Below are 60948 nucleotides of genomic sequence, written 5' to 3'. Positions count from 1 at the left end.
AGAATCCACCTGTGTGTAATCAAGTCTCCGTATAAATGCACCTGCTCTGCGATAGTCTCAGGGTTCTGTTCAAAGTGCAGAGAGCATCATGAACACCAAGGAACACACCAGGCAGGTCCGAGATACTGTTGTGGAGAAGTTTAAAGTTGGATTTGGATACAAAAAGATTTCCCAAGCTTCAAACATCTCGAACAAGGAGAAGACTGATCAGAGATGCAGCCAAACGGCCCATGATCACTCTGGATGAACTGCAGAGATCTACAGCTGGGGTGGGAGAGTCTGTCCATAGGAAAATAATCAGTCGTACACTGCGCAAATCTGGCCTTTATGGAAGAGTGGCAAGAAGAAAGCCATTTCTCAAAGATATCCATAAGTCTTGTTTAAAGTTTGCCACAAGCCACCTGGGAGACACACCAAACATGTGGAAGAAGGTGCTCTGGTCAGATGAAACCAAAATCGAACTGTATAACAATGCAAAACGATATGTTTGGCGTAAAAGCAACACAGCTCATCCCCCTGAACACACCATCCCCACTGTCAAACATGGTGGTGGCAGCATCATGGTTTGGACCTGCTTTTCGTCAGCAGGGACAGGGAAGATGGTCAAAATTGATGGGAAGATGGATGGGGCCAAATACAGGACCATTCTGGAAGAAAACCTGTTGGAGTCTGCAAGAGACCTGAGACTGGGACGGAGATTTATCTTCCAACAAGACAACGATCCAAAACATAAAGCCAAATCTACAATGGGATGGTTCACAAATAAACTTATCCAGGTGTTGGAATGGCCAAGTCAAAGTCCAGGCCTGAATCCAATCGAGAATCTGTGGAAAGAGCTGAAGACTGCGGTTCACAAACGCTCTCCATCCAACCTCACTGAGCTCGAGCTGTTTTGCAAGGAATAATGTGTAAGAATTTCAGTCTCTTGATGTGCAAAACTGATAGAGACATACCCCAAGTGAATTGCAGCTGTAATCGCAGCAAAAGGTGGAGCTACAAAGTATTAACGCAAGGGGGCCGAATAATATTGCACGCCCCACTTTTCCGATTTTTTTTATTTGTTAAATTGACACATTTCATTCCACTTCACAATTGTGTCCCACGTTGTTGATTCTTCAAAAAAAAAATTTATTTTCTATCTTTGTTTGAAGCCTGAAATGTGGCAAAAGGTTGAAAAGTTCAAGGGGGCGGAATACTTTCGAAAGGCACTGTATATAGCCATGGGTGGAGGACTACTCACTTCCCTTAGCTCTTCTGCAGGAAGAGGAATTTCTCGCATCTTTCTGTCAATCTCACCCAGCCTAGTTGTGTTACACTCCCACAGTCTGTTAGCCAGGGACACGGAGAACTCCTCATCTGTGGTGACATTCTGCCTGTGCACAGACAGGGCTCCACGAGTTACATACAGACATCTTCAGAGTACAGAATACAGAGTAGCTTTGTACGTGTACCTTGTCTCTAAATCAGATGGGCTAATTTCTTTGTAGGTGTCAGGGGACATATTCTCCTTGACTGTGGCTGCTGCGTACTTCTCAGACAAGGCCTAGATCATCACAACAACTTGGCTGAAAGTTGCTTGCAGGAACTGAACCCCTATAAGCACCATCAGCTCACAGAGAGAAAGCTCCCAGTTGGGGTCTGCTCTGTGGGCTTTGTGGACTTTGCAGTCTGTGACGATCCTGAGCATCTCTTGGTCGATCAAATACAGAAAGCTCTGAAGTCGACTTGATACCTCAGTCTGTCTGAATTAAACCAATTATGATTATAATGATAGTAATAATTGTCCATAATATTCATTCACTCATTCATTGTCTGTAACCCTTATCCAATTCAGGGTCGCGGTGGGTCCAGAGTCTAACCGGAATCACTGGGCGCAAGGCAGGAACACACCCAGGAGGGGGCGCCAGTCCTTCATAGAACAACACACTCACATCTACGGACACTTTTGAGTCACCAATCCACCTACCAATGTGTGTTTTTGGACTGTGGGAGGAAACCAGAGCACCCGGAGGAAACCCCCGCAGACACAGGGAGAACACACCACACTCCTGACAGTCACCCGGAGGAAACCCACGCAGACACAGGGAGAACACACCACACTCCTCACAGACAGTCACCCGGAGGAAACCCCCGCAGACACAGGGAGAACACGCCACACTCCTGACAGTCACCCGGAGGAAACCCACGCAGACACAGGGAGAACACACCACATTCCTCACAGACGGTCACCCGGAGGAAACCCACGCAGACACAGGGAGAACACACCACACTCCTCACAGACGGTCACCCGGAGGAAACCCACGCAGACACAGGGAGAACACACCACACTCCTCACAGACAGTCACCTAGAGGAAACCCACGCAGACACAGGGAGAACACACCACACTCCTCACAGGCAGTCACCCGGAGGAAACCCACGCAGACACAGGGAGAACACGCCACACTCCTCACAGACGGTCACCTGGAGGAAACCCACGCAGACACAGGGAGAACACGCCACACTCCTCACAGACAGTCACCCGGAGTCAGTCCAGATCCCTGGAGTGGTGTGAGTGGCACACCTACATGCTGCACCACTGTGCACCTGTGCATAATAAAATGTCAAATTTATAAATGTTCGGTTTATTTAACGCCAGCAAATGCTACACCTAAACACAATTTACAGCACCTCTGCATATTTTCTAGGTCCTGTTGTATTGCTGAACTTTGTTACATTTGCAGCAGGTTCACAGACGTTTCTCCTAAACCGTGCCCTTTTTTGCTATTACACATTTGGCTGGTGTGTCATTGTCCTGTGATTCCATACTTTTCTTTCCATGTGGGCTATAGCTCTCTTCATCTGATGTACCACTCATATCCTCATCTGTTACCGTTTCTAAGCATAGGTCCCTATCAGAATCATCTGCTCCAGTGAAAGTGAGCTCTCCTCCTCCAACTGATACACAGTGAGCTCAGTAAAGCTAACGCCTGCGGAGGAGTGTCTCCTCCTGCTCCATACTGGGATCCAGTTACTGCAAACAGCTGGAAGAAAATAATGATTCATCTGTGTTGTTGAGAGAGAGAGAGAGAGAGAGAGAGAATTGAGAGAAAGAAAAAGAAACAAGAGACCAAAAAAGAGAAAGACGAGAGCGAGGGTCTTCTTAAAAATCAATAAATGAGAGTGAATAAAATTAATCTGAAGTAAACAACTGTGAGTCACGTGCACCGTGCAGCCAAACACAGTTCTGAGCTCGTGCTGAAAACGTGAAAACAGGCAGTGCATCATCAGCATGTGCCTCCCACCAAATTCCGCACCCACTTCAACTCCTCCTGCGTTTCAGTTCTGGCTTAACTTCGCCTCTCCCTGTGAAAACCCCCCTCTGTCCGAAATGGCTCCCTATTCACTATTCCCTACATTACGCCATATTAAGGGCGCAATGTAGGGAATAGTGTGGACTTACTGTGTGTCTGTGGAGGGGTTACGACGTGAGGCAATTCCCATAGCAACGGCGATAAACAATGATGTCTATTAAGTGTAAATCGAAAAAAAATCACAATGCTTAAAATATCACTAAACATCGTTACAATATATACACATTTCACATGTAAAGGTTATAACGTTGAGGTTCAGCTTTTGTCATCACTCATTGAATTCATAGCCTTTTGCAAATCAACAAAGATATCGTTACTGCCGGCCGTTGTCTGCGTTTGTTGCCGAGGGCGAGTGTGGGAGACTGAAGAATATGCTCCTGGTTGCCCCCCTCCTCCCTTTGTTCATTGAGTGAGGGGCCACTTGAGTTGTTAGGGAAAGTGGGTGAGGGCAAGTGAACATGAGTCGGTTTGAAACGCTTGAGTTGTATGTCATCGAGATGCCTATTAGAATTTTTCTAATTTCTTTTTATTACATGCCAATATAAAATTTAGAATACAGTTTTATTAGCTGCCAACAAGTGGAGACATTAGCATGAGTTAGTTCGAGTGATTTGGTTTCCAATAGTAATCGATTGTTGATTTTAAATCAGGCAGACACTCGGTCCCTCCCGCTGGGGTCCTGTGGGTGCAGTTTGTGGCTGAGAAACGGTTGTTATGTAACGGATGGATGCTTCCAGAACGTCATCACACCTCCTTTCTTCATATTTAGAGCCAAATAACTCCCTCACAGCGAATAAAGCGAACAGATAAACCACCCTCCCTCACTGTTCGGCATCACCTTCATTAAAACCCACATTAGTCCATAACAAAACTGCGTCTGACGGTTTTCAGCCGGTGGTCGGTGTCATGAAGAGTAGTTTTTTCATTGGCTCACTTCAACGTCAAACTGTAAAACGCTCGAGTTTGATTGGCTCGAATTGTTGTAGCTCAAAAATACTGTAGTCTAATTGGACAAGGAAATCAATAGAGTCCACCTACCTGCCTTCCAAGCTTGCCATTGGCTGCTTTTACGTCCAATAATACTCTGCATTGATTTTGATTGGTGGGCGTTGGATGTCATTTAAAATTCTTTCGTTATGATTGGACAATATTGAGGAGGAAAAGGGTGGGTCTTCTTGCTTTTTTCTCCTCACGTTTAGGGAAATCATTTCCTTCTGTGTGTATTCGGTTCGGGCATGGCGAGAAGAAATTATTAAATACGTTAATAAATCATTTTGGACAACTCTTGGACGGATACCGGACCCTGAGTTCCTCGGTGGATACGCTAGTCTGCTGGTGTTGTGTCTGAATGCCTGTGGACTGGCCCTGAAGGCGGAGAGAAGGCGTATTTCTAAAGAAACATTCTCTGATATTATTTGGATATGACTGCGGATTTACTGTCTGACCTGGACAGTCGATTCTTCGCCGATAATCTTCTGACTAGCGAAGACTGGGGTGAGTTAACGATAAGATTGTTGTTAACGCTACCGTGTCACTGATGCACCGGTTCTCCCCTTGGTTACAGCAGTTCATTGTGTCCAGTTTTTGTAGGTGATTCTGTCACATATGGAAGATAATAGTGCAGCAGTGTGATTAAACCTGGTTGTTTTTTTTGTTGTGAGAACGATTTTCTTTCAGTTTCAGACATTAACGTCTCTGAGACAGATCCACCAGACCCACTCTGCCTTTATAACCCGATTGATGACAAAACAGCTCGATAAATCGCACAATTTTCAACAGTAGGAGGGGAAATAACATTATTATATTGTGCATTATTGCAAGACAATTTGTTTGGTGATAAACTGCAACACAATTATTGTAGGGTAATACATTTAAACTGCAATAACTGATTAAAACAGCACATGAATTAATCACAAGACGAATAACTGTAATATTATTAGGACTGACAGCATGGCGATTAATTGGAGGACTATGACACACAGAATAACAAACAGAACAGTGACTATGGGGCAATAAAGCAAACTATAATTTGTATGAGATTGAATAGGATGGCAATTAATCGTTTAGTAAATATTATAGGAAGATATCCCCCAGTGGCAGGTAAATTAACTGCAGGAGGGGGCTCTAAAATGATATCATGTTATAAAACAGTTTGATGCTATCAAATTTAAGATGACATACAGTTGGGCAATTAATTGCAGGAGGATAAACTGCCAAAATAATATAATCACAGAATGATGCGCAGCAGGACAATTAAATATAGAATAGTAAACCTCAACAGGCTGAACTGGGTGATTTAAGCGCATGGTAATAACCATCAGAATCAAAGCTGTGTGGTGATAAACTAGAGATGGATATTGAAGTATTACCAATTGGGACGATTAGCCTCTTTGTTAGTCAGGAAGACACATCCTTGCTTCATTTTTTTCCAATGTAACCCACCCCCGAGGGTAACAGATTGTAAATGGTCCCTGCTGCCTACATCTGTCTGCTTTGTTTTGTTTGACCCAGTTCCCGCCCCCTTTCTGTTCCAGGACACACCCGGGACGGCTTAGGGCCGAGTGGTGGGGCAGGAGGGGCTCAAGGGTCAAGTGTTTTCATGTATTCTAAGGATATCCCATTAACTGTGGATATGACTGAGTTTATGGGGATTTTATCAGGTCTGTCCCTGGCTTTGGGTTTACTAGTGATGAAGGAGGTGTTATGAATTGTTAATGTTTATTATGACAAGTAGGTGAAAGTTAGTTAATAGGTAAGAAAAAACTGAGCCAGTACTGGAACTGGTATTCATCAGTTTCTTTTACTTTGAGAACCACCTGCTTGGCCTTGGATTGGGCGCCATGTTTATTTTTCAAGCACAAGTTTATCAACTAAATCTGTGTGATTGATTAAGATGGTGGTTACCTGGTTGTTGTCCAGTTTAGATTTAGTAGAAAGGTCTAGAAATCCATGAAGGAATTTCCAAGGAAATTCTCTACAACAGACTACAGCAGTACACTATTCTATTCTACTCTATTCTATTCTATTCTATTTAAGGACTGTTTAAACAGTTTAAAGTATTTAAAATAGGAAACAGAGGCATGCTACATTATTTTGGCCTTTATTTCTGCCCTATGTGACCTAAACATGTGTATTTCTTCTGTAATGTGTAATAAATAATTGAACAGAGACCTTTTTAATTTAAAATAAAAGGTCAGCACTAACAGACCATTTAGACTGTCACCCTTCACACATGTTGCTTGGCCATGTGTCATTGAATCATTATCAGAAAGCTTTCATAGACAAGCTTAAGAAAGACCCTGCATTTATCACAAAAAGGAATCCAGGCCTAAGCCCCAAGGACAGAAAGGCAGTTTGTGGGTTGTTGACAAGTGTAATAAAAGCGTCTACAGCTCTGGGACAAAGTCTTATGAACCATAAGAATGATTCCTGAAACCTGTAGTAAAGCAAGGGAATGAGGAGAGTGCTGGGGAATAACCGAGACATGAAGCATGGTAGAATGAGTCTGTATGTATTCTAGTGAAATGTCCGTTTTTAAGTAAATACATCTTTGAAATCTGTTTCAGTGAATGTTTTAAAACATGCAGCAGGACAATGATATTAAACATGCTGCTAAAACAACAGGGAAAAAAGTGGGATATCCTTGAATGAACACCTGACCTATTTTGAGCACTTTTTCACCTGCTAAAGAAAAGTGTAAGAGAAAAAGGTCTTTAAAACAAAGTACATTTGGAAATGGTTTTATTTATAGCCATGGCAAAAGCCCCTCTGGGAAAGAAAGCCAGTGTCTGGAGATAACGATACCAACTGTCCGAGGTTGAGGAGACCCTGTGTTTGGTAGTGAAAATACCCGGTGTCATGAGATGAAGATACCAGGTGTTTGAGCATGTCGATGGCCCTCAAAGGATGGGTAAGATATTGGACATTTGGAGATGAATGTACTGAGCGACATGTGGTTGAATTATGTGGCATTGTGTGATTAAAATTAGCTAAGGTTTGAGACTACAAGTGTGTTCAGAATGGACATATCTGGCATCTGAGGATTCAGAAATCCAACATTGCAGAAGTGTGATACTGGGCTACTGGTAAAAACGATGCCCAGTTTCTGGCTGTGAATATACCCCCTGTCTCATGGTGAAATATACACAGTGTCTGTGTGTAAACATGCCCAGCATCTGGAGAATGTAAATGGCTGGTTTCTGGTGGCGCAGATGCTCGGTGTCTGGTGTAGATTCCCACAGTCTTTTGGGGAAGATGCCCCCGGTCTTTTGGGGAAGATGCCCCCTGTCTTTTAGGGAAGATGCCCACAGTCTTTTGGGCAAGATGCCTGCTGTTTGATGGTGAAGGTAGCCATTGCTTTTTAGGGAAGATGCCCCCTGTCTTTTGGGGAAGATGCCGACAGTCTTTTGGGCAAGATGCCTGCTGTTTGATGGTGAAGGTACCCATTCCTTTTTGGGGAAAATTACTGCTGTTTGATGGTTAAGATGCCCAATGCCTACTGTTAGATGGTTAGAATGATCCCTGTCTTTTGGGGAAGATGTCTGCTGTTTGATGGTGAAGGTGCCCACTGTCTTTTTGGGAAAAATGACTGCTGTTTGATGGTTAAGGTGCCCACTGTCTTTTGGGAAAATGCCTGCTGTTTGGTGGTGAAGATGTCCACTATACCCACAGTCTGATGGAGAAGATGCCTTTTGTTTGGTGGTTAAAATTCCTGCAGTCTGCTTATGGAAGTGTCTGTTGTATGTCATATGGTTCTGGAGATCTTAAGAGGTAGAAATGGGATGAAGATCCTGAGCATCTTGAGGTGAATAAACCTTGAGTCTGAGGAGGTAGATTCTTGGCATGTGGTGAGTGAGATGCCCATCTGGGGATGAAAGTATCTGGTGTCCGGTGGTGAAACTAACTACACCACCTAGATCCTAGAACTGAATGTAACAATTTTACTTCAGATACTTGTAATTCCTAATTTGATTTGCATGGAAAATACCACAGGTGGTGTTCCCACCGTTTCACTCACATGTTGCTAAGTGTTGCTAATGCTGGAAAACAAGTATTAGAGTTACTAGCTGTCTTATATTACATTAGCCTTGTTGCTCCAGGGCAAAATTAAAGCAGCAGATGTCAGGTACTTAACAGCAACCAACATCTCGGTTGACCGACTGTGTTTGAATTAAGAGGGACAACAATTTTCATCTGTTTTTATTATTTATTTTGAACAAATATTCAAACAAAAAGCACGTCATGTTGAGTTTCTCCACCACTGAAGCTAAACCAGTGCTTTAAGTATCCAGCTCCATGGCAGCAAACACACGACCTGAAGACCTTAAATCTGTCTGCTCATCAAAAAGCTCTTTCTGCTTCACTGCCTTCTTCTCTTCACTGAGGGGAGGACCGTGACCCTGAGCTCAGCGTCACCTCCTTCAGCTGAGCTTTCATTTTCCATAGCAACGTGTCTGAATGTTAGGGGAAGGGATTAGATGGTTGCTGCAGGACATGGAGTAGGAAGTCTGGATTTCGCCTCCTGTTTTGATGTCCTTCTTCCAGTTAATCATCTTCTTGCCTTTCAGAACATCTGTTTAATTAAGTCAGTCCTTTAATTAAGTATCTCCTTACGAAGTGTTGATGGTGATATGGACATTAGGGTTGTGCCGTATTGTATCGTTCACGATAATATCGTCATAATTTTTAAAACTATATAAAAAAAATCAATATCATGATAATCGTGATATTCTGACTTGTCTACGTAATGACTCAGGACAACAACTACTGTGTTTGTTTGGTTATTTACTGTGAAGGGTTAGGGTTAGTTTTTATACAGTTATTTACGTTTGCTGTTTATATTCACACACACTTCTGCACATTGGTAGAATCTTGGTAAGTTACAGTTTACAAAGTAAGCAAATGTTTACAGGTTTTTTTATGTTTGTTATATTTGTAGTACAATAAAACATTTTAATAAATATAACCATGTAATACTCTTTATATATTTAAATATATTTAATTTACTATAATTAATGGTAGGATATCATTAGTTTTATTCCGATAGTGTGTTCTTGAAATTAATAAAAGTATTTTTCAGTGTTTTGTCTTATCCCCAAGTATATCGATATCGCCAAAATACTATGAAATATCGTGATATATTTTAGGGCCATATCGCCCACCCCTAATGGACCTTTATAACATGTTCAGAATTGTACCAACTGCATACACTGCCATACACCAAAGAGTATAATACTGTGTGTTTGGGTTGTAGTTAGTTAAGCATGTATTGTTGTCCAGTGAGCAGAAGCAATACTCTCTAGACTAAGACTAGTTCAGTCCTTGGGCGCAGTGTTCAGTGTCTTTTATAAATATAATTATAATCCTTCATTTTCTCTAGGAGAGAGGATAAAGGCCATTTCTGAAAGTCTCAATTACTACACTGTATTGCCAACAAAATGCTTCCAATCCCGATCCTCTGAGCTAGGAGGTGGTTTATCAGTCAAGATTTTGTTGCTGTCCAATGGAATACATGTCCTTTTTTTGCTTATCAACATCATTTGCACACAGCAGCAGAAGCTGTGGTCTAAAATTGAAATAAAATATTTGTACATTGACTTCCATTAAGGGCAAAGGCAACATTTACGATTGTGAGGGACTGTTCTCTTTGGTTTGTTTCCATGCAGAGGCTCCACGTCTTTTAATGTGTAACCGTGTGTTTATTTGTACATGGCTGAAGTGTAACTCGTCTGTAAGTTTTTATTCACTGTTTGAATTGCCACAGAAACAAATTTTTAACTTGTCGTTTAGTTTTGTAACTTGTAGCACTTTCACTCTGCGTTCACGTTCATGCAGGTGGCGCTCTCCTGAATTTGGAGCCATTTCCACTTTAAATAACATGAAACAGCAAAAGTAACTCAATATTACCCATTTAAGGAGCATGACTAGAGCAATGCCCTCATCTCTGTTCATGCTTTTTAATGTTTAGAGGTCTCTGTTTGCTGTTAAAACACCTCCAGTAGTCAGTTTTCTGCTGTGAACAGAGACAGGAAGCCTAGCATACCACACCAAGACACTTTTTTTAACTGATTACAGACACCAGGGCTCCATAATCACATTAGACTGGTTTTGAGCGCAAACCAAAAGGAGAGCAGCAAAATGGTGAAGAAATAGCATCAGAAATGTATTATATTAAAAAAATAAAAGTGATTTTTTCATAAAAAGCATGAGCATTACTTAAAAGAAGCGGCTCCTGTGAACACTCCTGTGCATTAAATAGATGTTGCGCTGAAATATAGACCTAAGTCTGCAGTGAAACTATTAACAGTGTTAGAGGCTAAACACGAAGAGGAAACATGTTTGGTTTTTTGATGTTATGGCAGCTGTTTTCAAACAACAGATACATTTGTATCACAGAAAGCTGCAGTGTAGCCCCAGAGCTCCTCGCACAGACTCGACCCCCGCTGCAGAATGACCACTGCAGGGGTCTGTAAAACAAGCGAGAAATGAGTGAAATTTGTTTGTAGTTGTGTGGTGTTTGTTGATGGGAAACATTTCTACACCACAGTTCAGAGTTCAGTTTCACAGTCGAAACAAGCTGTGTGTGTGTGTGTGTGTGTGTGTGTGTGTGTGTGTGTGTGTGTGTTTTGAGTTTGTTTGCATGTGTGTGGTGGGCTGCAGTTCGTTTTCAACTTTTAGCCAACTTCCCCTTCTAAAGATGATTATGATGATGATGATAATGATTCTCTCTCTCTCTCTCTCTCTCTCTCTCTCTCTCTGTCTCTCTCAGTCTCAGAAGCAGCCCCAGTCCCGTGTTGTGCTGCATACCAAACTCAGCTTACGATAAAACGTTTAATGTACTGTATTGATTTTGGCCGTGAGAGCGAACAGATCCTAAGTCCATAACAGAATTGTTCAACAATATGAAAGCATCAGCATTCCTAAAATTCCTGTCAGCAATGAAACTTAAGCAACAAATATGACGACCTTAAATTGATGGCAGCCTCAGCGTCTCTAAAATAAAACTGTCTTAGTAAATCAGTGACATCTTACTACCTTTCTTTAATTACTAACTAACTAACTCTCTCTCTCTCTCTGTCTCTCAGATGCCTGTCTGTATCAGTGTGAGAGTATGGAGGATGGTGACGAGGGGGATTTCAGCAGAGGGCTGAAATATGACACATCGGTGGGCCCACACACACACTCTCTCTCTCTCTCACACACACACACACACACACAGCCTATACTCCTATGAAAAGCTCATATTACGGAGTTTCATTATTTACTGTTTGTGTCAGAATCCACCCTTATTACACAACGCTCTCCTCTCGTTACTGCATCACACAACACCTACACGTCCTGCCTGTGTCCAGACGCCTGTGTACACCCCTCTCAGTGAGTGAAGTCAGCTGCTTTTAGATTAGCTCCTTGTACACGTCACGTCACTGCGTGAACCCCAGATGCAGGCAGGAAGTGATTTCATACGCATGAGACGCTCTTAAAAAATGTAATTCATCAGTGTCCCGCTCAACCTTAAATGCTGCAGCAGGTGGAAAGCTAAGACAACTGTGCGGTCTGAGGAGGACTTAAATCCTAACGCTACCTTAAGTACACAACCGTAACGTTAACTTCACGAGGCCTCGCAGCGTTGTTGTTTTTGTTGCTCCGTTAATCCACAGGAGAATAAAACGCCTCTTTTCACACATGAACTCTGGAGAGTTTCTAGAGAAACTCCAGAGAGTGTCGCGTCCGGAGGTGTCCCGGAACGGGCGGAGTGTTTACCAGCGTTTAGTGTCCTTCAGTTAAAGGGCGTCTGGAGAAGGACACTGTTCTGGTACCGCCTCGATAGCAGATAATCTGACTGAACACAACCTGTCAACATAGAAATACAGAGAGGGTCTGGAGCAGCTGCATATGAGTCTGAAGTCCACATGCCTGAGGTTAATCTGAAAGCACTGGGCTGTGTAGCAGTGGAACATCCAACATCAGCACCTGACCTTAGTATTGTTTTATTGGATGAATGAATGCCATCAAATCCTCACAGTTATGTTCCAGTTAGTAGTGTAAAGCACTCCCAGAAGAGTAAGCGATAGCTACGGACGGCAAAGAGGAACACACTTCTGATTAATACCCTTCGCTATAGAAAACATTACTGACCTCTCTCCCTCTCCCCAGCTGGACAATGACCTGGTGTTGACCCTTGACCCTGACAACCCCACGTCTCCATGGAAGCACCTGGAGGAGAACCTGCTCTCAGGTGAGCGAGAGTGTGTTGATGTTGTGAGCCTGGGTTTTCTGCAGCAGGGTTGTATACTAAACTGTGCTCTGTGCCCTGTACACTATACACTTATCAAGTGCCCTCTGAGATCTGCCTTCAGCAGCGTACGCCGTGCTCAGTTTGGTTGTTCCTCAAAACACGCCGATGGGTGTCTGCTTTTGTGTCCTTTTGTGACTTTATCTCGCTAAACAGTTTAACACTGATGTAATAAGCAGGTTTTGAAATGGGGTTTGATGTTTGTGGAGGTCTAAAGGACTCTTTACTGCGGAAAGCTTAATGTGAAGTGATTTTCCACTGAGCTGTGGCTTTAATGAGGAAGGGTTTAATGAGAGAAGTGGGTCACTGTGAGAGTCGTAAAGCAGCAGGTGTTAACCTCCAGTACTGCTTCGGTCTCGGCTTATCTCATTTATTATATCATTATATTGAATTACTGTGTAATAAATACTCTCTCTCTCTCCCCCTGTGGGTGCAGGCGACATGTCTGTGATGAAAGACAATATGACGATAACACAGCCGCTCCCAGTGGACATGTGTGAGTGTCTTTTACCTGTGTCATTGTGTGTGTGTGTGTGTGTGTGTGTGTGTGTGTGTGTGTGTGTGTGTGTGTGTGTGTGTGTGTGTGCGTGTATTACAGGGTTATTGTTAATCAGGAGTGTGTTCCTCTTGGCTGCAGGAGGATCTTACACTACCTACTGAAACATCTGCTTTGAGTGTTTAATGGCATTCAGCCACATGTTTAATGTAGTGTAGAAACAAGGAGGTTGTTTTTAATGTTGTGGCTGATCAGTGTATATTGATAATGGTGTGTGTGTGTGTGTGTATGTGTGTGTGTGTGTTCTAGTGTTTCAGATGAAGGCTGAGCCTCCGTCTCCATCCTCTTCTCCAGGCTCAGACAGCTCCATACCGTCCTTACCTGAACCTCAGGTACGTGTACGTGTGTGTGTGTGTGTGTGTGTGCCCCACAAATGACATGTTTTTGTAGGTTTCTGGGTGCAAAGATACACACACACACACACACACACACTCCCTGCCACTGGAGTCTCTTTGTTTCTCTCTCTCTCTCTCTCTCTCTCTCTCACTATGTCACTTACTTGCTCTTTCTCACACACACACACACACACATACCTACTCCTTCCCACTGGAGTCTCTTTGTTTCTCGCGCTCTCTCTCACTTATTCGCTCTTACACACACACACACACACACACACAGAGTACAGAGCCCATGTTGTTTCCACTAGATCCTGATCCTGTTCACACTATTAAACATACGCTAATCTACATCACTATCAGCTATAAAACACACACACACACTTTCTTTGTAGCTCTCTTGCTCTCTGTACACTCTCATTATTGACTGCAACTGTGTAAACATCCTTCTCCTCCCCCATCTCTCTCTCTCTCTCTCTCTCTATTTCTCTCTCTCTCTCTTTCTCTCTCTCTCTGTCTCTTTTTCTCTCTCCCTCTCACTCTCCCCTCTCTCTCTCTCTCTCTCTCATTCATTTTCATTCTCTCTCCTCTCTCTTTCTCTCTCTCTCTCTCCCCCATCTCTCTCTCTCTCTCTCTCTCTCTCTCTCTCTCTCTCTCTCTCTCTCTCTCTCTCTCTATTTCTCTCTCTCTCTCTTTCTCTCTCTCTCTGTCTCTCTTTCTCTCTCTCCCTCTCACTCTCCCCCCCCCCCCCTCTCTCTCTCTCTCTCTCTCTCTCTCATTCATTTTCATTCTCTCTCCTCTCTCTTTCTCTCTGTCTCTCTCTCCCCCATCTCTCTCTCTCTCTCTCTCTCTCTCTCTCTGTGTAGGTACTCGTTAAAGGAGAGAACCCCCCCACTCCTCCTTATATGTATGGGGACGTTCTGTCCCCCCCTCTGGCCTCTATGGAGGTCACTGTGGCAACCACGGCTCCACCTCAGCCTCAGACGCCACTTCCTGCCCCAACAGGTTAAAAACACACACACACGCACACACACACAGCAGCAGCCTGGGTGCAGTGCCATCAGTGGAGTTGAACACACTCTGAGGAGAACACTAAGTAGCGCGTGTTGTTAGATGAGAGCAGTGTTGGCTAGTGCCCCCAACCCCCTCCTGCCGTCCATCCCCACTCACTCACACACTCACAAACACACACTACCTGCTCTGACTCTCAGGAGAATATTCACACGACACCCACCTAAACAACACATCCTCACTTCCCAGTGATAGCCATACATCTCCATGTTCATAGACGTTTAGTTTACATCATCATCTGGATGTAACCTTCATGATGAATGGACCAATAGGAACGCTCCAGCACTACTCTGATTAAAGTCTTTTTACACTGAGAGAGAAGGTGTTTTTTGTCTCTTCTCCTGTAAAGTCACTATTTTGGAGATGTTTTTCTTCGGACAGTGACGGTATCAGAGAGGTGGTCTTAATGTTTTGGCTCAGGGGTGTACGCGTTTCTCTGCAGTGGGTTAAATGTGAATGAACAGGTCAGACCGCAGATTCCTGTGAATGAGGAAATACTGTGTGTGGGTGTGTTTTTCTTGGTCCTGTGGATTATTCCTGAATTTCAGTTTCACTGTTTCAAGGCAGATACACACACACACACACACACACACACACACACACACACACACACACACACACAGCAGTTATATAAGAGTGTATGGCCATGCACTTGTCTTTGCTACCCTTCATGTTGATAGTGTATGTGAGACTTTGTAGAAGTGGGGACCTGGTCCTCACTTTAAAATGTGCTGCTTTATCACAAATCCAACTCTTCTGGACAGAAATATGAAAGAGCAGAAACACTGCCTGCTGGTTTCTGAGCTAAGGTTTAGGGTTATGGTTTTAGGGCTAGGTTTAGGATTACACCAGGGTGAGATCATACAGGAAACTGGCCAAGTTCTAACAAGTATATTTATACTAGACAGCACGTGTGCCTGTGTGTTTCAGCACTGCAGAATGTTTCACGTGCTCTCTCTCTCTCTCTCTCTCTCTCTCTCTCTCTCTCTCTGCAGCCATGTCCTCCTCTCAGAAGGCGAGCTGTATCCTGAGCAGTAAACCCCTTCTTCAGCCGAGACCTATGTGTGTTGCGGCTGTTTCCGTTCCTCAGGCGTCCACTTCCACTAAAGCCCTGATCCTACAGAGTCTCCCAGTGTCCGTCCCCTCTATCGACCAGAGCCGGGCCCCTGGTAAAGAGCAGAGCACACACAGACGTCTACTGACCTCTCCTCCCACAACAGCTGTTCTACTGTCTCTCACTGGCCACTTTATCAGAAACACCCCCCTTCTACTGTCTCTCACTGGCCACTTTATCAGAAACACCCCCCTTCTACTGTCTCTCACTGGCCACTTTATCAGAAACACCCCCCTTCTACTGTCTCTCACTGGCCACTTTATCAGAAACACCCCCCTTCTACTGTCTCTCACTGGCCACTTTATCAGAAACACCCCCCTTCTACTGTCTCTCACTGGCCACTTTATCAGAAACACCCCCCTTCTACTGACACACATTGGCCACTTTATCAGAAACACCCCCCTTCTACTGACACACACTGGCCACTTTATCAGAAACACCCCCCTTCTACTGACACACATTGGCCACTTTATCAGAAACACCCCCCTTCTACTGACACTCACTGGCCACTTTATCAGAAACACCCCCCTCTACTGACACTCACTGGCCACTTTATCAGAAACACCCCCCTCTACTGACACTCACTGGCCACTTTATCAGAAACACCCCCCTTCTACTGACACTCACTGGCCACTTTATCAGAAACAGCCCCCTCTACTGACACTCACTGGCCACTTTATCAGAAACACCCCCCCCCTTCTACTGTCTCTCACTGGCCACTTTATCAGAAACACCCCCCTTCTACTGTCTCTCACTGGCCACTTTATCAGAAACACCCCCCTTCTACTGTCTCTCACTGGCCACTTTATCAGAAACACCCCCCTTCTACTGACACACATTGGCCACTTTATCAGAAACACCCCCCTTCTACTGACACACACTGGCCACTTTATCAGAAACACCCCCCTTCTACTGACACACATTGGCCACTTTATCAGAAACACCCCCCTTCTACTGACACTCACTGGCCACTTTATCAGAAACACCCCCCTCTACTGACACTCACTGGCCACTTTATCAGAAACACCCCCCTCTACTGACACTCACTGGCCACTTTATCAGAAACACCCCCCTTCTACTGACACTCACTGGCCACTTTATCAGAAACAGCCCCCTCTACTGACACTCACTGGCCACTTTATCAGAAACACCCCCCCCCTTCTACTGTCTCTCACTGGCCACTTTATCAGAAACACCCCCCTTCTACTGTCTCTCACTGGCCACTTTATCAGAAACACCCCCCTTCTACTGTCTCTCACTGGCCACTTTATCAGAAACACCCCCCTTCTACTGTCTCTCACTGGCCACTTTATCAGAAACACCCCCCTTCTACTGTCTCTCACTGGCCACTTTATCAGAAACACCCCCCTTCTACTGTCTCTCACTGGCCACTTTATCAGAAACACCCCCCTTCTACTGACACACATTGGCCACTTTATCAGAAACACCCCCCTTCTACTGACACACACTGGCCACTTTATCAGAAACACCCCCCTTCTACTGACACACATTGGCCACTTTATCAGAAACACCCCCCTTCTACTGACACTCACTGGCCACTTTATCAGAAACACCCCCCTCTACTGACACTCACTGGCCACTTTATCAGAAACACCCCCCTCTACTGACACTCACTGGCCACTTTATCAGAAACACCCCCCTTCTACTGACACTCACTGGCCACTTTATCAGAAACAGCCCCCTCTACTGACACTCACTGGCCACTTTATCAGAAACACCCCCCCTTCTACTGACACTCACTGGCCACTTTATCAGAAACACCCCCCTTCTACTGACACTCACTGGCCACTTTATCAGAAACACCCCCCTTCTACTGACACTCACTGGCCACTTTATCAGAAACAGCCCCCTCTACTGACACTCACTGGCCACTTTATCAGAAACACCCCCCTCTACTGACACTCACTGGCCACTTTATCAGAAACACCCCCCTTCTACTGACACACATTGGCCACTTTATCAGAAACACCCCCCTTCTACTGACACACACTGGCCACTTTATCAGAAACACCCCCCTTCTACTGACACACATTGGCCACTTTATCAGAAACACCCCCCTTCTACTGACACTCACTGGCCACTTTATCAGAAACACCCCCCTCTACTGACACTCACTGGCCACTTTATCAGAAACACCCCCCTCTACTGACACTCACTGGCCACTTTATCAGAAACACCCCCCTTCTACTGACACTCACTGGCCACTTTATCAGAAACAGCCCCCTCTACTGACACTCACTGGCCACTTTATCAGAAACACCCCCCCTCTTCTACTGACACTTACTGACCACTTTATCAGAAACACCCCCCTTCTACTGACACTCACTGGCCACTTTATCAGAAACACCCCCCTCTACTGACACTCACTGGCCACTTTATCAGAAACACCCCCCTTCTACTGACACTCACTGGCCACTTTATCAGAAACACCCCCCTTCTACTGACACTCACTGGCCACTTTATCAGAAACACCCCCCTTCTACTGACACTCACTGGCCACTTTATCAGAAACACCCCCCCCTCTTCTACTGACACTTACTGGCCACTTTATCAGAAACACCCCCCCTCTACTGACACTCACTGGCCACTTTATCAGAAACACCCCCCTCTACTGACACTCACTGGCCACTTTATCAGAAACACCCCCCTTCTACTGACACTCACTGGCCACTTTATCAGAAACACCCCCCTTCTACTGACACTCACTGGCCACTTTATCAGAAACACCCCCCTTCTACTGACACTCACTGGCCACTTTATCAGAAACACCCCCCCCTCTTCTACTGACACTTACTGGCCACTTTATCAGAAACACCCCCCCTCTACTGACACTCACTGGCCACTTTATCAGAAACACCCCCCTCTACTGACACTCACTGGCCACTTTATCAGAAACACCCCCCTCTACTGACACTCACTGGCCACTTTATCAGAAACACCCCCCCCTCTTCTACTGACACTTACTGGCCACTTTATCAGAAACACCCCCCCTCTACTGACACTCACTGGCCACTTTATCAGAAACACCCCCCTCTACTGACACTCACTGGCCACTTTATCAGAAACACCCCCCCCTCTTCTACTGACACTTACTGGCCACTTTATCAGAAACACCCCCCCTCTACTGACACTCACTGGCCACTTTATCAGAAACACCCCCCCTCTACTGACACTTACTGACCACTTTATCAGAAACACCCCCCCTCTACTGACACTCACTGGCCACTTTATCAGAAACACCCCCCTTCTACTGACACTCACTGGCCACTTTATCAGAAACACCCCCCTCTACTGACACTCACTGGCCACTTTATCAGAAACACCCCCCTCTACTGATGCTCACTGGCCACTTTATCAGAAACACCCCCCTCTACTGACGCTCACTGGCCACTTTATCAGAAACACCCCCCTCTACTGACACTCACTGGCCACTTTATCAGAAACACCCCCCCTCTACTGACACTCACTGGCCACTTTATCAGAAACACCCCCCCTCTACTGACACTTACTGGCCACTTTATCAGAAACACCCCCCCTCTACTGACACTCACTGACCACTTTATCAGAAACACCCCCCCTCTACTGACACTCACTGGCCACTTTATCAGAAACACCCCCCTTCTACTGACACTCACTGGCCACTTTATCAGAAACACCCCCCTCTACTGACACTCACTGGCCACTTTATCAGAAACACCCCCCTCTACTGATGCTCACTGGCCACTTTATCAGAAACACCCCCCTCTACTGACGCTCACTGGCCACTTTATCAGAAACACCCCCCTCTACTGACACTCACTGGCCACTTTATCAGAAACACCCCCCTCTACTGTCTCTCACTGGCCACTTTATCAGAAACACCCCCCTTCTACTGACGCTCACTGACCACTTTATCAGAAACACCCCCCCCTTCTACTGACACTCACTGGCCACTTTATCAGAAACACCCCCCTTCTACTGACGCTCACTGGCCACTTTATCAGAAACACCCCCCCTCTACTGACACTCACTGGCCACTTTATCAGAAACACCCCCCCCTCTTCTACTGACACTCACTGGCCACTTTATCAGAAACACCCCCCTTCTACTGACACTCACTGGCCACTTTATCAGAAACACCCCCCTCTACTGACACTGGCCACTTTATGAGAAACACCCCCCCCTCTTCTACTGACGCTCACTGACCACTTTATCAGAAACACCCCCCCTCTACTGACACTCACTGGCCACTTTATCAGAAACACCCCCCTCTACTGACACTGGCCACTTTATCAGAAACACCCCCCCCACTGACACTCACTGGCCACTTTATCAGAAACACCCCCCTTCTACTGACACTCACTGGCCACTTTATCAGAAACACCCCCCTTCTACTGACACACACTGGCCACTTTATCAGAAACACCCCCCTTCTACTGACACTCACTGGCCACTTTATCAGAAACACCCCCCTTCTACTGACACTCACTGGCCACTTTATCAGAAACACCCCCCTTCTACTGACACACACTGGCCACTTTATCAGAAACACCCCCCTTCTACTGACACTCACTGGCCACTTTATCAGAAACACCCCCCTCTACTGACACTCACTGGCCACTTTATCAGAAACACCCCCCTTCTACTGACACTCACTGGCCACTTTATCAGAAACACCCCCCTTCTACTGACACTCACTGGCCACTTTATCAGAAACACCCCCCTTCTACTGACACTCACTGGCCACTTTATCAGAAACACCCCCCTCTACTGACACTCACTGGCCACTTTATCAGAAACACCCCCCCCTCTTCTACTGACACTTACTGGCCACTTTATCAGAAACACCCCCCCTCTACTGACACTCACTGGCCACTTTATCAGAAACACCCCCCTCTACTGACACTCACTGGCCACTTTATCAGAAACACCCCCCCCTCTTCTACTGACACTTACTGGCCACTTTATCAGAAACACCCCCCCTCTACTGACACTCACTGGCCACTTTATCAGAAACACCCCCCCTCTACTGACACTTACTGGCCACTTTATCAGAAACACCCCCCCCCCTTCTACTGACGCTCACTGGCCACTTTATCAGAAACACCCCCCCTCTACTGACACTCACTGGCCACTTTATCAGAAACACCCCCCTCTACTGACACTGGCCACTTTATCAGAAACACCCCCCCCTCTTCTACTGACGCTCACTGACCACTTTATCAGAAACACGCCCCCTCTACTGACACTCACTGGCCACTTTATCAGAAACACCCCCCTTCTACTGACGCTCACTGGCCACTTTATCAGAAACACCCCCCCCCCTCTACTGACACTCACTGGCCACTTTATCAGAAACACCTTAACAACTTACTTGTTATCAGAGGTTCCTATAAAGTTGCAGAGCAGAATATGTATATTGATGATTTATTTATCTATCACTTTTTTGTTTATGTGTGTGTTTTCTGCAGTGGTTCTGTCTCAGTCAGTGTGTTTGGGCTCTACTCCTGCCATCATTAAGATGGAGCCTGTGTCTCCCAGCATGCCTCACTGCAGCAGCCCCACGGCCCCGCCCACTTCCACCTCCTCCACCACGGCAACCAAACCCATCATACCTGCCTCATCTCTGCCCGGCAGCAGCTGCAGTGACATCGATGTGAGTGCAAACCCAGCCCTGCGCAGACCTGCCGTGTTGATGTTCTAAGTCAAAACACAGCGTCTAGAGAGAACACACTTCTTCTGCACACCATCAAGTTATTGATTATTTATTCAGTTTAATGCCAATCAGCGTAGCCCTGTTTCTGCATCACTCTGCAGTTACACCACCAGGACACTAGGGCTCTCTCTTTCTCTCTCTGTCTGTCTCTTTCTCTCTGTCTCTCTCTCTCGCTCTTTGTCTCTCTCTCTCTGTTTCTCTCTTACTATCTCTCTCTGTCTGTCTCTATCTCTGTCTCTCTCTCTCTTTGTCTCTGTCTCTCTCTCTGTCTCTGTGTCTCTCTCACTCTCTCTCTGTCTGTCTGTCTGTCTGTCTCTCTCTCTCTCTCTCTCTCTCACTTATGACTCCATAATATCCCTTACATGAGTCTCATAATGAGACGTATTTAATATACTCATCAGTTTATTGTTTGAAGTTAATAAGAGAATGTTTCATAAGCGCTGTGGGGGAACTTTTCATCTACTGGAATATTTTCATGGATTATTGATTTGGTTAAAACCTGTTCAGATATTGACTGACATCTGTCCTCCTCCTGTTCCTCAGATGAAGGTGTTGAAGCGGCAGCAGCGGATGATAAAGAACCGAGAGTCTGCGTGCCAGAGCCGGAAGAAGAAAAAGGAATATCTGCAGAACCTGGAGGCTCAGCTCCGCGAGGCTCAGCAGGAGAACGAGAGACTACGGCGAGAAAACCAGCAACTACGGCTCCGGCTCGCTGGGAAAGAGGTGAGGGAGAAAGTGGGATTGTCACAGTCCAGAAACACACATTGGTAGGTGGATTGGCGACTCAAAAGTGTCCGTAGGTGTGTGTGTGTGTGTGTGTGTGTGTATCCCAATGTGTCCACTGGCGCCCCCTCCAGGGTGTGTTACCACCTTGTGCCCAGTGATTCTGGGTAGGCTCTGGACCCACCGCGACCCTGAACTGGATAAGGGTTACAGATAATGAATGAATGAATTTATTCATTTTATTTTATTATTGTTTTTTAGACCATATTCATCAGATTCCAATTTAAAAAAAAAAATGATGAATGACCACATGCAGAAATTAGTTTTTTTTTAATTTTCTTCATCATAATATGCACTGGATTAGTGGAAAAAATCTTTTATTTTCACAAACCTCCAAGTAAAATAAAGAGCAATATTTTTCCATTTTCCATGTTCTCAGTCTTCCTCCACTGCTTACCTTTGACTGGCAAGTATTCACCTTACTCAAATAAGATGCTGTGAATATTGCCAAATGAGCCGTGTAAACTGAGCCACCTAAGGTTTGAACAGGAAAACTTGAGAATAAGAAGCAAATGTCTGGCTGCTAAAATGACACTGAGGTCACTGTAAGTCTCTGAGTGCTGCACTGACGTCCAGAACCAAAACGAACCCTCTCTGAGTCGGTCACAGTGGTCACGTCACTATGACCATTCATGTTTTACCACTGTCTCCTCTCCCCTCTGTTTCTCAGCATAGAATCGGCTACAATGGCCGATCAATCGGTGCGTCTCTACTATAAAACAAGGCCCTCAATTTCTCGACCCTCACCTCTACTCGTGAGCTTTAGATAATGATTAAAAAAAAGATGATTTAGGGGCTGAAATGATTTTTCTCAGACAGGTTGCTGGGTGAACTCTCCGTGATCAGGTCAGGAGCTTGGAGTAGAGTCACTGCTCCTTTGTGTTGAGAGGAGACAGTTGAGGGGTTTTGGGCATTTGATAATGCCTCCCTCTGGATGTTTACAGGCACATCCAACAGGAAGGACACACGGGGGGGTGGTTATATCGAGCACCTGGGAATCCCTCAGGAGGAGCTGGTGGAAACTGAGGGGATAAAGATGCCTGGGTTTCTTTGTTTGACCTGTTGCTATCACAAACCTGAAGTGGAAAAGAAGAAGAGACACCAGGAGAAATAATGTAGTAACAATAATAATAAAAGAGTAAATTCACGGTATTCCCACATCCCACACTATTTTTTGAATATCTGTGTTTTAGTTCGTTGACACCGGCCGTCCTTTACACTGTGTGAATAAGATGTAATGAACGGTCCAGTAGAACATGTCCAGGTTGGAGCTGCAGTTGTGCTTCTCCATATCTTCAGTCTCAGAATGTGTGTATTCTCTCTGTTACAGGGCGGTGAATCTGGTAACAACAAGAGGGCGGTGTGTGTGATGGTGGTCCTGCTGTTCATCACATTCAGCTTCGCTCCGGTCAGGTATCAGACACTGCACTGCTCACCAGAATGTACACAGTGTAAAAACACAAGCGTTTCTGCATTGCACTGTGGTCATTTTTAAATTTGGTTTTAACTGATGCAGCTTTAGTGTAGAATGTCCTCCACGTCCCGGCCAGCTCTGTTCCATCATCACTGTGTCTGAATTCAGCTCCAGTGCCAGAGATAAACGGACAGAGTCAGGACCGAATCATGGTTTATCCACTGTTTACAGCGCAGTCAGATCTCAGTGAGATGTGAAACACTCCTGAGCTTGTGAACAGTGAAAAAAGTGGAGAAAAGTAGCCAACAAGTCTTGTGTTGCACTGAACATAGCTCCAGAAACACACAGATGGAGCATTTTCCTGTTTTTAATATGCTTCTATCTATTTATACAGCACTGTAAACGACCCGTCCAGCTCCTCTGCACAAAAACGCTTTATTTGAGGCTCTGTGCTCTTTCTAGAGCTTCTTTATCTCAACTCACCCAGAGACGAGGTTCACAAACAGTAACCAAACCAGTTCCACAGTGGTAGAAAACTGCTATAGGCTTCAGTATAGTGGCTGTTTCATAACATGAAGAAAAGCCACAAGAGATGATGATGATGTTAGCCAAACTGAACCGATTCTGACCGACCACTTTTTGACTCTCACAGTATCACAGACAGGAAGCTGGACTCGGCTCTGGACGAGGGGGTGGGGCCTCACACGGGAAGACACCTGCTAGTGTACGACAAGGACCAGGAGACAGCCTCGAGCGTCAGAACGACGGAGGAGAGGATGGAGAGTGAGGAGGACGTGGGAGAGGAGCAGTGGAGGAGAGGAGATTTGGAGAGAGAGGGCGTAGACACTTTTCACTTCAGGTAGGTTCAGATAACGATGGGGATGAATGAATTATGAATAATTAATTTATAAATGACTCCTCTGTGATAATAAAAGTGCTACAGTATGGTGTTGTATGAAGTGTATTTTGTAATTCCCCTGCTCCCTTTGACGGTTTATTAACTCTTCCAGACGCTTGAGTAACAGAACACTGTATACACTGTGTCTGTAGATCTTTTATGGTAATTCAGAAGAAAAAAAAATGCCCTGAATCCTCTGTTCCCTGCAGGAATGTGAGCAGTGTGTTCAGCGAGGTGAAGGATCTGGTTCTGCAGGACATCGACCGGCTCTTCTCCTCCTCTGACTGCAGACAGTTCAACCGCTCAGAGTCGCTCAGGTTCACTCACCATTTTTCAGTTACCCTCTAGGGCCCAGCATATATTCTGAAACAAAGGGTTTTAATCGGGAGTGGTAAAAGCAGTAACAGTTTTTAGTGTTCTGGGTCTGATTTACACTAGATATAGGATCACTTCTGTGAAGCTTTGATGGCAATCAGGCACTTGAACATTGGTGTGGTCCAGTGCTGATATCGGATGATTAGTTCTGGTACAGATGCGTGAGAAACACCATGCCTCAGTACAGTGGGGGGGCTTCATAGTCCTCTTGTTGGAGCTTGGCCATGAAAATGGTGGCTCATATGCAGCTGCTCCAGAGCATCTCATTCTCTTGCAAACTGTGTGTGTCCATAATCTGTGATCCTTAAGAGATTTCTGCAAAGTGTCTGATGTTAATCTCTCTCTATCTCTCTCTATCAGGCTTGCTGATGAATTGCGTGGTTGGGTTCATCGTCACCAGATTGACAGGAAGAAATCTGGTGGAAAAATGAAAGCAGCACCAAAGGCAAAAATAGCTCAGGTAAGAGACCACAGCACTAACACCCTCACGAACACAACCAGAGACAGAGATATGAACCACAGACAGAAATGAATCACATTTCACATTCAGCTGAGCTTTCCTGGACATATTCATTATATTTTTCTTCAAGTCATCATGGCTAATCGGGTCCACTAGTCATCGATCATCCCTCTGAACACACACTGCCCCTAAACTGAGAAAATAAAGACAAACACCACCCTCCAACTGCTGCTAGGAGATCCTTATTGGGGCTAAACACACTCAGAGGAGAACCTATCTGTTCTGATCTGTTACATAAGCACAGTGCACACATGTTAAATAACAGATACACACAGTGGTTAGCTTTACTCTGTGTGCTGGAGGGGAGGGAGGGTGTAAATTCTTGACATCGTTCTCTGTTACAACAAAACCTTGGTCTCGGCTCTGACTCTGCTTCAGAGTCTCAGTGTTGACTCTGACTTGGTTTCAAAGGCTTAGCGTTGACTCTGACTCAGGTTCAAAATCTCAGAATTGACTCTGACTCAGCTTCAAAGTCGGGTTGACTTGGTTTTAAAGTCTGTTGACTCTGATTCTGCTTCAGAGTCTCAGTGTTGACTGACTCGACTTCAAACACTTAGCGTTGACTCTGACTCAGGTTCAAAGTCTCAGAATTGACTCTGACTCAGTTTCAAAGGCTTAGCATTGACTCTGACTTGGCTTCAAAGTCGGGTTGATTGGTTTCAAAGTCTGTTGACTCTGATTCTGCTTCAAAGTCTCAGTGTTGACTCTGGATCGGCTTCAAATACTTAGCATTGACTCAGACGTGGCTAAGTCTTGGTCTTGACTTGGATTCAGCTTTTTACCTGGTTTTGGTCTTTTTGTATATTTCTAAGTTTTTATATATATATATTTTTATTAGTTTAAAAATCTTAATACGATGTACAAAGCAACCAGAATAGAGACATTAGGTGTACTATATAGAGACAAGTTGTGTTGATGTATTTCCCTTTTTGTTTAATAACATACAGTGTGTAGTAGAAATGTAAGTCACGTTGAACAGGGTGTTGACACATGGTTGTGATTCTGATCTCCAGCAGAAAGCCCAACACAGAAAAACCAACTTCTCCAGGTATCTCCCCATCGAGGCTCATCGCTCCATCGAGAGGTGGGAGAGACTCCATTACCCAGCAGGCACTGCTTAAAAGCAGATTAATGTGAAGTACATGCTCTAATCTGTTTGTATATTTCTGATGATCAGTCAGTTGCAGCTGCTGCCCGGTCCGGAGGTGAGTTACAGCGACTTCCTGGATGCCATTGACCGGAGAGAGGACACGTTTTACGTCGTGTCCTTCAGACGGGTAAGAGACAGTAATAATAATGATGATATTAATAATAATACGGTCTCATGCACAACATGGGTCAAGATATTAAGCTTTAAACTGAATTAACTGAATATTACAGAAAGATATTCGAGTTTTCCTCCAACAATATCTTCTTTAGCTCTTTGTTTTTTGTTAATTTTATTGTCATTAAATCTTTTATATATATATTTTTTGGGGGGGGTGAGGCAAGGTGTAAAAACTCATTATTTTGTTTCGGTTTTCAGTGTTTGAGTTTCACTTTCAGCCAAAATAATGATTTTGCATTCCAGCTCCTTATTAGTTTCATACCAGAGCATTGTTCACACCCTGTAAACCAACATCTCAAACATCTGTAAACATCTGTAAGTTTATCTACTGCGCACAAACACATTTACCTCACTGCAGTACACATACGTAAATACGTTCGCTCATTCGTCTTACGTCAGAGACTTTTTTAGGGACCTCTCCTATGTTGAACGTGCCCAATGGTCAGAGTGGTAGAACCGTGTTCTCTGGAGTAACGGAGCTCCATCCATTTTATTTTTTTTTTCCGGGATGAGTTGGAGTGGCAGAACTAATCGTCCGACTCATGCTCTCAGAGCTGAACGGCATCAGATCCACTGTTCCAGGATCTGATGTTAAACCGTCCATCAAGAGCAGCAGCTGTTACTGCAGCAGAGAGGAAACCAACACACTTTGGCTGCACAGTGGGGCGTTAAGACAAAAGGCTGTAAGGGGGTTTCAGAGAAAGCTGAGGATGATTTTTCTGGCAGAAACAGTGAAAAATGTTGTGTATAGAAGTGATACAATCTCTCTCTCTCTCTCTCTCTCTCACTCTCTCTCTCTGTCTCCAGGATCATCTGCTCCTTCCTGCTATAAGTCATAATAAAACCTCACGTCCTAAGATGTCTCTCGTTATGCCTGCCATTGCCGTCAATGGTAAGATATCCAGACTGGTCCAGACTGGAGGTTTATAACCCTTTATAAGTCTAATTGATTTGATTTGAATCTGTGGTGTTTGTCGCATGGTCTTATCCAGAGGGATTACAGTTTGAATCCTGAGTGCTGGTGTTAGGAGTCTTGCCCAAGGACTCGTACTCTTAGAATATGGAATCCCTGCCTGTGCTGGGAATCGAACACTAGTCTCTTACATTGCAATGTGATTAACCTTAAAAATATCTACAGTGGGTTAATTTCTTGGAATATTAATTGTAGCGTTTAGTTTAGAAAGTTAGAAAGCTTTATTAAAGACTGAAGACAACGATTCTTTGCCCTGTGTTTGGCCCCAGTGTGTATCAGATCGTAAACAGAAAGCAGTTGTGTGGCGTATAGACAGTGGACTGATTTTGTGGTTTTAAAATTCCATTCATTCTAAGCCTGAAATTCCAGTCGTCCCTGTTAGTGTTCAACGTAAATTCTGAATCACTTTTCCTCTTGCTGTCTGTGTGGGTGTTATTAATAAACAGTCACTAGTTAAGTGTTTCTGCTAACACTACATCACACACCGCTCTCTATAAACATGGACTTATAAAGAAAATACTTTATCATACAGGTGATATGCACCTTGCGCCTTACCGTATTTAGCTACATTAACTAAAGGAGCACACCTAAGACACCAGGCTGGAGTTCCAGGTTTGTCTTTGCAGCTGTGTTTACAGATTTGTTTATTGCTATTAAAAGCAGCGTTAATCAGAACTGGTTTCTGTTTCTGAATTGTGGTTATTTTTTGTGTGAAACATGGGGGTGGTAGTGCCTCTCACTCCATGGCTGAATGGGAATGGGACTTGAAGCGTATTACTGGTTAATAGGGTGCTTAATAAAGGTTTAATTATATTTATTTATTTATTATCATCATTAATAACCAGATAATATTTTAGAGTTTAGAAATGGGTATTACATCACAATCAAATTAGTTGTGCCTAATTACCATATTCTCTCTCTCTGTTGTAGAGTCTGTTTATAACTCCTCTAAGGGAGGTTATGAGCTGATGATGCAGGTCGACTGTGAGGTGATGGACACCAGGATCATCCCCATCAAATCCTCCGCTGTCCCACCCTCCCTCAGAGACCCACCCCCACCACGGTCCCCTCACCACCATCACCACAGCAACCACACTCGGCAACACCACCAAAGCAATGGGGACTCGTCGACGCGGCAACCGCTACCGGCACGACGCCGGGGGGCGGGATATCTGATCAGCCAATCAGGATCAGTCTGAGAGGACAGACAAAAGGAAAGGAAGAGATACAGAGAAGAGCAATGAAGAGAACAAGAAGAGGAATGCTCAGAGAGAAAGAGAGAGAGTGAAAAAAGGATGGAAGGACTACGGTGGGCTGAGCTTGGAGAAGTGGAAAATACGAGTGCAGAAAATTTGGCAAAATTGCTCAGTGCAATATCAAAGCAGATACCTAGAAACTAACAAAATATTATTATTATTTTTTTGTGGCATTATAACAAAGCATACGTTTCCAGATGCTGAAAAATCTATAATGCTGACGCTTCCTATGAATCCTGTATTCATAAACTATAATGAATGCATTCATTAAGTGTCATATGGCATTCATAAACCTATTAATACCTGGCATAACCTTCACATTCATAACTATTCAGAAATGAGTGTGTGATGTCATCAAGTCAGGCTCCATATCACGTGGTGTCATGAGGTCATCAGGACACTGACCAGCTCCTGGTCTGCAGTGTTCACTGGATCAACACATTTATAATGCATTAGGGAAGCGCTGTAAAAGGTTATAGAAACTTGGACATGCCTTCCACAGTCAGAAAGTCTTATGCCAGACTTCATCAATATTATACATGCCTTTTAACCCTTTAAAGTGCATTTATAGTGTGCTATGAATACAGCATTCATAGGAAGTGTTGTCTAATTTATATGAAAATCTAAATTTTTATATGTGTAAACAATTCCAGGGCTGTTCTCCTCCAGTTAAAGCCCCGGCAGTCCACGGGTCTTCTGTATATTTGTGTAGATATTATGTTTTTTGTTTTTATTTGCTTTTCTTTGTTTTGTGGGTGGGTGCAGGTTTGATGCTAGTCATCATTCAGCTGCTTTTTATTTTTGTTTGTTTTGTTCTTTTAAAGTTTTTGTAGTTGTTGTTGTTAGTCATCAGTCCGTTTTTGTTTGTTTGTTTGTTTATGACGTATGTTTTTATTTGCTCTTATTGTTTTGAGCAGTGTATCTGCTTGGAGGTGCAGCTTTGATGCTAGTCATCAGTCTGAGGTTTATTGTTTTGTTTGTTTGTTTTTATATGTATTTTATTTTCTACTGCAGTTATTTAACGAGATGTGATGCTTATAATAGATGTATATATCAGAGTTACTGTGTGAAAACTTTAATCGTTCCTATGTTAGTTTTTGTTTATATATAAGATGCGCATGTACGTGTGTGTACACACACACACACACACACACACACACACACACACACAGTGAATATCTATCATTTCAATACCTGCTACTGGAGTTCTCCAAACTGCTGGGGATACTCCATGCCGACCAAGAAAACCTCCATCTGATGATGTACCTTGAGGGTGGGTGGAACTGCATTTTAGTGTATTTCTGGTGTGTTTTATAGCAGACAATCAGTAACGTTATCTACTGTTGATCATTTCAAATATACATTCTCATATTGGAGAAACATAATTTGAACGCACCCCCTTCCAGGGTGTGTTCCTGCCTTGTGCCCAGTGATTCTGGGTAGGCTCTGGACCCACTGCCACCTTGGAATGGACAAGGGCTTTACAAACAGACAATGAATGAATGATTTGAACTCTCAAGTTTATCACTTGATTGGAGCTAAGAAAGTTGAAACACACAGGACAATCTGTAAATAGGCAAAGTGTAGACAAACAAGCGGCGAATGCTCATTTCACTTTAGGTATCAGCTGACTCACTCTTCACAAACACACTGTTCTCTGGATGAAATATAAGGTAGCAGCATGTCTCTGAAAACAGACTTTAGATTGACAGCTTTCTCTGTGAATTTCAGACTGTGTCAGGCGCTGGTGCGTGTGCAGGAGCCTTACTGAGGCCTGTCCTCTATAAATACTACCTTTCTTATTTGAATAACAAATTAGTCTGAAATCTCCTCATCTAGCCACCTGCGTCAGTTCCACATTCAGCGGCGTACAAACACAGCAGTTTCCGACACCCACACAGCATCTCAGGATCGGGTTCCAGGTTTCGGATGGGGGTTATGTTCTGGTCTGAATGGAGTATTCCGTCAGTATGGTTTTCACACTCAGTACGGTCCTGGCTTTGTGTGTCATTGCTCTGAAACACTCACTTTCAACCAGTTGTAGCCCATGAGAGGCCATGAGGACTTAACTGTCCTCAGATCTTAGAAGAATTGTTCTCTTCCAAATGTGTTGAGGTGATCTACCTCAAATAGCATTTAGTGTTCTCCTGCAAGCGTAATGAGCTGCAGATTGGGTTTTGTTCATGTAATTGTCAGTGTAAAAAGAAAAGAGGGGGTTCATACCATTGATGTTTACCCACAAAAAAGATATAACGAACTTATTTTGGGGAGAAATAGATCACATCTGCTGTGATCTTTGATCTTCCGGGAGCAGGGAAGACACTAAACATAAACAGCAGAGAACTCCAGGAACAGGGCTTTCAGAAGAACCTCAGGCAAACGGCGCCATCTAGTGAGAAGGAGCCTCTGAAACTGCACTTCTGCATGAGCTTAGACACAAGACCCTCCTGTAGATGTTTGTAGATTCTTTGCTTTTGGAGAGGGACTTCTTTCACAGATCTGTGCAAATATGTGTGAACCTCTGGTCAAAGGCATGTGGTTTGTGTTGATTTTCTCAGTGAAAAACGTACATCAAAATTACGCATATTCTTATGCAAAACTTTAGTGCACTTTTTTTTATATATTTTACATTTTGTTTTACATTTTCCCCAAAACTTCAGGAAGAAATAGAATCTTCATTTAATACCAGACACCTTTAAGAGTAATTTTTCTTAGAGTATCAACTTTGTGTGTGTGTGTGTGATGATTGGTAAGGAACACAGCTGCACTGGGCACAAGACTACAATGTGATTTGCCTGTAAATATTTGTGATTTGTCTGTTTTTTCCAGGCTGTTTTTGTTTATAAAAAGAAAAAAAAAAGTCCAAAAAATGTCCCGCCACCGTTCCCTGCACACTGTCCTTCAGAAATAAGATTTACAGCCCTCTCTTTGTTTATACACCAGCTGTGATATCAGGATGGACTACAACTAACAACGATAAAGGCTTATCCTGTCAGGGCTGAGTGTCTGGGGAGAAATGATAGGACACTGGACTTCAGAAGGCTTTGTAAATATGTAAATAAGGCACCCCTTAAATATATGGTAGGGTTCAACTGGCTTTCTCAGTGAAAATATGTGAACACACATATTGTACATAAATGTGGAGGGGTTATTTTTCTCCCCCCCACAAGTTCTGTAGCCAGCAACCTAGACTTTTATAACTCTCTCACAGCTCTCTCCCAGTTGGACCCAGATAACCCCGTCCTCCCAATATGAATGGCCCTCAGCTGGGTTCCTGTTGGACAAATGTGACTTGAGGCCTGAGATATCTGGCGAAACTACAAAGCCCTGCTTTGTGGAGCACCCTCCTGGGACGACTTTGTTGTCCCTCAGCTCTTTTGGCCTTGGGGTACCCGTCTAAACGGAAGAGTTCTGCCTGTGTTTGTATCTGTAAGTTAAAGGCTCTGTGTAGGGACGGTGTAATGATATTGTGGGCACAGATTAAGCCTTTAAACCCAGGCTTAACCCAAGTCATGTTGTAAAAAGTGTGTTTTATAATTGAGTAATCATTCTTTTATGGCCATCTTTGTTTCACACATATGTGCACTTTTGTACGCTGAGACGGGGAAGTGGTGGGAGGGGGCATGTGGTTACCATGGTGACGGGGGTGGGTCATTGCTGTAAATATCTTGTTTGCCTTTTTAATACTGTTTTTTTTTTCTTTTTTAATTTAACTCATCTCTCCCCTGAATATTCCTCAAACCACTGTCATTTTTTATTGATTTGTAGCGGAGAGATGAGCGATTGTTAAATAAAGAGATGATTGATGAGGGGCTGCGTGTGTGAGAGAGATTCATTTGGGGGTTTGATCCGATTGTGCAGTGTCTCTCTTTCACTTGTGGGCACCAGAGGGCGCTACAGCCCACAGCACCAGGGTAAACTGGATTGTAACGGAGAGAGCACTAATGTCTCAACGCTCTGAGAGGACCTTCAGGTGCACTGTTAAAAAGAGCGGACCCTGCGTGTCAGTGGACTTTAAGCGGCGTGGTTGAACAGGTTCGTGTTCATTGTGAGGCCCAAAATCTGGTAGACCTTCAAAGAAAGGATGAGACACATGAAGGACAACATTAAAAATATAAAAGGAAAAAAAAAATTTATATGAAAAATATGAAAGGAAATTGACACAAGTAGTAGGGTCCGAAAACAGTGGACAATTGTTAGTGCACTCAAACAATCCCACAATGCACTGCAAAAAGTAGTGCACAACCCATATACACTATCAGATATCAGATTACCCACAATCCACTGCTGTTGTAACAGGTAGATCTCAGCTTGTGTTGGAGGAGTTTGGTCACTGCTGCGTGCCGTATTTAGCCTCTGTGTGAGCATTTATGTAGATACTCCCAGAAGATATGCAGTTGTCGGTAACACTTGGTGCAGGTGTTAAACGTTCTCTGAACTTCACTAGTAAGTGAACTAGTAAGATGTTTATTACTGACGTCCCCCTGAAGCTAATCCAATCTGAAGTGTTTATTTCTCTGTCCTTATTGCACTATCCCCTGTATTCTATTTTCTTTATTTATTTCCTTCTTTGTTCCTTGCTTGCTTTCATTCATTTTCTTTCTCTGTCATTATGTCTCTTTTTACCTCCTTTTCTTCTTGATTACGAAGCCTGCATTCTTGTTGTCTTCACTGAGGGCCACACTAAGGGCACACAGAGCGTGTTAATGAGCATCTAATCAAAGAGGTCACAGGCACAATGCTTCACTGCACAGGCATCTGGTCTGTTAGTGCATGACTAGTCTCAGACACACGCTCTGCCCACAAGCTGACAGAGAGCCTCGTACTTCAGTCAATCAGGATTCTGCCAGGTGGAATCTGATTGGCTCTCTGCCTCCTTCTACACGCCAGGCCCAAAAACAGCAGACTTGTGATTGGTCCTTTTTTGCATCCCAGTGAAGTATCTTTTTCTGGAGTAGTAGGTGGTTCTTGGCCACTTTTAGTGACAAGAGGTACCAGACTGTCCCTACAGACTCTGGCATTGTGAGACTAGCACATGACAGATCAGAGCAGTGAGCTTTACGCATTAAACAAAAGTGCAGCTAAACGAAACCATAGCTGACTGAAATCGAGGAAAACTGAAATCACTGGTATCTACAAACACTGCTAACTGAATAAGTGTTGATAACTGAAAACATGGTAAGTGAAACCATGGCTAACTGAAACCGTGGCTAACCGGAATTGCAGCAACAGAAACCTTGTGTACCTGAAAGTGTGGATAACTGAGAATGCAGGTAACTGAACACAGGGACAACAGAAATTGGGGATAAATGAACAAGTTGTGTTTTTCCACTGCATGGTCCCTACTCAACTCTGCTCTACTTTTCGGCTCCTCCACCAAAACCAAGCGACATTGATTAGTGGCTGTTTTCTCGTGGTTCAGAGCGAGTCGAGTAGGGACTAAACCGTGGCGTGTAAACCTTGCAGAGCGCTGATCGTTCAGAGAGAGTCGTCACTCTACGTCACGCAACGCAGACGACCAGCACCAACTCTCCATCTGTAAAATCTCCAGCTGCAGCAGAGATCACGTTTGTTTTTATCCGACTCACAACGGCAGCTCGTAAAATGACGCTGTGGTCTTTTGAAGAGGTTCAAACACTCCTTGGATCGGTGGTCGACGAAAGAACCCAGCGAGAGCTGGACACTGCAACAAGGAAGGAACAAACTCTACTGATCTGTCTGAACTGATGACGGAGCTGTGTTCAGTCCCAATAAACAACATGCCAATACGTCCAAAGTCCAGGGTTTCCATTAGTGACAGGGTTTGTAGGCGACACCAGCTAATGCTAAGAGATGCTAGCAAAGGGACTTTGACGGGACAGAGCCATAATGGCAGAGAGATCCCAATAGAACGAACTGAGACTGGACTGAGCTGTAACTGCTGAGAGACGCTAACAGAACAGTCTGAGAATGGAATAAGACTTAACCACAGAGAGATTCTGAACAGAACAAACTGATACAGGACAGAGACATAGCCACAGACAGACACTAAAGGAACAGACTGAGACATAACTGCAACAGAGGAACTCTAACAACAGACTGAGACAGGACAGAGACATATTCCTGCTGTGAACTGCTCCACCATTCTCTTTACCATCTCACTTTAACCTCTCTCTCAACACCATGAAGTCTTTTCCTGCGGTGTGTGTGAGTGAGATGATGTCACCAGTGTGTGTGAGTGAGTGTGTGTGAGAGTGAGTAAGACAGAAAGGGGTGATGTCACTGCTGTGTGTGAGACAGAAAAAGGAGCTTTTAAATCAAGTGCTAAATGACAGCACATTAAATGTGCACGACTGGGACTCTCTCTCTCTTTCTCTCTCTCTCTCTCTCTCTCTCTCTCTCTCTCTCTCTCTTTCTCTCTCTCTCTCTTTCTCTCTCTCTCTCTCTCTCTCTCTCTCTCTCTCTCTTTCTCTCTCTCTCTCTCTCTCTCCTCTGGAATTTGCAGATGTTGAGACTGTATTTTTCTGATATCAATCTCTTCCGTCACGCGGCTGCTCCACAGTCTCAAAGCACAGGAGCTGCACCTCTGAACTCAGCCAGCGATGTTTCCTTCTGATCAAATGCTTCTCCTTTTCTTCAAACAGACCTGTGCTGATTGTGGCCCTGGTTTACTTCATCAGGACAAAGCCCTCGTTTCCAAAATGACTCTGGATTTTCCACATGAGCATCTGCACACTTCAGACTCTCACAGGTTTTCTGTGGATGACACGTCCGTGCAGAACGTGTTTGTTCTAGTAAACTGTAAACGGTCTCTCACCTTCACTCTCACAGTTCCCCTTCACTGCTGTTTCTGACAGAGGAAAGAGAATTACAGTAAACACACACACATAGAGAGAGAGAGAGAGATCGGTTAGCCACAGACCAGCATCTTAAAGGATAAACATATCAGCATCTAAAATAAAGCAAGCACACACACACACACACACACGCCTTTTGGTCTCTTTAAGCACATACCCTCCTGTATATCTGTGCATTTCAGAGCATGTCATTTCAACAACTGCAGAAGTTTACACAAAGTTCCATTCATTATTTTACATTAAGTTCAACAACAGGGAAAAGCTGATGTGTGCAAAAGTTTGAACACACTTCCAGCTGTGAGGTCCGTAGAGTCCTGTGAGGTCGTGCCATATTTTATCATCATTACAGCACTAAAACCTGTCCTCACTTAAATCTCAGAACGGAGTTTACGTGGTTTGTGTGTGTGTGTGTGTGTGTGTCTTGAAAACATCTTTATTATGATCAGGACTCTGTTAAAGTGCAGTCATCCAGAACAGCATCGCCTCGTTAACACTCCCCACACCAAAACCAGGTGTGTTTGTGTGTGTTTGTGTGTAGGTTGTGTAGTGTTTGGCTTCATTTCAGCAGAAAATACTCTCCCTGTGTACAAAAATAAGACCACAACTCCTGTTTCATTTCTGTAAAAGCACAGCAGACAACGGGCGAAATGTCATTACAGTACACAAGAGGGAGTAGCTCATATGTTACCATTACAGCATGAACATATTATTATTACAGTACTAAAATGAAACATAATCTAACAGTTATATCATGGGGTTTCATTGACACGGAGATTTCTGTGTCATTGCATAGAGAGAAAACAAATAATATGCCCCTGGAGCAGCTTGAGTGGAGAACACAATCGGACCCAAGATGGAGCCCTGGGGATCACCACTCCAGGACGGTAACAGTTGCCCTTGTCTAGTGTCTCAAGGTGCATTTACACTGCTTCGTCCCATTGACTTTTAATGGGTGACATTGGCTCCGTCAGCTGCACTTATGCGGTGCATGATGGGTCAGGTGTGACTGGTAGGGAAGGGGGTAGTGGTGCGGCAAGCCAGAGCGCCATCTAAAGCCTTTGGGATGAATGAGGAGTAGTGTTTGTGATTTAAGACTAATCACCTAGTACCTCACAGATTTCTGGTGTTCCTTCTGTGCTGTCGAGTCTCTCAGGTCTGTTTCTGGGTTCCTGTAGAGTTAAATGTTGCCTGTCTCTTTGTGTCATTCCCTCTGTTAAAGCTGCTCAGTCGAGTGCTGTCTGGCTGCTGTGGAAACTCTGCGTTATTTAAAACTCTCTGTGATTTATGATGGTAGATGGACCAGGATCTGTACCAGCAGACCATCTGTGACCACTGCGAGTGTGTTTCTGAGTTACAGCACTTCTGTCCCCAACCTGGGCCCAAACGAATTCTGTCCAGAAATGACCCAAACTGGCCATGTATAATCCACAGTGCAGCATTAAAAAATGACGGAGTAGAAAAATTGCCCTGTGTAATTAGTTTTTAGTGACAATTTAATCATTACATGAATCATTCATTCATTCATCTTCTGTAACTGCTTCATCCAGATCAGGGTTGTGCTGGGTCCAGAGCACTTCTGGAATCATTGGTGAAAAAGAGGGAAACACAACTGACAGGACAGCAGTACATCACAGAGCATCACACTCTCACCCATTCACATATTCACTCACTCACACCTCTGGACAATTTTACATACCTATACAGCCACTCTCTCACACATAGACACACCTGTGGACAATTTTACAGAGTCACTCACACACTCCTATGTTTGGACAATTTCACACATTCACCTAGTCACTCATACACTTACACACATGGGCAGTTTTTACACACTCAACAGTCACTCACTCACTCACACATGTGGACAATTTCACACACTCACCCAGTCACTCACACCTGTGGACAGTTTAACACACTCAAGCAGTCACTCACACCTGTGGACAATTTCACACACTCACCCAGTCACCACACCTGTGGACAGTTTAACACACTCACCCAGTCACTCACACCTGTGGACAATTTCACACACTCACCCAGTCACTCACACCTGTGGACAATTTTACATACTCACCCAGTCACCCACACCTGTGGACAATTTCACACACTCACCCAGTCACTCACACCTGTGGACAATTTTACATACTCACCCAGTCACCACACCTGTGGACAGTTTAACACACTCAAGCAGTCACTCACACCTGTGGACAATTTTACACACTCACCCAGTCACTCACACCTGTGGACAATTTCACACACTCACCCAGTCACTCACACCTGTGGACAGTTTAACACACTCATGCAGTCACTCACACCTGTGGACAATTTCACATACTCACCCAGTCACTCACACCTGTGGACAATTTCACATACTCACCCAGTCACTCACACCTGTGGACAGTTTAACACACTCATGCAGTCACTCACACCTGTGGACAGTTTAACATACTCATGCAGTCACTCACACCTGTGGAAAATTTCACACACTCACCCAGTCACCCACACCTGTGGACAGTTTTCTAACCAAGGTAACCAAACTAAGTGCCTGTGGTTTTCAGTGGGTATGATTAGCCAACATAAGCAAGTACATTATATACAAGCAGCTGTTACATGCAAAATATAAGGGAGGAGATACATTGTGGAATATCAATAATTTCATTCTGAAATGAAATTTTAATTGACACAGTTAACCATCTCAAACCATCCATTTGCAGTCTTGTCACCACCTCACTGTAAACACCTCACTCGTGTCGGGGGTCTTTCCGAGCTCACTAAAAACTGCAGTTTTAAAACCTCTTCTAAAAGACTAAAATTTAGAATCATCTCTGATAAGTAACTACAGGCCAAATTCCAATTTCTAATAGGCTGGAAAGGTATCTCTTCTATTACTTCTTGACCTTAGTGCTACCTTTGATACCATTGACCATAAGATTCTTATAGATAGACTCACAAACTGGGTTGAACTCTAAGGAACAGTCCTGAAGTGGTTCGTTTCTTACCTGGAAGGCAGGAACTACTTTGTTGAAATAGAAAATAATATTTCAGAGAACATGCCAGTGACCTGTGGTGTCCCCCAGGGCTCTATTCTTGGTCCACTATTATTTAATTTATATATGCTTCCTCTTGGCCAGATTCTACTGAACTATGGGCTGTCCTATCACAGCTATGCAGATGATACTCAGATTTACATGGCCCTGTCCCAACGACTTTGGTCCAGTGACTCATTAGTGCCTTGAACACATCACAAACTGGATGGGACACAATTTTCTGCAGCTGAATAAAGATAAAACTGAGATTATACTATTTGGGAACAGCACTGAGAGACAAAGATTGGCTACGTATCTGGACTCGAGGGCCCTCAAATCTAAAGAACTGTCTCACAACCTTGGTGTATTATTGGACTCAGATCTCAGTTTTAGTCTCATATTAAAGCAGTTACTAGATCAGCATTTTACCGTCTTAAGAACATCAGTAACATTAGAGATTTTCTGACTAAACCAGACCTGGAGAAACTTATCCATGCCTTTATTTCTAGCAGGATTGATTACTGTAATGGTCTCTTAGCTGGACTTCCAAAAAAGACCATTAAACAGCTTCAGATGATTCAAAATGCAGCTGCCAGAGTTCTCACTCGGAGCAAAAGAAGAGATCACATCACCCCCATCCTCAAATCATTACACTGGATACCAGTCTGTTACAGAATAGACTTTAAGGTGTTATTACTGCTCTATAAATGTCTAAATGGGGTAGGACCACCGTATTTATCAGATCATGATAAACAACACTCTAGCTCCTCCCAGTAGAACTGGAAAGAGCTCCATCACTACAGAGAACACAGTTCCACTGCTCCACAATCCAATTATATGATAGTTACATGTCTACAGCACTTTTCTAGAGACACAAAGCACTTTTACTGTCATCTGGATACTCACCTCAATCTCAAACTATGTGCAAAATAGTCTCAAAGAGTCAGGACCTCAGCTTTATGTCTCAGGTAAAGAACGGTACCATTTAATGAGTACCGTGCTCTCATCTGTACATCCGTGTCCCCACCTCTACCAGCCACCCAATGATCTGGGGTTTCTGGGTCTGATATAAAGCTGCTATGAGGGCTAGGGATATCATACGCCTCTAGCACACACCTTCCTTTGGGCATGGTGCAGCTGCTTCCATGCTTGTCCAAGTAGTTTCAATGCACTCCTCATGTTACTCACTGTGTAAAAAAATGCATAAGCCTCCCCACCGTTGTATGTACCATATTCCTCTAATGGAACAGTCCAGTTTGTGGTTGGGAGTTGGAGTGGTGTTTATTACCCCAAACTAATGGACCTCACTGCAATGTTCTAATATCTAGAACTCATGGCCTTCAACCACTGAGACTTGAACATCTTGGGGTATGTTCCGCATAATCAGAGAATTCCTTGTTAGCCTTTGTGAATATGTCCCTAAGAAAATAAAACCCTTTTCCTTAGTCATTTAATTACAACTTCCATCGTCCTCTGAAGCATGGGTACTTCCATCAGTGCTGTGATGTGCCAAAGGCTGTGTGTGTGGCAGGTATGCAGACAGTGATAAACGATTGTGATTACAGTCATTATGTGTGTAATTATGAGCAACTAACTCCAGTTACAGCTCGAGTTTAACAGCAGCTCTGCCCTGAGGGGAGACTGGCTCTTATTTATTACCATGCTGCCTCTGTGTTTGTGTGTGTGTGTGTGTGTGTGTGTGTGTGTGTGTGTGTGTGTTTGTAGTCGAGATATTTATCACAATGTGGGGACCAATGTATTTAAGGTATTTATGGGGAAATATACGTCATTATGTTTAAAGGTGAAATTGTATTTTTGTTTGTAATCTTTAAGGAAGGTCAGTGTGAGGGTTTAAGGTAAAATTAGGTTAAGGTAAACTTTAGGATGGGTAAAGGTTAAATGTAGTTATAGTGTAGAGGTTAAGTGTAGGTTAATGCGGATATGAAGAGAGTCCCGATTGGCCACTCAGGTCAGCGAATCATTATTTCAGCAGGCATGGGAGGAGTGGTCAGCTGCAAAAGCATTCAAAAAGTGAGTTTTGCAATGTCCACTTTAATGCATCCCCTGACAAAAACAGATAAAGTCCTTTTGTTGTTCTTTACACTCTTTACTTCTCTGCTGTCTGATACTGGACTCCCAAACAGTGTGTGTATTTCCACTTGGGTTTTTACTGCTCTTATAAATACTCCAAACACAACATCCATCCATTTTTTGTGAGTCAGTTGAAAGAGTTTGGTGTCAGGAATCATATGCTTCTATGAGCGTTTGTATGGCTCCCTTATTGTGATGTCACAATACAGAAATTTACATAGAACCACCTGGCACCACCCCTCACCTACTAAACAGGATGGGTGGGTGTGACCAGCCAAACATCACATAGCCCTTAAATGGCTCATTCTGAAAGGGACTGAATCTGGCAAGAATAGAGCTGGTGATAACTCTTTATGGGAGAGAGATTTTGTGCAAAGAACTTCATGAGCATGTTTTGTATCACCCCTAAACCTATTCTAACCTCTTTAAAAGCTGGTTTAACATGTCCCCTTTAAATGGTGTAATTCCATTGTCAATAAACCCCCCATAAAAGAACAGATTAGGCGGAGTGTGTTGTTTTCTCAAGCGTGAATTAGAGTGTGATTTTACTGATTTAATAAGTCATTTGAGTGCAATGTTACCTTTGATTTGACAGATTTTAAGTGTGATTTGAGAGTCATTTGAATGGTAATTTTGTGATTATCGTGTAATTTTAAGTGTGATCCTAAGATTGATTTTAGTTTGGTGCACTCACCTGTGGACTGGAGTTCAGTAGCAATAACAGGCCAAAAATCAATGAGCCCTTAGTGAAGAGACTGCAGGAGTTTGGGTTAATAACGATCTCTCTCTCCGTCTCTCTCTCGTGACTGGAGGTCATCACTCTCTCGCTCTCTCTCTCTCTCTTTCTCTCCCTCTCTCTCTGTCGTCTGTTAAGTGTCCAGTGGATGGATGGACTTTGCTGTGTTTTCCATTATTTCAGTTTAAATGGATCCTGCATGGGCCCTCATTCTCGTTCCAGTCGGGGTCCATTTCAAAGTGCACACTTCTCATGATTGTGAGTGATTGAGTGTTGAGACGTCTTCGTCCGAAAATGTTAATGGGGAAAAATTGCAGAGTCCGTCCTGGTGGGGACATTAGTGGTCTCTGTGGAAGAAAAACACCACCCTTGTGCAATCACTAAAAGTTCCACCGAAAAAGAATCAATTGTTTTACACAGAAACATTCAGTTCTCTCCTATTTTATTCAAAAGGCACATTTGCAAGTGGTGTAGACAAAAGGCAGCTTTACAGAACTTTTGATCTAAGGCCCTGAGTGACCAAGAAAAACTTCCTCAGAGCGAGAGGAAGAACCACTGAGAGGAACCAAGACTCAGTTGAACCACAGAAAGGAACAATGACACAGAAAATCCACAGAGATCAACTACTTTTAAAACTAAAGGTTTCAGTCATGATTTAAATAAATAAATATATAAATAAATAAAACACTTTTCATAAAATTCAGAAAATGTTTCCTCTCCATGTTCCTCAAACATGTCCAGTTTGCACTGGAAACTGATCTAATGTGTTTACGAAGCCCTAGTGCCTGGAAATGGGCAAAAAACAAAGTGTCTCAGTCCGGTATGCTAGACTCTCTCTCTCTCTCTCTCTCTCTCTCTCTCTCTCTCTCTCTCTCTCTCTCTACAGAGAAAAGGCATCTGGAGTTTTTTAGACAATTCACCTCCAAACATTGAAAAGCACAAATTGTGATGAGGGTATTGCTCTGTTCGTCCTCGATACATGAATTCTAAATTTGGAAGAGAGCTAACTGCATGAAGGAGCTCGAGTCACAAATGAGTTTCTGTGGTAATTCAAACGGTGAATAAAAGCTTACAGACCATTCAACTTCAGCCGCATACAAACAACAGTCGTTCTTCTCTAACACACCATTCCACCTTAAAAGACCTGGAGCTTCTGAACGTAAACTAACCAGGGAACAGAGCTTTTCCACAACTGTAGATGTTGTTTTACAGAGGGGCACCTGTCCACCTCTGTCCCACACCAGCGACGCCGATAGACACTCTACAGTGAGGGTGAGGACAGAGCTGAAGATGTTAGAGTGGACAGAGCTGGACCTGATGTTCGGTTTAAGGTTATTCTGCTGTGTTCCTTGTGGTTTTTTCTTTGTGCATGTTTCTGTTTCTGTTTCTGCTCCGGCCCAGTGATGTCCAGAGTGTGTGTGTTGTTAAAAGCTTCATAACTGTCCCTCAGTGGAAGAACGAGCGGACCGTCTTCACCTCAAACCTTAGTGCTGGACTTCACACAGAGCGGCTCCTGCACATTATCCTCACCGCTGAGCGGCATCTGATCCCTGACCTCTGGAGCTCAGGGCCTGTTAATTCTGCTGTAAAACACACCGTCTGCACACAGTCACCAAGAGAACCACCACCACCACACACACACACACACACACACAGAGACGACTAAACACTGACGTCCCTCCAAATTAACCTCCAAACAGTTAAAACACTAATGTTAGGTAACTTTAAATCACCTACCCTTTGCTCTTTGTATTTATCATTCATTCATTCATTCACATTCTTTAAGCACTTCATCCAGTTCAGGGTCATGGTGGGTCTGCAATCACTGGGCCCAGGCAGGAGCCCACCTTGGACAGGGCAGCAGTCCATCCCGACACTATTATCATAAACACTGGCCTTCACCATTCACCACTTCCTGATTCCCAACTGAGTCTCACTCATGTTGCACCAGTACACACTCATTTGTAAATCATTTGTGATCATTTGAAAAGAGTATAAAAGTGACAGGATGTAAATCTGTTTCTGGCATTTTGCAATAAATACATTTCTTTTGTGGCATTTTTGTATCTAGCCCTTTTTCCATATTGTGTTTCTCACTGCTTTGCTACATCCGATGTAAAATGGGTCACTTTTGTGTTATGTACAGTTTACATGTAGTAGTGTAAATGCTGTTTTGGGAACTTCACCAAAATGAGAAAAAAATATATTTTTCCTCTCATGCCTTTGACTATGTGACATGGCCTCATTAAGCCAAAGCACACATCTACACATTTAATGGTAGTGTTATAAATTTCTCATATGAATGTAGATTTGATGCTCTGTAAGAGATAAGCATATAGCAGATGTGTGTAGGGTTTTAGTGAAAGGTATCAGTTTTGAGAAGAGATGCTGTGTTTCATTTTCGTGACAAATAATAAACTCTTTTAAGTTTTTGTTTAGAGTTTTGATAAATGGAGCCACGTTTCTGGAAATGTGTTTAAACATTGTAATATTATCTAAAGATGGGCGTCTTAACAAGACAAAGGCCCTCAGCATACAGCCGAGGTGAATGTTTTGAGTGTATTTGTAAATGTGTATTTGATTGTTTCTGTATGTTGTGAGTGTTTGTGTGAGTATGTGTGTGTTTTGAGTGTGTTTTTGTGAGTGTTTTCTTAAATGGGGGGGGTGTTTTGTAGTTGTTTTTTGTGTTTTCCTGGAGTGTTTTTTATGTGTCTTTTTAAGTGATTTGTGGATATTTTTTGTTTTTTGAGTGTTTCAGCAAGTGATTTTGTATAGGTTTGAGTGTATTCTGAGTGTGTTTGTTGTGAATATATTTGAGGTCTGTTTATGAGTGTGATTTTATGAGGGTCTTATTATTATTATTTATTTTTATTTTTTATTTTTTTTGAGAACTGTTTCCATGACGGAGCCTTGCCAGTGATGGACAAACTGCTGCTGCTGTTCTGTTACAGCTCCAACATCAACACACCAGCGTCCAGAGGAAATTCAGAGCCATGATGTCAGCCAGGTTGCCCCGGGAACCATGGGGGCTCCTGGGAGAGAGCAAGCGATGAATGAACGAGCAGAGGTGGAGGTATGGTCGGAGAGTGGAAAAGAACAGAGGAGCAAACACAGATTTAATTCAAACCCTCAGACCCCACAGTACACCACAGACCCTCAGAGAGACTGGTACCAGACTGTGGGGGGATCCTCAGACCCAGCAGTACACCACAGACCCTCAGAGAGACTGGTACCAGACTGTGGGGGGATCCTCAGACCCAGCAGTACACCACAGACCCTCAGAGAGACAGGTACCAGACTGTGGGGGGACCCTCAGACCCAGCAGTACACCACAGACCCTCAGAGAGACAGGTACCAGACTGTGGGGGGACCCTCAGACCCTGCAGTACACCACAGACCCTCAGAGAGACAGGTACCAGACTGTGGGGGGACCCTCAGACCCCACAGTACACCACAGACTCTCAGAGAGACAGGTACCAGACTGTGGGGGGACCCTCAGACCCAGCAGTACACCACAGACCCTCAGAGAGACAGGTACCAGACTGTGGGGGGACCCTCAGACCCAGCAGTACACCACAGACCCTCAGAGAGACAGGTACCAGACTGCGGGGGGACCCTCAGACCCCACAGTACACCACAGACCCTCAGAGAGACAGGTACCAGACTGTGGGGGGACCCTCAGACCCAGCAGTACACCACAGACCCTCAGAGAGACAGGTACCAGACTGTGGGGGGACCCTCAGACCCTGCAGTACACCACAGACCCTCAGAGAGACAGGTACCAGACTGTGGGGGGACCCTCAGACCCCACAGTACACCACAGACTCTCAGAGAGACAGGTACCAGACTGTGGGGGGACCCTCAGACCCAGCAGTACACCACAGACCCTCAGAGAGACAGGTACCAGACTGTGGGGGGACCCTCAGACCCAGCAGTACACCACAGACCCTCAGAGAGACAGGTACCAGACTGCGGGGGGACCCTCAGACCCCACAGTACACCACAGACTCTCAGTGAGACAGGTACCAGACTGTGGGGGGACCTTCAGACCCCACAGTACACCACAGACTCTCAGTGAGACAGGTACCAGACTGTGGGGGTCCCTCAGACCCCACAGTACACCACAGACTCTCAGTGAGACAGGTACCAGACTGTGGGGGGACCCTCAGACCCAGCAGTACACCACAGACCCTCAGAGAGACAGGTAATGGACTGTGGTAGGACCCTCAGACCCTGCAGTACACCACAGACCCTCAGAGAGACAGGTAATGGACTGTGGGGGGACCCTCAGACCCTGCAGTACACCACAGACCCTCAGAGAAACAGGTACTGGACTGTGGGGGGACCCTCAGTCCCTGCAATACATCACAGACCCTCAGAGAGACACGTACTGGACTGTGGGGGGACCCTCAGACCCTGCAGTACACCACAGACCCTCAGAGAGACACGTACTGGACTGTGGGGGGACCCTCAGACCCTGCAGTACACCACAGACCCTCAGAGAGACACGTACTGGACTGTGGGGGGACCCTCAGACCCTGCAGTACATCAAAGGGGGCTAAGCTTGGCATACATGATGTCAGAATTAGAGTCAGTGATATGTTTTCATCAGTGGCGGATGCTGGTCTTTCAAGGAGGGGAAGCTGAATTTCGGCCTACATCATAAAACGTGTCGGTTTATTTATACGTAAATTCTACCCTCCGTTCCTTTTTAAGAAAATGATCTGTGACCCTGTCGTACCAACAAGGAGTCTTTTCCAGGGACTTGACTAGTGTCCTCTCAATGGCCAGCAGAGCTAGGCTGCTTAAACGGCCTTGGCCCATGTGAAGTGTGTCCGCCTGTGCTCCCACGGATCTTTACACCAAAGGATCGCTGATTCGCTCATTTCGCTGTCAATCAAAAAGGGATTCAGCCTCAGACATATCATCCAATCATCATGCAGAAGCTGAGCGTCCGGGCCAGCCGAGGCCAGCCCACTACCCCATAGACCCCCAGAGACGCTGAGTGTCCGATGGGCGGGACAAAGCCCAGCATTTATCCAATGACTCGTCTCGTTTCCCTGCACTTCGCTGCTTCGCAATTGAACTCTGTGGACACTCAGCGTCCTCTCTGTTTAAAGCACTGTGAGAATGATTGAGAGGAAAGCGTATTTACCAGTGATAAGAAGCTGATTCTGAACAAAAGTTGAGCGCGTTGTAGTGCATATTTATTCAATGACATGTACACACAACAGTATATATTTGATCACTTATTCCCTTGCAGTCTTAGAGCAATCGCCTCTGGTTTTCACCCCCCCCCCCCTTGATTAAGTCAAAGTGTCTGTCCCAAAACCTAGTGAGCTGCCTCACTGACAACCCGAGGTTTGTCCTCATGAGGCAGATTACTGAGACACTGTAGTCAGAGAGCAACTGTGTCATGGCTTGTTTCCACCCACTGCACCCAACCAGTGTTTACTTACCTCAGCTGCTAGCATCGCCTTGCGGTTTAGCAGCATGGACTCTGCACTTCCTGTATATTTTAATTATGATTTTTATAATTTTTTCTCTGCTAGAGGAGTGAACACCTGACTTGCACTTGCGTTTCATCTGTGGATTGTCTTAGAGGCCGAGGAACAGTTCGCTGCTGCCCTAAAATTCCAACAGCGTCAGGCCGTGAATCTCATTTGTCAGTCCTCCTCTCCTCCGAGACCTATCTCATCGCTGAGTCCGGCAAATGACATCACTATTTCTGAAAGTCACATGATTGATAGTCAACATGGCGGAAAACGCAGTGTACGAATCTCTGGCTGTAGCAAGTGGAAATAGTTGTAAATAAACTTAATGTTTTTGCATTTTATACGATTCTGTAATATATTATGATGTACACAAAATTTAAGTCACATATATTCCTGGATGTATAGTATATGGTTGGTCAGTGAAATATTTGCCTAGCTAATAATGAGGTTAGTCTCAGCATCTCCACTAAATTTGATTGGGATATAAACGATATGTTTATGTTCTAATATGAACGAGTCGGTGAATTAAAATAAAGGCTAATTGTTGTGATTTCTAACAATCTCGACACTTTCTCTACATTTTTAGGCATCCTTTTTAAGAATTTCGTTCTTATTGCATTTACTTAAAAAAAAAAGTTTGTATTTTTAATGACACCTTATAAAAGCACATTTTCAAAAGTAAAGTACACTGGAAACAAAGTATTTATTTATTTGTATTCCAAAATAATTGAATAATTATTAACAACAATGCAAAAAGTTAAAAATTAAGAAAAAGCACACATTCAGCTTTTTTAAATTTACAAATTCTACAGTTAAAACAAATTTAAATAGGAAAACAATGTAATAAAAGCAAATATTCTGTTTATTATAAAAACAAACTACAGAATACAAAGAATATAAATAATGAAATAAAACAAATCTGTACAGAGAAAATAAATGGCACGCAATAACAGGTTTTTACTAATAAAACAAACTGTGCCATCACACACACACAAAAAAAAACCAATACTATGTAACAGCAAAATGCAAACAGCAAAACAATATAATAAAAGCAAGCAGTTTTTTAAAATCCAACAAAAACTAGAGAATGAAAAAAGCAATCAATTTGACTCATTCAAAAGCTACACGTGAAAAAACATTTTCAGCTTCATATCTGCTGAATCCTTCCAATTTTCTCAGCAGAAGGATGGTGATCTTAAAGTGAGATAAATTATTGATTAGACAGGACAATGCAATGTTAATAAACAACATTTTTTAAATATAATTTCTTACCTCTGGAGTCATGACTTCTAAAACGAACGAGGTACTCTTCAGACTTGCTCTGTTGCATTTTATCACCTCAAATGTCCTCTCTATGATGGCTTCAGTCTATGAGAAATTTAAAAATTTATTTATACACTATTGGACATAAATATGAACAGACAGTAAAATGATGCTTGTGACATTAATTTTTTTTACTTATAATCAAGACTTGACCTGAGCACCATTTAATTTGTCTTTGAAAGAATGGTGAGCCATACACCAATTATAAAAGATCAGATTATTATATTAGGACATTGGTTCCCAATTCTGGAACAGAGAGCCTGCACATTTTAATTATTTCTTGCTGTAACTCACCTACCACTGGTCACCAGTCTTATCCAAAAAGGGCCAGTGTGGCTGCAGGTTTTAATGCTTATCAAGCAGGAGTTCAGCTGATTATATTTGTTTAATCACCTGGTTTCGGTCTTCAAAGTATTGAAAAGGTTTGTTTCTGCTTAGCTGTAATTAAACCTGTAGCATCTGTTTGTGGATAAGACTGTTGACCTCTGAATAAAACAATTGGTTTGATCAGGTGTCAGTTGCATCAGAGCAGGACACTCTGAATTGCAGAGTAGGGAGTACTCCGGGACAAGGAATGGAAACCACTGGTTTCAAACTGTTCAACACATCTAGCCTATTTATTTTCACAGGTGACATGCTTTATGATCATAGTATAACCGTAAAACGAAACCTGACCTTTGTGTTTAACCCATCTGTGGACACACACACACACACACACTTTTGAGGGTTAGGTGCCTTGCTCTAGGACACTTCAGCCATGGATGGTCCTGCCCGTTGTGGGGATTGAACCAGCAACCTTCCAGCACCAAGGCCATGACTGCCTGTTTATTTATAAATAAACCATATCTTAAATGTGTTCACCTGTTCTTCATCAAAAACTGATATGCTTCCGTCTCTAATTTGCTTCATCTTTGGGTGAAATGTGGGGTTCTCATGAAGGAACATCCTGTTGGACCTCAATATTCCGTGTTGTAAATTCCTTTGTAGTGTCTACAAGCAGAAATAGAGGCTAATAACTGTTTTAAAAATGAAACAAGTAAAAAGTTGCTTTCTCCAATATAATATGAATATACCTAAAACAGTAAAGAAAAAGGGAGGAAAAAAGCTAGCCTAAAATAAAGTGTTCACAAATAGGTATATTCACAAATAAAAATGCTCTTTACAAGAATTTCTTCATCCGTTACATGGTTGATGACTGATCCTTCTCTTATGGCTGCGTATGTCCTGGAGGCACAAAAAAAGTTTACATTTTTTTAAATTCATGTATTTTATACAAATAATCTAAGAAAACATTTAACATAATAAATTAAACCTTTTATATAGATAGGGCTCTGGGCGGTGACAACCACAGCTAAATGGCACGTCTTCTTGCAATGTTTCCACTCCAGCACAGTCGGCATGCAGCTGAGCCCCACAATACTGACACTGGACCCAATTCACTGACTGCACTTCTGAATACATTGATCTAAAAAAAAAAACCAAAACACCACAGGTTTTAGACCATATATTTCAATGTTAAATTGGTAAATTGTTTATGCAAAAGATAATTTTCTATTACTTTTTTCCTATCCTTTGGTACACATAGGCATATATGTCCAGTGCAAGACAGTGGTAGTGGTGTGTAGATTTTCGTTCTTGCTCCGTCTCTACTGGTGGTAGAGGTTCCTAGTGAGAATATTTTTTTTCATTATGGTCAGTGTAATACTGCAGTGAAACAGTACATGTAGCAAAGCAAGAATTCATAGCAATGATTTTTTTTAAAGAAATAAGACTCTATAATTCTATATCTATATATAATTTATATTCCATGATATCAACCAATAAAGAAATATAACCAAACAGGAACTGAAATCAACAGAAGTATCAGTATACTGGATCATTACACTGAATTATTAAAATTGGATTGTTTAATATTGTTTAATCTTTAATATCAATCTACTGTAACCAATCTTGAAACGTAACCTGGCTGCACACATGTTCTCCGACCCGGAAGACAGGTTGCAAGTGTCCTTTCAAAAGAGCTTTAGCATCATCTGTCCAGTGGGCAAATCTCTTTCCATAGCTTAAAAAAAAGATCATATATGTTTTCAATAATCAAGTAAATTGCTGGGGAAAATAAAAAGAAAAGAAGAATATATGATCTTACCCTTCTATCTCAAAGTTCTCCATTATCATCACACACCACCATTTACGTAGCATTGGCATGTCATGCTAAATAAAATAACTTAAATTATTATTATTTATAAGAAAAATATTATATATATTATAAAAATATAAATAAATAAAATCTACTCACAACAGTGAAGTCGAAAGAGCCATCCAGTACAACATAAAGTGCATACTTGAAAAAGGAGAAAGACAGATACACAATCATTTAATATACACATGACAGAAAAGCAATAAATAAATACATAAAAATAAGATAAAATAAACAGATAAGTTTCAAAATTGTCACCATTAACATGAAGATGCCACAATCATTTCCCCAGTGCTGAATTGGAAGGTCCTTTTAATAGAAAAACATTCTGTTAGAAACAACTTAATATTAACATAAAGGTGGGAAAGAGTTGTGTTTTATTCGTTTTTTTTTTACCTGCAAATCCCACCCCGTTTTCTCCTCCCACTGTCCTGGGTTCAGCATCTGAGCCAGATTACTGTCATTTCAAAGAAAACAATAGTTTTAAGCAAAGAAATATCATCATCAACCCACCTCAGCTGACAATGAACCACACATAAAATTTAACATCAAACAGAACATGAAATTGCAACCCAAATATTCCATGCTGTTACACACTTGGTCTTGGAACGAGACCGGTAAATACTTGAACGGCATGCAATGTTTGCTGTAAGCTATAACCTCAACATTGTTTGGAACATCAGATCACCAAATCCACTATGCGTGGATATGAAGTCTGCATTCTCAGTAAACATCTTACACACAAAAATGCTCACTACATCCCATGTCATAGATACAGTTAGCAAAGCAACATTTCCTATAACAGTCCAATACCAGACTGAAAACAAAGAAAAAGTACAATGCAAATGATTAAATTAATTTACCGATAAAATGTAGTGTCCTGATGTCCACAGTGGGATGACAAGGGCCTCTTTCAACTGAGCATCATACTTAGAAATACAGATATTATTCACATAATAATCACACGATAACACTGAATATTGCGAAAATAGGTTTAGGGTTAGAGTGCAAACACTTACTGGGAGATGGTCAAGCGGATCAGCATTGCAAGGAGGTAACCACGTTGGCACAACATAGATATTTGCAATGAAAATATTCCTTCCCTATAAATTATTTTTATTAATACAATACAACCACAATCAGCAAAATTACAAAGAAAATTCCTAGCTGTGTGATTATTACCTGTGCTCTGGCAATTCCATCAATGATACTGAGGCAGGCATTTCCTACCTACAAACAAACAGCAAGAAACAGATAAATACCCTGTCCAGCCACTTGCACCGAAGTGTACTTAATGAAGTGTCGGTTCTGTGTAAATAAATCAACACACATGCAGCCTAACCTGATTCAGATACATTACATGTATAGGTTTAATTATACAATATGTTTAATGGTTTAAAAATATTTAATCACCGTTGCTTCCATGTCTTGGGGCAAGCCCAAAGTCCAAAAGTCCTCCCGGACAAGGCAAATTTTTCCTTTTTTTACAATAAGCTCTTGTCTTGGCTTTTGTTCATCTAGGACATAAGAAAGCTGTAAAAACAACATCATATTAAACATATATTGCATATCACTATTTTTGTACTTAAACATATGATTTATTTTGGACTATAAATTTCCTTATACCAGTTTCTCCTGGTCAGAGTGAAAAGTCAACGACCAAAAAGCCCGAGAAGGTTTGATGTTCTGAAACTTTGTGCGGGCTTCACACTGCATCCCACAGGTTTCATATTCTGCATATGACAAGTGACAAAGAGTGACATGAGAAAAAAAAACTAAAATATTTTGGACAATACATTTGTTATTTAAAAGCAAAAAATGTTCTACCATCATCACACGAAGACACAAGTGTTTGGGGCTGCATGGGTTCTGGGGATCCTTGTTCCACTGACATCACACCTGACTGCTGTGTATGTGTAGATGCTTGGGAGGTTTGAACAGAAAGCACGTTAATTTGTGCACGCACGCACAGAGTATAAAAATAGGAACCAGGATGTATATAATTAACATAAACACACTTACCTAAAACTGCTTGCCCAAGCTCATTCAGAGTTATATTGTTAATACGCTGGTCCATTAGTCCTCTCTTCAGCTGTGTCTCCAAAAGGCGGAAGTTCACTGATGTATTGCGATGGTGAATAATATTTCTCATTAAAAATACATGTGTTGAGGGGGACATGTTGTTCAGAAAATAATTATTTTTTCGCATACTTCCAAACAATTGTTCTGCTATCTGACTGTTGAGTGAACCTTGGAGTTCTGGGACAAGATTGATTCTCCTTAAGATGTCCCTCTGATCCTTTGTGTTTGATTCATGAAGCTTATCGTAAAGCACATAATGACTGCTAGCCCCAGTGATGGGATGGCCACTACCATCTGAATTGGGAGACCTTTCAACAAGCCAAGAGAGGGACACTTCAAGTTTTCCTTTCTGTGCTGCAGAAATGTTTTCAGGTGTAGGCTCAGCCAACCGTCCTTCATGGGGTTTGAACGGTATGATGGCTGGAAATCTCAAGTTGGCATGTGTGGCCAAACCACGAGCAAAATCATAGACTGACACATTTGGTATGTGTTTCCATGATAGGAGAAGATCAGTGAAGTCTCTAGGACTTTCTGCCCTTAAGTTGAATTTCAAACTATACACAACACCATGTGGACATGCAATGACACACCATCCACCTGTTAAAAAAAATGAATATAAGGAAGAGAAGAACAAAAATGATGGACAGGCAAAATAACTTTTCTGAAATTTGCTTACCAGAGGCACCCCAGATTTTCTGAAAGACCTTGTCATAGGTGTGCCTGTTCTTCATCTCCTGTTGCAATCTTACAATTAGGTCATCACGTGACCCTCTTGGGTCTATGTGGCATGCCTTGCATAGTTTGCGCACTGTGCCTACCTAGAGAAATACACACACACACACATTCACTTCATAGCCCTACAATTGGACTGTAGTCTATCTGTCCATCTAAATATTTTGTTAGACCCAACAGTGCTACTGTGTCTGATCCACTCAGTCCAACACACAGTAACACTCCACAATCACCATCCATGTCACTGCAGTGCTAAGGTCCACCAGGGGTTGGAACAGGTTGAATGAGGTTTACAAAATATGCAGATCAACAGATGGACTACAGTCTGTAATTGCATAACTACATAGTGGTCCTGTACATTCAGTGGAGCTGAGAAAATAACAACTGTAGAAATAAAGTGCATTCATCACATTTCATTTTGCATTTACACTACTCATGTTTTAGTTATACCTTTTGTTTTTTAAGCTCATCCATAAGACGTTCCTCTGTTATCATGAACAGTTCTGCCTCTGGACTCTCTCGAACAGGCAAGACTTTTTCATACTCTGTGTTAAGCACACAGTCTCCTTTTCTGGTGTGTCTGCCAATCCATGGTGCCCAATATTCATAAGATGGATGAACAGCCCAGGGATTTTTTGCACGACCTAATAAATCAATAACAAAAATAATGACAAGAAGGTGTCACTGTGCATAGGTATTCAAACCAACTGTCAAAGCTTTTTGAAAGCATTTTATAAATGTAATGTATTATTAATAATATTATATAATTATTAAAATAACAATTCATAAACTTACTGGGGACAAATCCACGAGCAATCATTTCAAAATTGACTGAGTTCCAAAATTCTTCAATGTTGACCTCTCCTTTGAAGTTTTTAGGAGGCTCTTTTATGTCACTCACTGTCAAACAAAAAGCACTTTTAGGCTTGTTTTCCAGACAGGGATTAAATGCAGTCCTTGACTCTACAAGGTTCTGAATGTCCCCATTAAAAGATACCAGCCCTTAAAGCAACATATTACTAACAAGGAAGCCTAACCACTCTCACAATAGATCTAATATGGTAAAATATCCAAAACTGTTTATTTAAAAGTTGAAAAAAAAAAAACCCAAGCAGGGACAAGTTCGAGATGGGACCCTGGGATGAGGAGGGTTAGCAACTCTCTAGGACTCTGGGATGAGGTTATTTAGCAGCTAGGACTCTGGGATGAGGTGGACTAGCCACTAGGTCTCTGGGATGAGGTCATTTAGCAACTAGGTCTCTGGGATGAGGTGGGCTAGCCACTAGGTCTCTGGGATGAGGTAATTTAGCAACTAGGTCTCTGGGATGAGGTGGGCTAACAACTTGGTCTCTGGGATGAGGTCATTTAGCAACTAGGTCTCTGGGATGAGGTAATTTAGCAACTAGGTCTCTGGGATGAGGTGGGCTAGCCACTAGGTCTCTGGGATGAGGTCATTTAGCAACTAGGTCTCTGGGATGAGGTGGGCTAGCCACTAGGTCTCTGGGATGAGGTAATTTAGCAACTAGGTCTCTGGGATGAGGTGGACTAGCCACTAGGTCTCTGGGATGAGGTAATTTAGCAACTAGGTCTCTGGGATGAGGTGGACTAGCCACTAGGTCTCTGGGATGAGGTCATTTAGCAACTAGGTCTCTGGGATGAGGTAATTTAGCAACTAGGTCTCTGGGATGAGGTGGACTAGCCACTAGGTCTCTGGGATGAGGTCATTTAGCAACTAGGTCTCTGGGATGAGGTGGGCTAACAACTTGGTCTCTGGGATGAGGTCATTTAGCAACTAGGTCTCTGGGATGAGGTGGGCTAGCCACTAGGTCTCTGGGATGAGGTCATTTAGCAACTAGGTCTCTGGGATGAGGTGGGCTAACAACTTGCTCTCTGGGATTAGGTATGGGCTGAGATGCTCTAAAAGGAAGAACTTACCCGCCATGCTGAAGACTCCTTTTTTGTGTAGATCCATAATAACAACAGCAGGGTAGTAGCCACAATTAATACAGGAGTATGTATAATCATGACTTGTGAGCGCCTCAAAATGGCAATATGCATGTAGAATGGTGTCTCTTGATGGAAATTTAACACCCCGAAGTCCCTCCAGTGAATTTATGGTTCTTGAGACTGCAGTATGGTTCTGTAGATGACATTTTTGTTTTAAAAAAAACAAAAAAAAACGTATGACAACATTTAATACTCAACCACTTAAGTGTACCATTCAATGTGTTATTTTACCTGAAGGTTCTGCCTCAGAAAAATGCAGAGTTCCAAGGTAAGCACAACATGATCATCAAAATTATGGAGTCCTGCTTTCCACTCTTGATAACGGTACACCATCTGACACAGAGTGCATTGTTTGAAGTAAGTTGACACATCTAAGGAAGGAATAATAATAATAAGTGTTACTGAATAAAAATTTAAAATTACCTGAGGTATTAATCAAAGGCTTAAACTTACTGTCAATAATGCCACCTATACCCACAATCCGGGCTTTGTTTGTTATCATCACTGGATTATCCAAAGCAGGATGACTCGAACAGAAAGTGCAATTGGTCTCTGTTGGAAGAAGTTTTGTTGGGTAATTAAATGGTGCTCTGGGAGCTGTCACGTCTTCTGGGAGTCTGGAGGGAATTTTTTTCTGAGTACAAATATACTGTACTACACGTTCCAAGTGGTCTGTTATAGGGTAGATCGGCTGGGTAGTGGGCTGGTCTGTCACAGCAGCATGTGAATCTGTCTCAAATAAGTGTTTCTGAGTTTGGAATAAGTGCCATTTTGCTATACTTTTGTGCACACAAGACATTCTTGCCTTAGCACAAGGACAATGCCATGAGTTCTTCTTTGTCTTGTAGGTCACCATAATTCTGCCAAGACGACTGAAGTGCTTCTTCACTGGCTCATAAATAGATAGACATATTTCTTGGGATGAACCACTGAGTGTTACTTCTACAGACAGAGGTACATGGGCTGACATGGCTGCTTTCTGTCTTTTTATGCACAGAATCTTCTTTGATACACCAAATAGCTTATGATGCACCATTTCATCTAGAACACCCTCTTGAAGGAACTCTTCACTTATGGTGTGAGAACAATAGTCAAGTGAACGAATATGTTCACAGTGGCTGAAGGCACATCCACTCCGTAGTGCTAGAAGCTGGTACTGAAAACATTCTTCTAATTCACATCCAGTAAAGTGTTTTTTGCCCCATGTCTTTCTCTGTACATGAACAGGTATAGAAAAACCATGCCTGCTTCTTTGAACAGCACACACACCATTGGTCGCATCCACACAAACGCTTTTCAAATGTGATGTGCTGGTTATATCTGGTTTTTCTTCTGAATGTTTTCTGGAAATGTGACCAGGCAAATTCTTCTCATGTACAATTGTAGTGCAGTGAGGACACTTTACTCTTTGGGGTGATGTCGTTTAAGCCTTTTTCGGAGAAGGAAGTGACAGAGGAGTGGATGATGTAGAGGAAAGTGCAGGAGTAGATGATAAAATCTCAGAAGCACCAACTGTTAAAGTATGTGCTTGGGGTGTGGTTGACTTTAAATGAGGTGGTGCTTCCTTTAAGGAATTTGAAGTGAATATAGCAGATATGAAAGGTACTTCTGCAGGTGAAGGTGTGTGCGCCACAGATGAAGTAACTTGACAAGCCTGAAGATGGGTTTCCATATTATCTCTCCTCAAAATGGTTTTTGAGCACAGAGGGCAGTGATAGTGTCCTTCTGATCTGCAATTCTGATGACATCTGTGAATTCGATATTCTGTGAAAAATGTGAAAAATAAATAAAAAATAAAACACATGAATCAACATGAACTTTGTGCTGCCAAAAAAATAAAAATAGCAGGGTTACATTACCTTTAAACTGTATTGCATTTTTCCAGTGAATTTCAATGTGTTTCTTAACTCTTGCCAAGTTGGTAGGCTTAAACAACTTCACAGGGCACAAAGGACAATGAAACATTTTGCAGCATGTTGTGCATCTGTTTAAAGATGGGTCTGAACCACAAAGCCAGACTGAAGAGTGCATCTATGTAAAAATGAAAAAAAAACATACATTAATAATTGCATCAATGAAAGTTTTGTAGACAGTTATACACTGATCAACCATCATATTGTGACCAACTCCTTGTTTCTACACTCACTGTCTATTCTCTCAGCTCCACTGTCCACAGGAGCATTTTGTAGTTATAAAATTACAGACTCAAGTCCATCTATTGCTCTGTTGTATACATTGTTTTTGGTTGATCTGTGTATGCATTTGCCTTGGACCAGGACAGTATATGCACATATAACAACAGACATAGACATACAGACACAACGACAGATAGATGAATGTATAAATAAATAATGATATATATATATATATATATATATATATATAAAGATTGTACAAAATGCTACATAATGGCAAAAAAATATTGTGTTAAAACACATTGCGTAACTAAGAACCAAACACATTTAGCCAACTGGCTAATCTACTTCATGCCAAACCAAAAATGCTTTATTAATATATTAATACGTCAGGCTATATATATATATATATATATATATATATATATAGCCTGACGTGACAAACAGCGTCTAATGATTGTCGTACCTAGCTAAATTAGCAAGGTAGATGCAGAGCTAACGTGAGTTCATTAATTCGGAAAAACAAAAAGTTATCCCAGCGACCCAATATCTTCGTTAATTAAACAAAGACATCTCGTAACGTACCGTCAAAAACTCCAAATCTGTCCGTCTAAAATTTTGACACATACAAACACGCTCCCACACAAACGGCGTTTCAATTCTGGGTCTACTGGCAAAACCACCCCATGACACTAGATGGCGATAATGGAAACGGCGCCACTTCTTCTCTGGCGCCTCAGATAGGTACCACAGGAGAGGTAGCCTCAGGAGTGAGATCTGCGCCCAGACCCTTCTCTAAAATTCGGCCAGATTAAGATATCCCAGTGGGCAGCATATTTAAGGGGAGTGGGCATTCTATGACGTAAAATGCTCACTTGGTTTTGCTTCTTTGCAGTTGGCCTTTAAAGCCCTGCTGAGTGTAGAGTCGCAAACTCTGATTGGTTCTTTGGCAGGCCTGATGTCTTATGTCACATAAGCAGCATTTAGCCCCGCCCACTAAACCTCCATCAAAAGGAACTGCAGAAAAGTGATGTTAATTTAAAAATAAATCTGTGTCATTCTTTGTGCACTGCTTTAGGACACATTCATCCCAACAAAGAGAGACAACGGGCAAGACAGAAGCATGGAAATGAGTGGACAGTGCCTTTAAGCTCCCTGACTGGACCTGAAGGTGGTTGCTGCACTTTTAGAAGGTTGGATTTTAAAGGCTCGTATCATATTCAGTGTGTTAAATCGTTTAGATCAGCAGTAACGGTGCATTAACCACTGCTGCCCTCTATGGACAAAGTGTTTACTGACCTTTACCTGGAAAAAAAAAACACACAAACGCTGGGGTGCCAAAACATGTGCACACGACTCTATGTTGTTATGTCTACAGCAAAACAGTAAACTCTTCTCACTGCGACCCCTTTACCCTGACAGCTGTGTTTCCAGGCTGAAGGGGTTCTGGGGGGTATGAGTCCAGATGTGAAACCCTATAAAGGGTTTCCCTTGGCCAGATGTTGAGCAGTGAGGGCTTTAACAGCTGTTGTGAAATATGCTGTGCTGTAGTGTTAATATAACACAGCCAGAACAGAGGTGCAGGGTAAACACACACACACTGACACACACAGATACACTCTGTAAATAACCATGTTAAACTCTTTCATTTGGCCATTAATTACCACACAGAGGCCCTGTGTCCAGCCCTGGAGAAGCAGGAACCGGATGTGGGAGCTACACTGCACTGGTCTTTCTCAGAGCGGGTCCCCAGGCCGAGTCACACCTTCCTTAGCCACAGCTGGCCGTGTTTTGTGTGATGGTTGGAACATTGGTGCTCTCTGTCTCAGTGTCTCCCCATGAGCTCGCACTCCACTTCATTGTGTGCATTTTTCAAACACTCAAAGAGGGCAGGCCCTCCTCGTATTGAGCGTTTACACATGCTTTAAATGTGTCAGTCTCTCATTCTGTTAAGTTCCTCAGATAGTAAATCAACACTGCATAGATTTTCTTCAAAATCATTGTGATGCATCCAAGATCTGTAATTGGGAGAACAGAGCCTCTGTTGTTGCTACTCTGGGCTCAGCACTGCAGAATCTGCACTATGTAACCTCTGGAGGAGACTAGAAAAACAAGCCCACTCACTGCCCCTCCCACCTTTCAGGGCAATGCTGTAAAGATCAATTACACTTTGCAAATGTAGGGGGAGCCCAGGAGCAAAAAATAGCAAATCTTATAAGGAGCTTTTTAAATGCAATGTTCATTTATATTTTTTAATGTGATATAAGTGCTGGCAAAAGCTCCAGTGTTTGTACACATCCATAGTTTAGTAAATAGGAAACAACGTTTTTCTGAATCTGAAAAGGTTCAGTGGTTCTCACTGTGCGTTCCTGGCTGAGATATTAGGAAACAGCATTGAAAGGCATGAAAAAAGAATGAGAATGTTACATTAGTTAAGCAGGAACTGACTCTAAATTTGGGAGGCCGCTAATTAAATTCAAATACTTAAGCTTCACTCACCAACAATATGGTCTAATAAAATAATATACAGCTCTTACTCAAACACCATTCCACCTTAAAAGAGGAGGAGCTTCTGAATGAACACAACCAGCTGAGAACAGTAGTTGTCCAGAATCATCTATGTTGCCTTTTAAGTATTTTAACAAGCAGTTGTGTTGGTAATGCACACTTAAAACGCAATTTTCTCTGGTTTGTCTACATTCAGAAGCTCAGAGTCTTTTAAGGTGGAACAGTGTGTCTGAGGAGAAAAACGACTGTTGTTCTTTCGTGGCTGGAGTGTAACTTGTCTGTAAGTTTTTATTCACTGTTTGAATCACCACAGAAACTCCTCTATCACTTGAGTTGTATTATTTTGTAGCACTTTCCAAAATGCAGCCAGATGTCTCCAGAATTTGGAGACTTTTCCACCTTAAATGATCCATATTACCCACATATGGAGCAGGAATTGAACTTTCTCATCTTGGTTCATGTTTTTCAACATTTAGATTTCTCCCTGTTGTCTAAAAAAAACATCTAATGTGAAGAGAGAGGAAGGGAGAGAGAAAGATAGCATAGCACACAGGTCAGAGACTGATTTTTTTTATTTTTAGTTTTTACTAATTTACAGACTTTGTAAACATTGGAAGTGCAAGCCTACTGGTGAGGAACACATAGTGTGGAAACATCTTCTGAATGTTACAAAAATGTTTTTTTTTTCACTTGTGAATGTCACCTTTAAGATCACAAATACACATCACTCTAGTGAGGAAAAACATACCAGGAGAGGTCTAGAAATGGTCTTTACTGGGTTTGTCAGCACCATTCACTAACA

The 60948-nt window shown here is 43.0% G+C and overlaps 2 protein-coding genes and 2 long non-coding RNA genes across 5 annotated transcripts; 1 reads left to right on the top strand and 3 right to left on the bottom strand.

Annotated features, from left to right (window-relative positions):
- The first annotated feature begins 4581 nt into the window (after positions 1–4581).
- On the top strand, positions 4582–29737 carry atf6b (activating transcription factor 6 beta). 2 transcript variants are annotated; one of them, XM_066669066.1, is made up of 17 exons: positions 4582–4845; positions 11436–11515; positions 12505–12586; positions 13080–13139; positions 13449–13531; positions 14401–14539; positions 15601–15774; positions 21191–21375; positions 21979–22158; positions 23549–23631; positions 24285–24491; positions 24740–24847; positions 25266–25365; positions 26442–26509; positions 26603–26702; positions 27560–27644; positions 28656–29737. In XM_066669066.1, exons 1-17 carry the CDS (start codon positions 4773–4775, stop codon positions 28922–28924), a joined length of 2076 nt encoding a protein of 691 aa, XP_066525163.1. In that variant the 5' UTR covers positions 4582–4772; the 3' UTR covers positions 28925–29737. The 2 variants fall into 2 exon arrangements, with proteins under 2 accessions (XP_066525163.1, XP_066525162.1); XM_066669065.1 differs by having other exon boundaries at positions 26439–26509.
- Positions 29738–50078: 20341 nt separating this feature from the next.
- LOC136695502 (HMG domain-containing protein 3-like) lies at positions 50079–54418 on the bottom strand. Its single transcript, XM_066669618.1, has 16 exons — positions 54292–54418; positions 53947–54140; positions 53441–53582; positions 52705–53361; positions 52510–52605; positions 52309–52415; positions 52096–52215; positions 51865–51912; positions 51702–51785; positions 51546–51611; positions 51079–51139; positions 50941–50991; positions 50782–50826; positions 50632–50696; positions 50448–50547; positions 50079–50150 (listed from the first exon to the last, which is right to left on the bottom strand). Exons 1-11 carry the CDS (start codon positions 54314–54316, stop codon positions 51137–51139), a joined length of 1542 nt encoding a protein of 513 aa, XP_066525715.1. The 5' UTR covers positions 54317–54418; the 3' UTR covers positions 50079–50150; positions 50448–50547; positions 50632–50696; positions 50782–50826; positions 50941–50991; positions 51079–51136.
- A 1044-nt stretch (positions 54419–55462) lies between these two features.
- LOC136695503 (uncharacterized) lies at positions 55463–56113 on the bottom strand. Its single transcript, XR_010802298.1, has 3 exons — positions 55957–56113; positions 55735–55874; positions 55463–55636 (listed from the first exon to the last, which is right to left on the bottom strand). It is a non-coding gene; the product is annotated as an uncharacterized lncRNA (long non-coding RNA).
- A 911-nt stretch (positions 56114–57024) lies between these two features.
- On the bottom strand, positions 57025–58317 carry LOC136694098 (uncharacterized). Its single transcript, XR_010802144.1, has 3 exons — positions 58224–58317; positions 57363–57534; positions 57025–57267 (listed from the first exon to the last, which is right to left on the bottom strand). It is a non-coding gene; the product is annotated as an uncharacterized lncRNA (long non-coding RNA).
- Positions 58318–60948: the final 2631 nt, after the last annotated feature.

The sequence above is a fragment of the Hoplias malabaricus genome, chromosome 4 (assembly GCF_029633855.1).
Source record: "Hoplias malabaricus isolate fHopMal1 chromosome 4, fHopMal1.hap1, whole genome shotgun sequence".
NCBI classification, from domain to species: domain Eukaryota; kingdom Metazoa; phylum Chordata; class Actinopteri; order Characiformes; family Erythrinidae; genus Hoplias; species Hoplias malabaricus.
The sequence above is the reverse complement of the archived record's forward strand: the minus strand, read 5'-3'. Positions and strand labels throughout refer to the sequence as shown.

Excerpts from the sequence above, each read along its gene's own strand:
- atf6b (XM_066669065.1), top strand. The coding sequence starts at position 4,773 with ATGACTGCGGATTTACTGTCTGACCTGGACAGTCGATTCTTCGCCGAT. Across the intron at positions 13,140-13,448 it reads GCCGCTCCCAGTGGACATGT|TGTTTCAGATGAAGGCTGAG; the intron begins GTGAGTGTCTTT and ends TGTGTGTTCTAG. Across the intron at positions 25,366-26,438 it reads CAAAGGCAAAAATAGCTCAG|CAGAAAGCCCAACACAGAAA; the intron begins GTAAGAGACCAC and ends TCTGATCTCCAG.
- LOC136695502 (XM_066669618.1), bottom strand. The coding sequence starts at position 54,316 with ATGATTGCTCGTGGATTTGTCCCCA. Across the intron at positions 53,362-53,440 it reads GAAAATCTGGGGTGCCTCTG|GTGGATGGTGTGTCATTGCA; the intron begins GTAAGCAAATTT and ends TTTTTTTAACAG. Across the intron at positions 51,913-52,095 it reads CCCAAGACATGGAAGCAACG|GTAGGAAATGCCTGCCTCAG; the intron begins GTGATTAAATAT and ends GTTTGTTTGTAG.